We start from the raw sequence: 70664 nt of genomic DNA, 5'->3' as shown, positions 1-70664 counted from the left end.
AGGAGAGCAGAGAATTCAACTGGACAGTTGTCACTCAGACAAAAATTTAATTGGCTCCCTCTCACCAAGCGGGAAAACTAATTGGTTTGACAGCAGTGAGGAGGCAATCTAATTGGCTAGGTAATGTCAGTCACGGGCGGCAGGGGGAGGGGCCATGGTGCCATCTGGGTCTCAGCAAACCGTTAGATAATCCTGAGTCTTTCTCTCTCTCTCTCCTGTTTTCTCTCTCTACCCCTTCTCTCTATCCCTTGCCGTCTCAATGACAACTGCTACCAGTCTGTCTCTCTCATGTCTCCGTCAGCAGCTTGGTTAGATCCATACAGAGACGTTCACACAGAAACACTGCACATTACACTACAGCAGCTGAAATCACCAGCCATTTACAGGCTGGCAAAACCCTGGGCAACAAATGGACTCCAAAAATGTAAAATATTTAAAGAGAAAGATAGTGGCTTACATAAAACTGGCCTTGCTAATGCCAAGTGAGAGAGAGAGAGAGAGAGAGAGAGAGAGAGAGAGAGAGAGAGAGAGAGAGAGAGAGAGAGAGAGAGAGAGAGAGAGAGAGAGAGAGAGAGACAGACAGACAGACAGACAGACAGACAGACAGATAGAGATAGAGAGAGAGAGATAGAGAGACAGAGAGACAGAGAGACAGAGAGACAGAATACTCTTAAAAAAAAATGAAACCATATTTATTTGTGCACACATTACTGCATGTTGGTTTGCACTTGCTGGAATGTGTGTGTGTGTGTGTGTGTGTGCATCTTCAGAGTTGTGTCCTCCACTCTGGGATACGAGTGTGTTTCTTGGCTGCAGAGACTGTTTTGTTAAAGAATGGTGTTATCAATGTAAACTCCAGCAAATTTTCAATGTAATCGGCAGCTACTGAGCGGAGGCAGGCACCAGGCAAGTCCTTTTAGCACAACTGGATCGATTGCAGGCGGCTCAATGCCAACTAACACTATATTTCATACTGTCAGAACAGAGCCTGGTGCTGGGGAGGGTGAGGAAACAAGAGAATGTGCGAGCGAGTGCAATTGTGTGTGTGTGTGTGCGTGTGTGTGTCCGTGCCTTGGAATGGATACAATCCCAGTTCATTATCACCTACAGTTCTTCAAAGAAGTCGAAAAACTCACCTCAAGTTTCTAAGCCACTTTTAATGAGAGCCAGAGAGAGTGAGCGAGAGGCAGAGAGAGGGAGTGAGGCATTTACAAACTGACGCCTACTTCATTCTTCCACTCAAAATACAGCTTCCCTAAATATGACTATATACTGTATAATTAGAGTAGTTAAATAGTTACACAGAACTGGACTTCTGAACCTGTACCCTGTTTCAACTAGTAGCATTCAGTGGATGATCTGAATCAAATTAACTAGTAACATGGTTAACGCAACCTAAAGAAAACAAACTACTCTCTCTCATAATACTAAATTAACCAATGTAACTCAATAAATCAACATCTGCACTTCTACATATGGGAAGAAAAAGACATAACCAACATAGCATATGGCCTTTAGCGCCTGCTTTAATCCAAAACTCCTTGCAATCATTATGAGTGCCTACACTGGTATTACAGGTGGGCCTCAATGGAAATCAATGCCATGCTCATCCCACTGATCTTCCCAGTAATGTGCTCTGCAAAGTGAAGATGCACGATGAGCTGTAACGTGAATATTAGCTTGTGACAAGGTCTATTTTAGTTAGATAAGCCCGCCGGAGGTGACCATGCAGCCGTGGTGAAGTGGGAGAGGCAGACAAAGAGCAGCCTCACCAACACAACATCTGACAATAGGCCTTCTGTGTGGGAGGGTGGCTGGGCAAGACGACTGCCAACAGCTGCCCGACTCCAAAACCAAATGCAGGCACAAAAAAAAAAAAAGGCACACACAGATACACATACTCCCACAGAGACACAGAAGCCCAGCATATAAGCGCACACATACATAAACACACACAGTGCTGGCTGTGACTGGCAATCCCCGACATCCTGTCAGTCTACAGCAAACGCTCTAGCAACCACAGAAGATTCCCCTGAAAACTCATTTCATTTACAGTCAGACAAAAATCCTATTGAGTAGCTGGTCAGACATCTCATTTTTAATATGAACAGCTGTGGGGTTGACATGTGGCAAGCTTTTTACATCTCATTCCCTCTCTTTCTTTGCCCATCTTCCCTTCCATGTTGTGGGTTTGATTCATATTTGAAACCAATTTGGCATGTCATTTATCTCTCTCTCTCTCTCCATCCCTCCCTCCCGCCTCATATATTTCCGGTTGCTTTCCACTGTACAACGTCCCATAGGGGGAAAATGCTCTAAAAATAATGTTGAATCGCAGTGGGTGGAAATGGCAAGATGATTCGGGCAGACAGCAGCCTGGCCTAACGAAACCTGTCACAACCTCTCTAAACACCTCTCGCCTACTGGAGGACACCGCTATGAGGGGCTGGGAGCAGTGTGGAGGAGGAAAGAGAAGCATGGAAAAAGAAAAGTAGAAGAGGAGGGAGGGGCGGTTGAGACCTGAAGGAGGCTGGATTAGGAGAGCGATACAGGAGGTGGAGGACAGAGGAAGCAGGCAGGGCTAGAAGGAAGAGTACACCATCCAGTGAGAGGAAATGGCCGGTGGGGTTAATCACCTCCTCATGCCACCGAAGCTACAGCTTAACCAATCCGCACCGGATACTAGAAAGTATACTCTGAACTCGCAGAGACAGGGCGGAGAGATTTATTTAAGAGACCGACTGCTCCACACCCACACAGTTATCCCAGCCCGGCTTTAGGATAAGGCAGCTACTGAGTCGTGGTGACACAAGAGAAGCAGCTCGATCAGTATATTCTGCCTTTGTAAGCGGTGTTGATGTATCCAAACATATTCTCCTCTCCACTGAAACTGCAACAGATTTTATAAAAGGCTTTGAGAGGTGAAAATCAATTCCATTGTGGAGAGGACTTTGGTTGAACGATCCCGCAAACCGCGGAGGGAGGGAAGGAGTAAATGCTGACAGTGTCGACCGTGGCATTAGTGTTGATATGCGGAAAATAGGAAAAAATGTGTCCTGCTAGCGGGAAGTAGCAGCCGGGAGCCAGACAAAGGAATGGAAAGCTGTCTTCTGTCGTTCTATACGTGTCAGACGGTGACTGGAAAGACGGATTGATTTCACATCTAATGCCGCAGCCTCCTCCTCCTCCTCCAGCAGCCTCTCCTTGTCTCTCTCAACAGAACTGCCAAAGCATCTTTATAGCCTACATCTGAAACATCGGTCTCACTCGTATGACTGTGCGTGTGTGCTGCCCTACTTTGTTAATGAAGGCTCTGGATCGCCAGACCCTTCATTGCACAGTGAAAACCAGTGTTTCTCTGTATAGTGCTACTGTTTCTAGTCTCGCTCCAAAATCTACAGCAAGAGGTCAGAGCGCTGCAGCTTCCAGGGGCGGGGTGTCTTCCAGTCGGCTGCAGATGACAGTCTAGTGTGACTGAAAAAACACTAGACAGACCAACTGGAAGCTGATGAGCTGCCTGCTGCCTCCTTTGCACCGCCGATGCTTGCGGACGGTCCGCACAGCTCCAGGGGATCCAAACAATAACTGTCTGCAAAGACTTCTGACAGTGTGACCCATCTCTGCCCCCAGTACAAGGTCCCATTGTGCCTAGCCTATATTCATGCGGTTTGTCTATTCTGATTCAGCAGACTATTCATAGGGCTAGACAGATTTAAGACTTGATGGGTCCGCCTGTGCCCGGATGATCCCACTCGCCCCGAGGCAAGTATCTCTGATGTGCCCTCCCTGCTACACTGCCAGAGGTCACCATTAGATCCTGTACATTGTGCAAGAGTGATGGTAAAAATGTCCCCAATGTAGACTACAGCTATTGAAGATGGTTGAGAAAGTATGCATGTTTGTGCGGCAGGGCCAATTTCCAATTAAATTACCAATTGTTTTACACTTGAAAACGGGGCCCTTTTGTGGTCCTGGGCCCAAGGTAAGGGTCTGCATGCCCTCATTATGCCAGTCATAACAGGCTATGGTAGCCAATGCAGGGGACTGGTCCAGATCATTAAATGGCTCTGATTTTTGTAAAGAAAAAGATAGATAGAAATTACTTACATCTCAAGCATTATCTCGTTCAGGTAAATCCCATCCACTAATTCAACATATTCCGATAATGTGGTGCCATCTTTCACTGTCGGTTGCCCGACTGTCTTCACCTGAAAATAAATGGGACAATGCAGATAGGTGTAAAGATGATCGATACACACTTAAAAGAAAAGGCATTCGCTGTGCAGGGGTCGTTAATTAGAGGGCTTAAGAAACATTGGAATAGTTAATTAGGTGCTTACCCAGGAGACCAGAGGCGTGAGCATGAACTGCTCCAGCAGTGGGGTGAAAACCTCGCTTTCCATATTATCCAGGGCAACGAGCGCCGCTTATTTCAGAAAATATGGAACAATCTGTTTAACTCCTTGCTGGGAGATTGATAGTACGGCGTTTGTTCAGACTCCGCTCATGTGGTTAACTCAATTAAATCGACGCTCATTTTGGCGAGCCAGGAAAGGCAAATGACCACTGAAATACCTCCGGCTTCTTTTGAGATATATGGGGGGGAAAAGACCGTTGTAATCCACAATCTTCTCGACACGACCCAGTTGTTTCCAGTGCCAGCGACGGGGCTTTGCTACCTCCTTGCGAAGGGCAAGGAATCACATTTTTTTTTAAAAATGAAAACCCTTGTAGGGAATCTAAAATTCAGCGTTGCAGTTGACAGAGTCCGTTGACCTAGCTACAAAGGCGAGTAAAGATAGACTACATCAGACCTGTGCAGGTATGGATTTATGCTAGCGGTTTACACTAGAAAAAGCCCCATTATTGGTGAAATATCCATACAAGATGTCAGAGCACAGAGAGAGAGAGAGGAATGGAGCGGAAAATATTCCTCCAGCACGTCGAAATAAAAGAGAATATCCTGTGCAGATGAATCAGAAGATTTAGGGTCCTTGTTTTAAAACCGTCGGCTGGTTATTCCTCATGTTTATTGGAAAGAAATCCGTCTCTTCTGCCCGGTCACTTCTCCACCTCTGTCTCCCTTCAAATGCTGCATACTACTGATTTGAGGGAGTTCAGAGGATGACTGGAGGACACATAGTGCCGTCTCTCTCTCTCTCTCTCTCTCTCTCTCTCTCTCTCTCTCTCTCTCTCTCTCTCTCTCTCTCTCTCTCTCTCTCTCTCTCTCTCTCTCTCTCTCTCTCTCTCTCTCTCTCTCTCCTATGCATCTCCCTCCGCCAACGTGTCTCTATAACTGCGAGAACAAGAAAAATAGGGCACTGATCGAGACGTCCCTTTCTGTTACAGATTTCTATCCAAGGTCTTCTTATTAGCAGTATTAACGAAGGTTATTAGAAAACATCTGGGCATAATTGATTTGAAGCAGGAAGAGCAGTGAGTGAGAAGCGAGGTTTTCAAGCTGTGATGCAGACAAGACATATGGGAGTTTGCATGCAGCTCTAGTCCTGTAATTTGTCTCATATGGGATATGGCATGCTGAAGTATAGCAGCTTATTCTGTTCCTTGGCCAGTAGAAATACTGGGGACCTACATAGCCATTGTGTGCATTTACAATATACCTACAGTACATACAGTATCTTAGTCAGCAATAAGAGCAGCAGGTCAAGTACTGACACCTGGTGGATAATGTACAAAGCTATAACTACTGTAAGTGTATTTTTTAAACTACAATAATGTAAGGGGATAGATAGTTTATAAGGTCTACATCCAAATATAGGCTGAGTATAAAACCCCATTGTCACACTGGTGCTAATGTTTTGGCTAATGACTATCAAGGCTGTTGGTGGTAAGATGCATTTTTTTTTTTTTTTTTTTAATGAAAGCTGCAGTTTATAGCCTGGTTAGCTGTTTCTATCAGTTTTGGTTCTGGCTGGGGGATTCTGCTCTCATATGGAATCCCTCTACATTACTTTTATCAAACTAGTATGATGGCCTAGTGTGGAAAATACATTCTTTACAGTCATTTATCTTCATATAGATTGTCAGAAAGGAGGAAAAGCAAATGGTCTGTCTTGTCTCATGCAGGAATAAAGTACCACTTTATGATAACTCAGGACTGATTTGTGATTGATTTGTACAGCACACATTATTGTTTGGAGCTGTGACCCAATGAAAGTGGCTGTGGATTGTGTTTTTTTTAACAATATTAATAATTGCTAATTTGCCCTGAGGATACATAGGGGATGCCTGTAAGGGAAAAATCTAATAAGAAAGTCATAGATAACTGAAAACTGGTAATTAGTTCCTGCTGAATGAAACTGTGATGGAGAAAAACTGTGGGGAAGTAAATTGTGATACACAGCTATTCACTACAAATTTCAAACAGGAAATGCACAGTATAGATTTGAACTTCAGTTCATACCAGTAGCCAGTAATTACAAATCTATTGCTGTTTAGCTGTATCAGCAAAATGGAAATGGATGCAAACAGAGCAACTGTGAGTCCAGATCCAAAGTAATTCACTTTTAAAGAGATAAGAGACACTTAATCAACAATTGATTAATGGTTCTGTCGGTGTGAATAGGGCACAGAGGCCATGCAGCCAAATAGCCAATTAAAACACAATCACTGATTTGGGATTTAGGGATGCGGGTCACCTCTCAGGAACACAGCTACAATCAATGGATTATTGCATGTTATCCACAAAATTTCACTAAGCATTTTTCAGCAGCAGCACTCTGGGATAAGCAGAGCTGCTCATTTGCATTTAGAGTAACGGTCACTTTGTGCTCGAGGCTACACAGCATTAGATTCTGACTAGACTAGCTGTGTCTTGTTTGTGCTTGCTGTTACCTGCCAAACTGGAGGGATGTAAACTGAGTGGGTGTACATAGGGAGGTTACAGAGTGAACTGCAGCTTCCTGAAAACCCAGTTCCCATGAGTGAACCGTAAAGCTTCCTGGTTTACGTTTGAAAAGCAGCCGCCACAGATCGACTTCCCATATGCTCCATGACTGTCTCTGGGGTAGGTGGAGCATTGAACCCTCCAAAAAGGGATTTTATCATTACATGAGGGAGAAGGAGCAAGCCACAGTACAGAAGTCTTTCCTCTCTCATCCAACCATTAAATCAGTCATATCAGGCTGGGCTTTCCAGACATGAGCCCTATTGATGCTGCAGTAAATGGCTTCAATGAGAGGCCAAGTATGTTTTATAATATTAACTCAGAGTCTGTCTTTGGCCTGCAGGTTTGGAGAAAGATTCTGTACTTTGGCACTGCAAAGGTACCTCTTGTAAAGCTAGTTATTCTCTTCAAAACCAGATGTGAAAAGTGAATTTACACTAGAATCAGAATCAGATTTATTTTCGCCAGGTATATTTTCACATACAGACATTTAGATAGACAAACAAGCAACAATCAAGCTTTACAAATTGAATTTAAATATCAAATGTCAGAGACAAAGAAGTAAAGAAAGAAGAGATTCCTATACAGTATATACAATACAATAAGTGGGGCACTAGTATTAATACTGCCATGTATGAAACCACGTCTGCCTTACAGTAAAAACTCTATAAGCTGCTTGATTTTGAAAAATAACAGCTTGTGTAGGATTCATCTCTTCTATAGCAAACCTCGCATGCTGAATTCCCGAAACCAATGCAGAATATTACCTTATTATGTTTTTATTAACATCCTTTACCCTTTTTGCACCTCTATTCTTTGCTGCCACAATGATTCAATTTCCCCTTGGGAATCAATAAGCTTCATCTTATCTTAATGAGATAAAATGAAGACAGGGCAAGTTGCCTCAAAATCTACTCAAATCACGTCTAGCCTTTCCTCTAGACTAACAAAGCGACCCACACACATCTCAAGCCCCATCACCCCAGCAGACGATTAAACGCTGTCGCTGATAATGAAAACCTATCATGACTCATGTAGCGCTTGCTTACACACATCAGCCTGAACACAATTATGTTGTGCTCAATTACTGCGGAGGAGTAGATGGATAATGTTCTGTATAGTTTAGTGTGTGTGTGTGTGTGAGTGTGAATGTGTGCGTCCTTGCGTGCTTTTGTGTTGGTGTGGGATTCATTAACCTTGGACTGAACAGGCTCCCAATGCCTCTTTTCGTCAAAATGTATTATTCATGATGCTTCTAAGTTGTTTTGTCACAAAAGCGGCATCCACCTCCACCAAGTGACTCAGTGATTTTACAGACCGGCAGCAGCATTCCTCTCTCTCTCTCTCACACACACACACACACACACACACACACACACACTCAGCTCAGGCAAAACTACCCAGTGGAATTCCTCCGACCGCTGCCTTCTGCAAACCCACACCGCCTCTTTTGGCTCAGAGGGAAAGCTGCTCGAGCCCTACAAAGCCGGCGTACTCACGACAAATGGAAAATTTTCCTCCAGTTTGTGTTCATCTAGCCTAGGGTAAAGATTCCACTGACCAGGCAGCAGCAGCAGCAGCAGCAGCATGGCACCGACAGCCACAACAGGAAAAATGAATGCAAATTTCCTCTCAGAGCAACTGTATGACCTTATAGTCCTCTCTCTCTCAGATAAAATTCTCTGATGACTTTCAGATGACTGTAGTTCCTGTTAGTTATTTCACTGGAATTTCTAAGTCACCTCAAACATCTTGGTTTGGCTCAGTGTTGAACTCATGCTGTCCTTGAATGTGAGGTGGGCTGGGTAATGTGGCTTGCTATAAACCAGAGAGAATCATTATACAAGAGTCATTTTTGAGCAGTACCATTTTCTCTCTTGACGTAAGATGTTGCATGTACTGACTTCACCTATTAAAGTAATACTTTTTTTTTTTTTGATGATTAACAGATAGCATACTGTAGATATGTTTATTGTCTGTTTAGTTCAAATCCACCTTGAGTTATAAGTCATCATGCAATAGGCTGTTCCCACATGTACCAATCAAAACCAAACTTTGGATTCTGACTAAAAGAGCATATTTGCCATATTTAATCAAATTCAAGTGACCATATCGAGAGGTATTTTTCAAGTTCAGTGTCAGTGGTGGCCATATGTTTTCAAATTGAGGGAATTTATAGACCAGATTTATAGAAAGTATGAAGTTTGGTGTTGAAAGGTGAAAAACTGAGAAAACCATCTGGAAATGTTCTAAAAATTCAAAATGGTGGAAAATCCATCTTGGTGGACTTTGATGGTCCAATAGACAAACATGTAGAATAAAGTTATCTTTATGTGTGGACCAAGATTTGGATCCATGGTTGAGAAGTCACAACGAAACCACATTTTGAGAGCATTGTGTTTCCTTAATGTGATGTATTTCCTGTTGAAACAGGATATTGGGGCGGGACATAATGCAGGGAGGGATCATGCAAAAGTGTGAACCACTGGGATATCAGTTAGGGAGAGAAACACAGTTTTATTTGCTGGGAGGGGCGGAGGGGCGGAGGGGCGGAGGGGCGGGATTCTTTAAAAACCTCCTGGTACATAAAGAAGTCACCAGTAAAGATTTTCCATTTCCCAGGAAGTAAAAGTAATGATATTTTGACACTACTACTACTATTACTTGTTATGAGGGCTAGGATGCACTTTTATGTGGTGTATGTGATACACGTGTCTATGTCTGAGTCTAATATGTCACTTAATGTAGTGTGCAATGTAATGTAATGACGGCAGCTTTCTCTATGGTCCAAGACAATTTTCTCTAAGGAGACCAATGAACTGAATCTTGAATCTTGAATCTTAAACATACAATAAACATATTTGTTTTTGTGTCTTTTTTTTTTGTGCATAAATTGCCAAATAGGTGTAGGGTAGTTAGAATGAGCTAAAACGGTGAAAAAGCATTTTTCATTTCAGTGTGATGTTGTTGTTGTTGTTGTTGTAACTCAAAGATCACTCTTATCAAATAAATATATTGATTTTGTTTTAGGTTGGACAGCTTCTACTTTGATGCTGTACAGATTATTCTACCATTGTTGAAATCTTTTTTTCATGTTTTAAATAGGCTATTTTTTCCAATACTCTAACTGCACCCAGTCACTGTGTTTGAAACCTGCCAATACATTTGGTGTTAGTATAACTTTTATACTTATTGTATGCAATCAAAAAAACATGAAGCTTGCCGTCAAGAAATTCAGTGAAATTGAAATGGATTAAAAAAAAAAGGTGACTTTCCTTTTTTGTCCATTTTCTCTGTTATTCAATGAAACTTATTCAGATTTTATTTAGTTGATTGAGCTTGTTGTTGAGTTTGCATGTGTCATACAGGCTAAGACACTTTTCCATTCATCTATGACCTATCATCCACATCCAGACAAGGAGTGCTCTACATGCAATCTACACACACAAACACACACACCATAGGGTTTTACTAATATACATGCAATCTATAGGCCTGTCCTGCTAGGCTAATCTATTATATCATCTGTATATTGACAAAGGTAACCAGGCCCTGAGCTGTATATAACTGCATGTGTGTAATCTACATTCAGGTTGGGTATGTGTTGTGTGGAGAGCAGAGCCTTTTGGCAACACCATGCCTGACAGACCTCAGTATCACCATGCGTCTCAGCATCTTGGAACCTTGCCATGCGCCATAATGTAATTACCACACTTGTGACAAAGGCAATCATGCTTTGCCAATTCAAGTCACGGTGAGCTGTCTAAACGGCGGTTCCCTCAAGCTTATGCATGTCCATATCGGACATGGGGGGGGGGGGAGGATCCAATTACTGGCTTCTCAGTGACAAACAGGAGCAACAGTGAGGTATCTTTCTAGAAAAGAATGGAAGCAACATCAAATTGCAATCCCACTATTATTGGAAAATTATGAAACACACCACTAAGCAGAAGTCTTCTGTTTAAAGGTAAAGCGAGGCTCATTTATCAAGACATAATAAATGTGTTCCGCAGGTTTCCTGTGGTAAAAGTCTTTTCGGTGAATCTGTCACAGCATGGTTAGGATGAAGTGTAATCTCCCTTTAAAGGCACAGCCATGCGTGTCTGCCAGGACCCAGAAACCTCAGTTCTCACCCCTGCTGGAAAGCCCTTTGGATTTGCATGGAAAATAAATCATCCAGGTCTGTGTGTGTGTGCGTGTGTGTGTATGTGTGTGTGTGTGTGTGTCTGTGTGTGTGTGTGTATGTGACAGAGATCAGTGCAGCGCTCATGCAGGCTTTCCTGTTGTCACCTCCTGTAACACCACAGCATGGAAATCAGAAAAGCACTTAAACCTCTTGAGTCCTGAAGTGACCTAGGCACACACTGAAATCTGCTCACAACACACACACACACACACACACACACACACGCACAGAGGAACATATTTATTATAGTAAAGACCTAATTTCTGATCTCATCTCTCATCATGTTTTCATGTTGATGTCCAACCAAAGCGTGATTTTAGACATTAACATTAATCCCAAACCTGGGCAAAGGCAATGAAAAGAAGAAGAAAAAACCTAATCTAGAGTGATTTTGGTAGATTATTTGCATTTTTTCATATAGTCAATCACCAAAATAGGCTTTGAGGACCCGTACTTACTATGACTTTTTCTCAAATCAAATGAAATATGAAGTATCATGTGTCACATCAAGTTCTCAGATCCTCATGCATCACATCAGATCAATGCATTCCTGTCTCTTTACAATGCACAGTCCAAACCATTACCAGGGTCACAGAGGTCACTGTAAGCCTGTAATTAGATGAGGGTTTAGGAACGGATTGATATATAGATCAACAGTCAGTCGATAGATAATGGATTGATTTCTATATTGGTCAATGGATGTTTACATAAGAAGATCCACACCGAAAGCTATCCTCCCCTACAAGACAAAGCAGCACAACATCCTGCAACACTGAACTGTTCATGTGATCCTGCTGTTGAATGGTCCATTACACACTAACAGTCCTCTGTAGCTCTAACTGGCAATGATGAGATCTCAACATGTCCCAAAGCCATGGCAACAAGATAAAACTAGCACAATCCATGCTATTAAGGGGAGTGCTTGTGTGTGTTTGTGTGTGTGTGTGTGTGTACGTGTGTGATACCCTGCTGTTTTCCCCTGCTATTAGCTGGAGTGTGTGTGTGTATGTGTGAAAGTGATCACGAGAGAGTGTTAGAGATGCTGTTGCCATCTGTTGCCATAACAACTGCAGCAGCAACCTCACTGTAGCCGACTGAGTTGGCTCACTGAATGACTGACTGGACGGGCACACACACACGCGCACACACGCACACGCACACACACACACACACACACACACACACACACACACACACACACACATTTGTCTCACTTGCTATAAACTACCATTGATAAGCCCTACGTGTGTGTGTGATGTATGTATGAAAAGAGGGTTGTGGTTGGATCACACTGAATAGAATAGAAGGGAAATTAAAATGAAATCGATTTATAAATTAACACACTTTACTTGCTCTACCCTTGTACGCCGGAAGATGCTTCTTTGTGAGGTGATGCTGACACCTAGTGGTGAGGGTTTCAAGTTGCATCTCGTTTGCTTTGAGTGAAAATGTCTCAAATGGTCAATTCCTGTGCTTACGTTTGTTGCTTAAGGTGCTTTAGATTTGAGAAATATTCTCATAGACGAATTATATCACTATCATTTTGTGGCTATGACAATAAAATGTAAAACAGATAAAGCGGAACCGTTGTGGAGGATGCGGGGACACATTTGAAGTTACACAAAAGCCTTGTCCAATCAGAAGACGCTGCTTCGCTACGTACTTCCGTACATGTGACGAACTGTCATGGAAGCCCCCATGCGCGGAGCTACTGTGTGAAGACACACTGTTCCCAGACCAAAAAAAACAAAACAAAACACTAGACTTTTATTTTCGTGTTGTTAGAGATGAGACATTTACTCCGACTTGGGCCTTCGCTCGCCCGCCTGCAGGTCCGTCTGTGTCACAGCAGTGTTTACAGCAGCCACGCAGCTGCACGGAGAGTGGGAGTGGACCTGGGGGAGAAGTGAGTTGACATTCTCAGCTTCCATGGTTCACTGCAATTTCTCAGCAGTGTTTTTCTTTTGCAATTAGTGCGTTATTTTTACGAACAAGACCGTTTTATTAATAGTAAGATTGTAGCTTTACTTGTAGTGGCTTCGATGCCTGCTGTCAAAGTTTCTATGAAATGCTGATCATCACTAATGTAGCTGTAACACACACACACACACACACACACACACACACACACACGGATATACTGTATGACATAAGTGTTATATCTCAGATAATGTGACATGTTGTGGCCTTTCCCTTGTAGGAAACTGGAGATCTCTTCAGGGAGGTTTGCCAGATTTGCTGATGGATCTGCTGTAGTCCAGGTACAGACATGTTGACCCAGTGTACAAAATAATTGGTACAGTTGACTAGAAGTATAGTAACACTATTTATTGCTGACCAATTACAAGAACTAGAGTTTGTTATCTAGTGCTAATATAAGTACTTCTAATATAAAGCCAGCTCCCAGGAGGAGTCATTTTTGATGCTGACCTTACCTTTGATCTTCAGGTAAAGAGAGTTGTGCAGTCCTGTTTTGCCGAGCTGTTGTTGTCATTCAGCAATCAGACAAAAAGTCATTCACACTTTATGTTTTCCTCTTGCTCACACTACTGCAACTCTCTTTTAATCTGTCTAAATCAAACGTCTCTTCAACCTCTCCAGCTTATATAGAAAGCAATCCAGTCTCAGCTGCACTGTGCTGTTTTTCATTCTTGCTAGAAAAGTCCATGTGAAACGTTATTATCTTTATGTAAACTGTACCATTTCTTTCTCTCTCTGAAGCTGGGGGATACCTCTGTGATGGTGACTGCTGTGAGCAAAACCAAGCCCTCTCCGTCTCAGTTCATGCCTCTTGTGGTACGTTCTCTGACCAACAATCCCTGTTTTTTTGAATTCTTGTGTAGTTTATTGTGTTCGCAGGGATTTTACAGAATGCCATTCATAAGAGCTAGTCCATAGTCATGTTATAAATAAAAGCAGGATGGAGAGTTAGACAGAAGCATCGCTAAATTGATAAATGTCACCATCAGTAGTTTGTGACTTCGAAGTCAATGCTGTAAGATGATCTTGTGGGTATGGTGACCTCAGTGCTAAGGTGCAGTAAGGGAACTTGTGTCTGGGCTGTCTGGTGAATGTCTGCTTTGACTGACAGGTGGACTACAGGCAGAAGGCAGCTGCTGCAGGTCGGATCCCCACTAACTACCTGAGACGAGAGCTGGGCACCACCGACAACGAGATCCTCACCAGCAGACTCATAGGTGAGCTGATAAGCTTGTAGCTTGTGATATTTAGCCCCAAAACGGTCTTTGGTGTAGCAGGTCTCCGTGCTGATGTTGTAGTGTTAATGCCGTTGTTATGAATATTTTAACTAACAGTCTCTCCTGTTTTCTCTGTTTCTCAGATCGGTCAATTAGACCCCTTTTTCCTTCTGGTTACTTCTATGACACTCAGGTCAGTTCAGTTTTACAATACTTTACCTTTATGCAGTAATAAATTTTCCTACTTTTATGATTTTATGACCCCCTTTGGCTTTTGAGCAAAGATGAAATGTGTGTATTTCTACCTCCATCTTCTCTGTGTGTGTGTCTGTGTGCGCTGCAGATCCTGTGTAACCTGCTAGCTGTTGACGGTGTCAACGATCCAGATGTGTTGGCTATCAACGGAGGTGAGTCAGATCTCAGCCAACCATGTCATTGTGGAATCAGTATAGTTTGTTGCAGTTTTTCTTGCTAAAAACAACCTTTTCTTTCCTAAAAGCTTCTGCTGCTCTGGCCCTGTCTGACATCCCCTGGAATGGACCCATTGGTGAGGAACACACAAGCCAGTCTCAAATGAACTGATTTCCTGACCTTAAACCTCAGCTTTCACATGTCTGTTCAATGTCATAGTAGGGAAGTTGTAGTATAATAGTTTAACTTTAGCTTGGATCGACTCATGTGTTTGTGTGTGTTGTGCAGGTGCTGTGCGTGTGGGCCTGGTGGATGGAGAGATGGTGATCAACCCCACAAGGGCGGAGATGGCGAACAGCACTCTCAACCTGATTGTGGCTGGAGCCCCCAGCAGTCAAGTGGGTAAGTTAACAGACACTGTAAATCTTCCAATAGGAGCTCAGGTGTTTATTTACTTCCAACACTGAAAGACCTGCAATTACATAAAGAGTCATTTAACTGTGCATTAGTGCTTATAGCATGTATGTCATATGCTATAAGCTATATATACAAACAGTTGCTAACAGTTTAGTTACTGACGTTTGCTAACAAGCCAATTAGCCTAATCTATTCTCCATAGAAGAGATTAAGGCAACAGATAATAATGTAATAACTGACAGACAATGCAATAACATTTGTCCATCTAATTACTTACTTATATTACATTAACAGGTTTTATTACATTTTCATCCATTTAAAGGGACATTTAATTACATTTTGACAAGTTATTATTTAATCCATCAGTTATTACGCAGCTCATCAACTAGGTAGCCAGAGAGCTGAGGTCACAGCTAATAAACTGCAAATTAATTAGGTCTATGTGTTCACCATGAATGTGCCATGGGACTGTATAGAGTCTGTACTTGTGTTTTTCATCTCGGTGGCACAGATTATTAATTGGCCTCTCTTCTCTCTGTTTTATTTATCATTGATTTTTCATCACTGTGCAGCTAAATGAAATGAAACTAACTAAACTAAACATCAGATGTAAAGAGGATAACACCATAACTGCATCATACAACACTCGTCTGTAATGTGTCTCTGTGGCTGTCAGTGATGATTGAGGCGTCGGCGGAGAACGTGCTGCAGCAGGACTTCTGCCACGCGGTGAAGGTGGGAGTCAAACACACCCAGCAGATCATACAGGCCATCCAGCAGCTGGCGCGAGAGCAGAAGGTCACCAAGCGCACCCCGGTCAAGATCTTCTCCGTCCCGGCTGACATGGTGGAGCATGTGCGACAGTAAGACCGCTGAGGAAACAGCGTTTTCCATAAGTTCTTGGGTTATTAATGATGGTGACAGGCTAGGGAGATCAATGAAAAGGGATGTGCATATGCAACCCAGGAACTGCTATTAATATGTTAGTGAGTTCGTTTGGAAAATCAATATGTGGTGGGTGAGTAAAAGAATGAATCAATCAAGTTACAGGCTAAAATAAATCTTCCAGGGCCTTTTCCCTGACTAAAATTGTCTGTAAGTTAGACTAAGGCAGAAATATATTCAATAATGGGTTTGTAAGTACTTCATATGTGCTTCAGTTTACCTACAGCACCTAAAGAAAAGCACTACTTGCAAGATATGCTAACTTGAACGCTCATTACATTTCTTTTCTTAGATATTTGAAGCATCAATCTTGACTTCCCATGGTTATGTGACAAAAAAAATAGCATTCATTATTTTTATGGATGAACATTTGTGATGGCTTGTTTTTGCTTTTCCTACATGCAGATTAGCCTCAGACAGGATCTATGCTGTTTTCACTGACTACACTCATGATAAGGTAAGTCATGACCTCTGTTAACCCATATCATGACTTAAAGACATCTCCACACTTTAGCTTTCTGTTGACACCACAGCTCATGTGGCCATTCTGTAGTAGTCATTTTGCATCCATCTAAGTGAGTATTCAGTTTTCTGTTGAGGATGCATTGTGGAGTAAAAGCAGCCGGAGTCAGTGAAGTCTCATTTAGTCTGTTACTTCTGGGAAAGTTTCATTTTTTTCATTTTGAAGTTTCATTTCCGAAGACTACCTTGTTTCTTCATTAATAATAATAATCTTTTCTCAGATTTCAAGAGATGACGCTATCAACAAAATTCGACTAGAAACGGAGGAAGCCGTGAAAGGTAGATCATGCTCAATATTTATGTCACATGAAAAGAATATTAAAACCACCTTATCAGTATTGAGTTGCACCCCCTTTTGCATGATCCATTTCACAATTGTCTCAAGGCATAAAAATCCTCCTTGAACCTGTTTTCCCCCCTTCAGCTACATTTCCCCTCATGACTAAATGGATTTATTGGGTGAAATCATTAAGAGATCATAGCTTTCACCTGGATTTATTAGATCATTGTATTTTATGCAAAGGAGCAGGTTTCTCTAATATTTGTGCATCCATTTTATAATTGTAATAAATTGGTTTCATGCAGCCAAACTAAGTTTAATCTCCTTTACTGACAAATAGTTACAGTATATTATTCATTAGATTCCTGAGTCTGTGTGATTCCTTTCCTAAACAGTGTGCATTCATGTCTTCCACGTACAGAGAAATTCCCTCAAGCTGAGCACTTTGAGATCATTGAATCCTTCAACACTGTGTCCAAAGACATCTTCCGCAGTCTGGTGCTTAATGAGTACAGGAGGTAAGATCAATCTGTGGCTTACAGAACGTGGATTCTCATGAGAGGATTTTGCGTCCATGCAGCTGATGCAAAAATTGGATTTTGTGTATAATCGTTTCTGTTTTCATTTGTGTGCGTGTTAATGTTTGTGTGTGTATTTGTACTTGTACCTGTGTGTGTGTGTGTGTGTGTGTGTGTGTGTATTAGGTGTGATGGGAGAGAGTTGACTGCTTTGAGGGACATCTCCTGTGATGTGGACATCTTCAAACCACTCCATGGCTCAGCTCTGTTCCAGAGAGGACAAACACAGGCAGGTCCAGCGCATGATGAAGGCCACAAACCAAACCTTACTTTGAATGTAGAATTTTACAAAACAACAATACTATTGTGCTCAAATCTTATTATAAGGGATTGAAGGACATTTGTGGCTGTTTTCTGCCCTCTTTGCCATTTTGAAAGAGACTTCATTTTAGGTTTGACAATTTACACAATGGGAGACACAATGGAAGAATTTGTAATTAGTAAGAAGTAGTAATTTAGTCATATATGCACTGCAGGGTCACAGTTCTGACTAGGAGTCTGTCTTGGTTGTCTGTCTAGGGGCTCAATAAAATCCTTATCAACTGAAAAACACTGATTTTAGAGTGTAGTAAAAAAGCCACAGTAGTATTTTAACTGATGTAGCTTCAACCTCATCTTCTCCCTTTTCCTGTAGGTGCTGTGCAGCGTCACGTTTGATTCACTGGAATCCAGTATCAAAGCGGATATCATCACCACAGCTCTGAGGTAAAGTTAGCACTCATATTCACACACACGTGAAACCACATAGTGTTTCCATTCATAGTGTTCACCGCATCAGGACAGTCAGATGGTGTCAGGTTAGGCAGTCACACTTCTCAGTTATCAGATCAAAGTACATTCAATTTCAATTATTTTCCTGTTATTTCTAAATGCTCTGGCACGCATTGTATTGTCCTATGTGGCAAACCCCACCAATCTGGCACCTACATAGCCTAAAATAAAGCCTAAAAAGTATTTGAAAATACAATTTAACCCAGGTCTCCCATTCATTTTCTTGCAACAGTGGCATCAAAGATAAAAACTTCATGCTCCATTATGAAGTGAGTAAAATCCTGTTTTCCTTTTCAAAGTATAAGAAGATAATCCTATATCCTTTGGTTTGTGACATGAACTTAAATGACCTTTGCCCTTAATTTCAGTTCCCTCCATATGCGACCAATGAGATTGGCAAGATGGGAGGAATAAACAGGAGAGAGCTCGGTCATGGTTTGTATTCGTTAAACTTCACGTCTCTTCAACCTGCATTTTATATCTGCCCATGTCTTCCACCAGGACAATGGACCAGGCCAATGTATAATTATTGTGTGTGTGTGTGTGTGTGTGTGTGTGTGTGTGTGCGTGCTCATTTCCAGGCGCCCTGGCTGAGAAGGCTCTGAGACCGGTCATTCCTAAAGAATTCCCGTTCACCATCAGAGTCACAGCTGAGGTGCTGGAGTCAAACGGTGAGTTCCTCAGACTGGGAACGCATCGCCACAGGACATTTGTTTATTGCCTGGTGGGGGATGCCTCAGACAGGAACATGGGGTTACCGTGTTTGATCTGCTGACTGTGTTGTTTCTCTCCTTCCTTTTCCCTTTCTTTTTTTGTAATCTTTTCCTGCCTTTGTCTTCCTCTCCATCACTCCACCTCTTTTCTCTTCCTCTCAGGCTCCTCGTCGATGGCTTCAGCGTGTGGAGGCAGCCTGGCCCTGATGGATGCAGGTACTGGAGTAGGGATACGGGCACCAAAATGCCCTTTCACTGCTGATAATGTTTGCATGAACTGAAGTTTAAGTATTGGCTGATAAGAAATATTCCTCACATCCAGTACTTTTCCTCAACTATCTGGCTTCAGCTATATATTATTTTGATTTTCAAATAATCTAACAAATCTCGAACAGTCAAATAATTTTATCATAACAGAAACAGAACAGGAAATTTTCAAAATGTCATTGTATTACAGTGTATTACACATTGTATTACACATTGTATTCAGTAATTTTAATATCTGCTATCCAATACCAATGTCAGTATTGGCACATCTGAACCAAACTGACTAGTCTAGGAAACAAGCATAAGTGTTTAAAAATGAACAATGCAAAAATGTATATTCTATTGTTTGTGTGTAGTAGTTAAACTATCTTTGCTGATAGAACTATTACAGAATATCAAGTGCATGTTAGACATGTAGAGCAGAGCCAAAACAAGGTTCTACCATATAGGTTTTCTTTTTCTTCTCATTACAATCTCAGGCAACTCAAAGCAAATATACATCATCATTACAAGATGGCTAGAATCAGGTTCTGATTCAGTGTTTTTATTCACATTTAGTGAGGTGCTGTTGTGCAGAAGTGTGTGAAGCTTCTGGTGGCTGAAATGTCCAAATCTGTTTCCCCCAGGTGTGCCCATCTCCTCTGCTGTGGCAGGAGTCGCCATCGGCCTCATCTCCAAACCCAACCCAGAGAAACCTACCGAGATCCAAGACTACAGATTACTCACTGACATTCTGGTACGTACAGCTTGTGCTGTGATCGTGGTCAACAGTTTCTCATCATCAAACGACAGAAAGAGCAATTCCTGTCACTTAGCTGTCATAGTGGAGATGTTGAATATGAGTTGAATATTTCTTATATGAGTTGAATATATTTCTTTTCTAAACAGGGAATAGAGGATTACCTCGGAGACATGGACTTCAAATTGGCAGGAACAAGCAGGGGTATCAACGCCTTACAGGTACTGTACTATGCCTTATCATCCATAGCCAGTGTTGGAAATTTATTTTTTGGCTGAACATTTGTCTCGCAAATGGCTGGTAAACTAAATAAATGTACCTGCCAAGAATATTTTTTCCGGCCAAAACAATTAACATACATTTTACATAGAAATATGTCACTCTACCCCTTTTCAATGCTATTTTGTGTGTAGAATCAAGTGCTGCGTGAAACAATAAATAAACAGACAAGAGCAGATTTTGAGTTTTAATTTTAAACTTCCTCACTCACTTATACAATGAATCAAGTTTCTAATTCATTATGAACTGTTACTGCTACCACTGTAGAGCCACTGTAACAAGCAGCCAATCAGGAGCCTATTTGATAAAGAATGATTGTCTCGCTCTGAATGATTGGCTCACAGTCAGAGAGAGCGTACGGTGGCCTGTAGGGACAAAGTTTGAGAACAGGCAAAGAGGAAATGCTATTGTCTCAAAATGTTACTGGGTGACCCATACTGATTTATCCACGAAAGACTATTTTTCCTATTTTTCCTATTCCATCAGTCCATATTTCTACACAACTTCACATGACCTTTCTCTGACCTCTAGGCTGATGTGAAGATTTCAGGTTTACCCCTGAAGCTGGTCATGGAGGCTATCCAACAGGCCACAGGTAAGCCCAAACGACAGCCGAACTTTGAACATTTTACACAGAAGAAGAAAATTAGTGTATTTAGAGTTGGTTTGATTGTCATTTCAATATGACTGTTCCAGTGGCAAAGAAGGAGATCTTGGGCATCATGAACAAAAGTATAACAAAACCAAGGGCGACTAGGAAGGAGAACGGACCTGTTGTTGGTAAGCTTTGTGTTTGAATGTTTATTTGAGCTTGTGCATTTTAGGAAAGTGGAAAGTATGGACAGGTTGTCTTCTGTTCGGATGTGTTTGACTTTTGTTTTCCCTGTAGAGAGCGTCCGGGTGCCTGTCTCCAGACGAGCTCGCTTCGTCGGCCCGGGGGGCTACAACCTTCGCAGGCTGCAAGCTCAAACGGGTAACATTCAAGTACTCTAAAATCCTGTACATTTTGGGTTTATATACCAATTAGCAGCGCTTTTTCTCTTTAATTAAAAGAAGGTGGGCTGCATTTTTATATTTACGATAGTAGGAATTATTTGAGGGATACAGATTAGTGAGAGACATTCAAAATGAGTATGTCCAGTACAGCAAATCTCATTGTTAGAAAACCTTCCAGTTATTGTGGATGGTTATTGGTGTGGCACTAAGCAAGCGTCACTTTCTTTTCTTTTTTTAGTCTGCCACACAATACAAGCTCCTTGGGAGAATGTTGAAATTGCAACAGATTTTGTTTTTCTTTCTTGAGGTGTGACAATAAACCAGGTGGATGAGGAGACCTTCTCTGTGTTCGCTCCGACGCCAGGAGCCATGAATGAAGCTCAGGAGTTCATCAGTGACATCTGCAAAGATGATGTGAGTCTCTGAGCTTCTGGATTTCTGCACATTTAACAAATCCCTTTCACACTGTTGAACCCAAAACCATAAAAAATGGAAAAGACTGTGAAAGGAAATTACTACAATCAGTACGAGACAGTTTAAAGTCTTACATTGATCTGTGTGTGTGTGTGTGTGTGTGTGTGTGTGTCTGTGTCTGTGTCTGTGTGTTTTCTCCTGCAGCAAGAACAGCAGCTGGAGTTTGGTGCTGTCTACACCGCCACCATCACTGAGATAAGGTAAACCGTTGCCTTGTGTCATTTACACAACCTTTATTGATTGCAGTCATTAACACTAAAGTTTAAACATACTTTCTAAGATGATCTAAATCCATGATCTCAGTAGTCAGACAAATCACACTCTGAAATATATAAATGAGTAAGACACATGTAGTGTCCAAACAACTCCTAAAGTCCTCGTCTCCCTCTTCTTCAGGGACATTGGTGTCATGGTGAAACTCTATCCCAATATGAGTGCTGTCCTGCTGCACAACTCACAGCTGGACCACAAACGGGTTAGTAAATCTGCATCTGCGTGTTTTTGCGTGTCCATGTCTTCGTGTGTGTGTATGTGTTAACTGTACATATTAGACCTTAATCAAATTGTGGTTGCCAAACATTCTCTTTTCTGCTTCAAGACAATTAAGATGGCATGAGTTAAGATATCACCGAAAACTGCTACTACTACTAATACTTTGTTGATTGTGTAAAGTTTCTGGCACTAATCCTGCTGTCCCATGTGCCAAAAATCTGGCACCTCTCTTCATCATCTCTTTATTTTTATTTTATTTATGTAAAGCACTTTGAATTGCCGTTGTGCATGAAATGTGCTATATAAATAAACCTGCCTTGCCTTGCCTTACCTAAGAAAGCTAAGAAAAACCATAAAAGTTATTTGACTTGGGTCTGTTGTGTGTACATGGTGTATGAAATGGGTAAAGAAATCAGAGTGCTCTTTATGTGTATTTACTGGGTACAAATTGTATTGGTTCTCTATTACTTTGGGGAAATGACTCTGAAAATCCCTGAATACAAAACATTCAATCTGTCTGTTTTTCTTTTAGATCAAACATCCAAGTGCTTTGGGTTTAGAGGTGGGACAACAGATACAGGTAAGTATCAGTAACTGTAGACAGAATTGTCAAAAGTAGCTTCTTGACCTTGATTGTTGACCCCTTGTTTACATTCTGGACTGCTTGTCTCTGCCTGGACCTCTGCCAACAGGTCAAGTACTTTGGACGGGACCCAACAGACGGCAGAATGAGGCTTTCACGGAAGGTGCTCCAATCTCCTGCAGCAACCATTGTCAAGACGCTAAGTGAGAAACAGAGCATCACCATGGAAACAGGCAACAGCCAAGCGACCGGCACCGACTCCTGACATGCCGATCCGGTGTTGGGCCAAATTCTGGCGTTGCCACAAAAATGGATTAACATTGAGTGGATGCTGCCGTAAAACTTTGCCCCGTTAACTGTTGGCGCAGCAGTGCTGTAAAGAAATCTCCCAAACCCAGAACATCAGAACTTGTCACAAACAGAACCAGTGTTGTACATACAGAAGTTCGCTCTGTTGCTGTGGGTATGGACTGAACTGCAGCTCATTAAAGACAATGCCCTGCTGTCACTGTGCTGCCATGGACCTGTGCACCAACTGAGAAGTGTTCCCCCACAGCTGGAGACTAATAGGCAGGAGAAACACATTTTAATATTCTGTTGAAGTGCTGTTGTTTTTTTTTAATTTCAGGATTAAAGTCTTCATTTGTTTTCAAATTGGGGTTGAATATCTTCATTTCTGTGTACTTGCCACCTCAGTTAGCATCTTTCAGTCAGAATAACATTACAAGAGACTTCCTATTTCTTTCAATTTACACCATTATCTAGCTTCTAGCACATTTTACATGGCACGCACTGTTCAACCTAACAATGGTTTTGTTATTCACCTAAGTATATGACTGATACTGTACCTTGTGGTATGGCTCTAACATATATTTGCTTTCAACAAAGTGGCAATGTGTCTTTTGAGCTGTCAGGATATAGACTAAGAATGCAAAGAAAATTCTTGGAAATGTACTATTATAAGTTATATTTTTTAATATTCCATCAATGTTGTGCTTACTTTTATATGTGTGTCAATATCTGTAAATAAAACAGTTAATAGTTGCTTTTATAGAGTGTAATTATTCACAACTATTCCGATAAAGAAAACTATATTGTTTTTTGGTCTTTTAACAGTTAACAGTAGAGCAATATAGAGTGGAATGACGAGAGAATACAGAATTATGAGCCGGTTGGTTATACTGTAACAATGTGAGATAGGGGCATATACAATACATTGCGATACAAAGACTTAACAGTCTAAAGTCCACAATTTGCATAACAACTTGTAGTTGTGTAACGCGCAACAAAACCGCAGTGGATGGTATGCCCCCCCAACCATACTCGTCGGTATCCGTAGCCCCTCTGAGGAGACCCCGCGGCGGTTAGCGCTTGATTGACGTTGAAGAAGAAAAAGAACACAAGATCGGATTACAAGATGGCGGTCTGTGGACGTTAGCAAAGAGGCCGTCGGAGTTGTTGTGTTCTCTGTGAATTTTACTGTTTGATATTAGGCCTTCTGTGGGATTGTTAAACATTCTGAACGTAATATGTTTATGAAATAGCCGTTAACATTTTTCTTACTGCTATTGTGAACTACACTCAGACGTATGTCTGGAACATGCGGGTAGAAACAAAGTTAACAGCTCGAGGATAGGAAAACACTAGACAGGGTGAAGTGATAGCTTGTTAGCAGCTAGCTAGCCTGCTAGCTCCGACTCGGTTAACCATGTCGGACACTCGGCGGCGAGTGAAAGTATATACGCTGAATGAAGACCGGCAATGGGACGACCGGGGTACCGGGCACGTCTCGTCTACGTTTGTTGAACGGCTGAAGGGAATATCATTATTAGTTCGGGCCGAATCGGACGGTAAGTTCCCAGTTAGCCTAGCCACACTGATGTTACATTGGCTAACGTTAGCCTGCTAACGTTAACCCCTGGTTGTTTTAGTCAGAATGCATTAATTGGCTAATTTGTTTACTTGTTCAGGCTGTTAGACTTGGTTTTTAATGTGGTGTGGCATCGGGAGCTAACGGTTTTAATCTGTTACGGTAACTACTTGCTGCTTTGTCCTTACGCAAGAGATCACTGTTAGCTTAGCTGATCAGTTAGCGCTAGCAAGCTCGTCTGTTAGACAGCGAGTTTAGCAGGTAACAGTTAGCTAACGTTGCGTGATCTAACGTTAGCTAGCATGGGGGCCTCAAAGTCTGCTCTTTACAAAACTTGCTGATTACATTACTAGATAGAAAATCGTTATGTGTTTATGTACAGATAACTCAAACTAAAGTAGGGAAAATAGGCTAGGTAGTAAGACCCGGTTGTTGGAGGTTTTAAGTTGTATTTAGTTATAAACTATATTCAGCTTTTCACATTGTTTACTTGAAAGCTTTGCGCTAGGTTGACTAATAGACAATGTATTTCCTTAACAGTTAGTTGTACCGTTAGCATTCAGCAAACGGTGTTCGTCGGTTTGTGATCAGTGACACAAGTTTGACAGTTATTTAAACTCGGTCTTTGTCTTCTAGGCTCGCTGCTATTGGAGTCGAAGATCAGTCCAAATACTGCATATCAGAAACAACAAGTAAGTACACAGTTTCTTTCTTGTCTCTGGAGAGGTACAGAAGGCATGCTGATGGACACTTTTTTCATTGTCCTGGGGGAGTTTATATTCACAATACTTAAACGAACTCAGTGTTTCATATTTATTCATTCAGCAGTGATAGCTGACCAGTCAGTGCTGGAAAATTGCAGCTACTGCTAGAAAAATGTAGACAATGGAAATTCATTATCTGGCCTCAGACCACCGGAAACAAATAATGGGCAATTACACAACTCCCCTAATCACAATACCAGCAAACCTGTGTGTCATGACTCAAATTACCAGTAAAACTGGACATATGAATTAAGTGAACACAAGTGAGCAATACGCCTTCACTTGCATAGCCCAGACTAAGTAAAGCTCATTCTTACAGGGGTTATGCTACCAAACTAATAGATTTTCCATGCATTAAAGAGCTCATCTGTATGTGTTTGGCTATATGTGAGATGTCATTTTGTGTGTGTGTATATATGTGCGTGCGTGAGTGTGTCCTGTGAATATGTTCAGGAGCATCACTTTGTTAACAGTTTGCTGTTTCTTTCTCCCTCTCGCAGGACACACTGATTGTCTGGTCAGAAGCAGAGAATTATGACTTGGCTCTAAGTTTCCAGGAAAAGGCTGGCTGTGATGAGATCTGGGAGAAGATTTGCCAGGTAAAGTAAACCCAGTTTCACTTGGTTTGTCTGTGCAGTTTTTTAAAAGATTGAGGTTTATGAAGCTCATATATTTGTAGTGTCCCATTATGGCCAAGGAATGGCAGAAAAGATTTGCTTGCTGGGGAGCACAAAAATATCTAAAGTGGCACTGGTGGGTGGGTGCTGAAATTTAGTTGGCACTAACTCATCTGGCATGTAGGCAAGATGCAGTACATACTGTTCATACTGCTAGTCAAATTCTTCTTCTTGTGTGTCTATCAATTGTGTTTTCCCCAGGTGCAGGGGAAGGATCCTGCTCTGGAGATCACCCAGGACCCCATCGATGAGTCGGAGGAGGAGCGCTTTGAGGAGATGCCTGAGACGAGCCACCTGGTGGAGCTCCCTGCCTGTGAGCTGAGCCGACTGGAGGAGATTGCCGATCTGGTTACCTCTGTCCTCTCCTCGCCCATCCGCAGGGAAAAACTTGCTCTGGCCCTGATGAGTGAGGGCTACATCAAGAAGCTCCTGGGGCTCTTCCAGGTATGCGAGGACCTGGACAACAGGGAAGGCCTGCACCACCTGTATGAAATTGTCCGGGGCGTCTTGTTCCTCAATAAAGCCGCCCTGTTCGAGGTGATGTTCTCTGACGACTGTATCATGGATGTGGTGGGCTGCCTGGAGTACGACCCTGCGCTGGTTCAGCCTAAACGGCATCGGGAGTTCCTTACCAAGACAGCCAAGTTTAAGGAGGTGATCCCTATCACGGACTCGGAGCTGCGGCAGAAAATCCACCAGACCTACCGGGTGCAGTACATCCAGGACATCATCCTGCCCACGCCGTCCGTCTTCGAGGAGAACTTCCTCTCCACACTCACCTCCTTCATCTTCTTCAACAAGGTGGAGATTGTCAGCATGCTGCAGGTAAGGATGCAAACCGAGTAACTTGGAACCAGAGAAGTACTTTTGCCATCAAGTATGAACTGTTTAAGTGGCTGTCCTAAACATGTAGCCTATATCGCCAACAGGTTTAGTTTTATTTTAACATCATTGCATCACTGTACACCTATAATATACATGTATTGTCAGATGGCTTTCTTTCCCATCCGATTTTCACTGAGTTGAACAGGATGGTGTCTATTTCAGAATGTGTTGCCAGTTTGTTTGATAAATGTAACGCAACTCATAATACAGTGTGTGTGTGATTTACAGGCATTATTCAAGCAAACCTGGGCAAATGAACACCTGCCCAGTGTTGATGTTTTTGGTTTTTCATTCATAAAAATATGTTGTCTGAGTAGCACAAAAAGCAGTTGGACAATAATAACACAACTTACATGTTGGCACCATCTGTAAAATGATCTGTGAACTTCCACTGTTGACTTTATGTTCTTTAGATAAATATGAAACATTATAGCATGTGGAAAATGCATTGTTTTGAGGATGAAGTTTTACTCTGCCTTGCCAATGATCAAGCCAAGTGTTGTTTACAATAGTAGGAATCTTGTTGAAATAGATCAGGGTTGTGCTAATCTAGCTGTACCATTGTTGTCATCAATGAATTGCTCGACAATGCTTGTTGCTACTCTGGGGGCCTTGGTTTTTTTATTGATTTTTATATAAAGTGTGTGAATGAAGCTGTGTAAACTGATATATTGACCCATTGTCAACATTTTGTTTACAATATATCAAACTGTAAGATATTAAAAAAAAAAAGCTTTGTCAACATGGAACTTTCTTGAAGCAATATGAATAATGATTACACCATACTGTTATTATCATGCAGACGGTGCCTTTTTAGTCCATCCACTTTATTATACGTTAAATCCAATGATTGTATATTGGTGCTAATTATTATCTCTGAGAGACATGTATTATACGTTTGTATATCTCTGTCAGGACTATAGGAACAGTTCAACGGCTTTGATTGTGTATTATGGAGCTATACCAGCAAAACTTTCATTACAGTTATTTTAGCCTTGACTAGTTTTGTGTCTTGGTTTGCTAACCCTGCTTTCCCTATGCCACAGGAGGATGAGAAGTTCCTAACAGAGGTCTTTGCACAGCTCACAGATGAAGCCACAGAGGACAGTAAAAGGAGAGAGCTTGTAAGTCAAACAATGGTCATCATCTTGACTTCCTCTTTATCCATCGTCTTGTAGTGAGCACTTTTTACATTCATTCAGCAGCATCAGCCCACTGCTGAAACTGAAATTTGTCCCCTGCTGTTAAAAACATTTTTTTTAAAAGCATCACCCAATCACCCAGCCCCCACCCCAATATGTAATCAGTGTTTCCTTTGCATTCATTTTAGTGTCCCTCTGCAGTTTCTAGCTGTGTCCCCACAACTAGAAAATTTAAAATGCAATGAAAATTCAACATTTGGCCTTATTGTTCAGCTCACACAAAAACATGATTACAATTCCAGACTGAATTGACACTTGCAGTGCTGGTCAATTGACAGCAATTGTCTCTATATCATGGTATATGCAACCAAATAAGAAGCATTCTTTTTTTTTTGTATCACATATCTTTATTGATTTTGAACATGGTACATCATCTTTCCAAAATGAGTTGGTTGCATCATTCAAGTCTCCCTCGAAACAACTTAAGAAGCTTTCTTAATCTGCAACACCTAGTCGAGCTGACCCTAAACTAAAATTAAATTATATACATCGAAATAAAAGCCATTTTGCACTTTGGAACTGCCTCAAGCCCTGAAACAGAGAAGGGGACCATGTCTGAGACTGAACCAGAACTGAATTTCTCCACCTCACATTAAGTTTGTGTTTCTTCTCTACTTTACAGGTGAACTTTTTCAAAGAATTCTGTGCTTTTTCACAAACGTTGCAACCACAAAACAGGGATGCTTTCTTCAAAACTCTGGCAAATCTAGGCATTCTACCTGCTCTGGAAATAGTCATGGTATGTCTCGTCCGCTGCTTCAATATGAATATCTAAATTGTTGTTAAAAAAGGCAAACTCTTCTTCTGTTTGAGATACTGATTCATTTTTTGTTTTTGCTCGTGGATGCTGAATAGTTGTGGAAAAGATTGTACGTTGTAAAATTCGCTCAAGTACACTATTCTCACTAGTCTCCAACTCCTATTTTGCTTCACCCTCTCTCGTGCTTAGGGAATGGACGACCTGCAGGTGAGGGCAGCAGCTACAGACATATTCTCTTACCTGGTGGAGTTCAGCCCCTCCATGGTCAGAGAGTTTGTCATGCAGGAGCCACAGCAGACAGATGACGTGAGTATCTTTTTTTTAGTCAATGTGTTTTTTTATTGAATTTTTCATGCATAGACAGTGTACAGACACAGCAGGGATGACATAGACATAACGAATGGGGAAGAAACTAAATAAACAAAACAAGCAAGCAAACAACAACAAAACAAAACATGACGTGAGTATCTCAACATCACTCTGAACAAGCGGTGCTTGGATGTATAAAAGCCCTCCCACAGAGCTTTTATGACTCTGCATAGCCTAAACGATGCATACTGTAATGTCCCTAAGCACTGCTCATGGCAAAAAGTGTTACACACACAAACGAAGTAATAAACAAATGCACACACTGCCCGGCTCTTATAGAGGTGCGGCTCCTAAGCACCTTGCAATTGAGGTGAAACCTAACCACCAGATTGGCTTTGTTATCATGTATGTGTGTGAGTGCTTGTCTTTCTCAAGCTTTGCCCACATGATTCTATGTGCTCTGACGGCAAGACTGATGAACTGTATGATACTGACTTTATCTTCCTGTGTGTGTGTGTGTGTGTGTTTTATCGTGTCCCAGGATGTTCTGTTGATTAATGTGGTGATCAAGCAGATGATTTGTGACTCAGACCCAGAGTTAGGAGGGGCCGTCCAGCTGATGGGCCTGCTCAGGACGCTCATCGACCCGGAGAACATGCTGGCTCCCACCAATGTCAGTAGGACCAACACACACAGTCACACACGCACTTAATATTTGTCATATTTATGTTCCTCACACACTGATTTCGAACCTACTACTACAGAGGTGGGCAACTTTTTTTGGGATGAGATCTACTTTTCCTTGGCTAGGCCGAGGTGAGCTATCAGTCAAGCTGATTACTAGAATTATGCAAGCGTGTGATAGATATATTTCATAGTCATAATAAAGTATAAATTCTGCCTATGTGGGACGAAACATAGCAATTTGTATTCAAATCTGAGATCATTAAAAAATTAACTTATGAAACAGCTGACAACATTTTCCCCTGGCTACTTACCCACCTGTTGACTGACTGCATTCAAAATATTCTGAAGAGTATTCTGGAGTGTGAAAGGAATTTTCGCTCCTGCTTCACCATCCGTAACATTTACTATTGAATTATAGTTATTACTCATGCAACCCTCAACACTTTGCTCTCATGCCTATGACTCATACCTCCATTAAAAAGACCAGAGACCAGTCCACAAAAAAAAAAGTTAGGTGTTGCTGAGCAAAAGGGCTGGGAGTTGTCTAACTTCAGTCAAACTTGTAACCATGCAAGGCTCAGTATGACTGGATAACTGTTAAACACTGAGTGGGCTGTATGTCGTAAGTTATTTCTCCCCCCACAAAATCATCCTGACTACTAGGCAAACTGTGACAACTGGTAAATTGCAAACCCCAGGTTGCCCACTACAACATTACAACATCATACACTTCTCATGGCATTTGACGTGTGATTTGTCCCCTATCAGAAAACCGAGAAGACAGAGTTTCTGAGTTTCTTCTACAAGTACTGCATGCATGTCCTGACTGCCCCACTACTGGCCAACACTGCCCATGATAAGAGCTCAAAAGGTGAGCAGGGGAGAGCGTTTTAATGAACCTGAGTGTTTGGGACTATCAAATTGTGAGATGTATAGATGATATGACTGATTTTCATGTGTTTGGCCTGGCCTTTCAGATCTGCAGGAGGGCTCAACTAAGATCAACCCAGTCTGTCCAGGTACGTGTCACACAACTCATCAACCAGCTTACATGCGCATGCTAAAATTGCATTTTAATTTTATAAAGAATCCGCACCCACCAGTGATGCGTGAAATAAAAATTATGCTCACCAGCATTTGTTTAAAGTAGTTGTTAATGTTACTAGTCTGTGATCTTCTGCATCATGCTTAGAGTTTTTGCAGAGTTTCCAAGTCCTAGGGTTGATTGCACACTCACTTCAAATTGTATAACAAAAATTGTATTTAGCTTGACTTTTGCTCCAAAAAAAATCTGGACTTTAAGCTGTTGTCAATGTGACTTGTCCCATTCTCACCAAATTTTAAGTTTTGTTAAATGAAATGTTGTGTTTGGTTGTGCAGACAACTTCCAGACAGCTCAGCTGCTGGCGTTGATCCTGGAGCTGCTGACCTTCTGTGTGGAGCATCACACCTATCACATCAAGACCTACATCATGAACAAAGACCTGCTCAGGAGAGTGCTGGTGCTCATGAACTCAAAACACACCTTTCTTGCTCTTTGTAAGTCCACACACAGACGTACACACACACACACGCCTAGTTGATAGAATTTTACCTGTCCTTTCTGGTGGTTTGCCTTTCCTTCTCTTAGTGTGCATTCTGTGTAAGCGTATGTCATACTTTCTGGACTGTAGTTTTTGTTCACAAGTTTGTTTGTTGTGATCTAGACAGAAGCAATGCCTAACTTTTATCCCATTCAGTGGGAAAACCCAGAAGACCTTTTAACCATAAGAGTGCTTTGGATCTTTGTATGGGCAAACCCATAGCAAAGAGTACCTCCAGCACTGTTTTTCTTCATAGAACTAAACCCAAAAGCAGCTTTGTAAGCCCTTCATTCAGTCTGTTCTTGTCTTTTTTTTTTTCCCCAAGGTGCCCTGCGTTTCATGCGCAGGATCATAGGTCTGAAGGATGAGTACTACAACCGCTACATCATCAAAGGGAACCTGTTTGAGCCTGTCATCAATGCCCTGCTAGACAACGGCACCCGATACAACCTCCTCAACTCAGCCATCATAGAGCTCTTCGAGTTCATTAAAGTGGTAAGTAGACACACAAACCTGACCTATATTAAAAGGTTTCATTTACATAGCGTGAGACTGGCATAGACCATTGGGACCTGCAGTCCCACTGGGAACGTGGCACTGAAAGGGGATTGTTGTTTGAATCGTTTTCCACAATGCCTTCTCTTTCCAGGAGGACATTAAGTCTCTCATAGCTCACATTGTGGACAACTTCTACAAAGCACTTGAATCCATCGAGTACGTCCAGACCTTCAAGGGCCTGAAAGGCCGGTACGAGCAGGAGAAGGACAGGCAGAGTCAGAGACTCAACAGGTCAGTGGGCTGATTGGTCAGACCAGGGTCAAATCATTGAGAACGTTATGATTGCAACCGTAGTATGGTGTTCCTCCGCTGACTGTAAACAATTGAGGTCAGCCTTACCTGGCTGCTAGAAAGGTTTGATAGGCTTCCCTTCTTGTCTGATACAACCAGAGATGATGTTGCCATCTAGTGGCTGATGTGAGCTTTGAGTTTGGATATTAACCAATAAAAACCACAACTGTAAGAAGCTTGAACTTGGGTCTTTCATTGTGCTGTAATGTAGGCAGGTAGAAAGAAGACTTGCACCATGGAGTGAGAACTTTGAGGTATTAGTTGACTGAGAATTGGTTTTGAGGAAGGAAATTCCAATTCTAGGTGTTCACACTATATTGAAATAACCAGCAACTAGTATGAAGACAAGACGTGAATCATCAGGTAAAGGTCTAAGTTTCTTGTACATGAAGGAAACCATTTGTCTATAGACGTGTCCTAATGAAAAGACCTTGGATTACAGTGTATTAATCTGTATTTTTGTTTTTCTGTAGATATCGTCGGGACGCACGGTCATTGGACGAGGACGAGGAGATGTGGTTCAATGATGATGAAGATGACGATGATGGAGAGGCTGTGGAGAAGAGCCGGATGGAGGACGACTTCTCCGACAGCTACGGCAAGTACATGGAGGCCAAAAAAGGTATGCCACTCTATCATTACTGACTTGTGTATTTATCTGTATTAAAGAGCCCTTCTCAGAATGCAGCAGCCCCTCAAGAAGCTTTGACTTTTACGTTCTCTGTTCCTGCAGGAGCCGCCAATGGAGCCAACGGTGCCAACAACAACGGGAAAGCTGCCGCAATCCCACCCGCCTCGCCACCCGTCACTCCAAACAACAACAACAGTTCAACTTCCTCAGTCAAGACAGCTGCTCTGCCCGCCACGCCAGTAGTCAAGGTATCTCTACAAATGTCGCTCTGAAGTCTAGATCAAATCCTGCCGGGATCCTAACTCACAAGACTCAGCTGTTTGCTAACATCCTTGACAGTGTGTCACAGCGATTCAACATTACCCATGTTTTAAATACGTGTGGTTTGTTTGGAGTGTGAGATTGATGGGCTAGACCACTAAACTAGTGTACAGCAAATAGTGATGTAATAATGGATTCAGCATCAATGGTTCGTTTCAGTATCATCACAATATTTTGAACCAAATCTGAATGAAGACAATTCCTACGGCAGTGTTTCCCATACAATGTTAATATTTGGGCGACTCACCCAAGTCAATTAACAGCCCGCCAAATAAATGTTTTGTTTTGGATTCATTTCAGGTGTCATTTTTAAACAATCAAGATTTAATGCTGCCAAGTGCCTAAAGCGTGTTGGTTATAATGACCATAATTTATTGCACCTATGATGCAGTACATCTGCACTGCTTCGAGTCGCGGTGTATCTGAGCCAAAACAAGCTGAATGGAGAGACCGTAGCCTCAATAATCAGATGGAAGTGTAATAGTCAGCCAGTGTTGCCATTAGCGTATACCTGATTGAGAGACTTAAATTCCTGAAAAAATGAGTTACTGTGCTCGCTAAATGAAACGTCAATAACAACTCATCAATAGCCCCCTCTCCTGATGCCTCCGAGTAAACTAACAACCTGTGGGAAACACTGTAGAGGTTTGATTTAAACCTTTAAGATCTTTTTAATGGCAGTTTAAATAAAACGTAAGAGCAGATAAACTGGAAGAGAGACATAGCACACTTAAAACTTGATAGAGCATCATCAATTACAGTCCATCTTGTCACTTCATCTACACAGCTGGTCCAGCTGGCCTCAATGGAAGTGTGATAACCCAAGCTAAAACTTACTAGCCTTGCACTGTGTAGTGTCAAACAATGCAAAAGAGAGAAGCGATTCTGTGTGTTGTTTCTTAGATATCAGACCACAGCTGAATTATGAACATTATTTCACCTCCACGATGCATATTGTCAAAATTTTGTATCACGAAATGTCACAAACTTTTGTTAAATCCCTAGAAGCAAGACTTATTTATTCCTGCAGCCAACCAATCGTCAGAGTAGAGATGAGTGCTGATCATGTCAGACAGAGACGGCACCTGTAGAAAATGGAATGGATGATTGTAGCAACACCTTAAGCGTTTACTGTTGGCTTGTTTGTACTGTGTGTATGTAGGCATTTTTCTATCAATCTAAATGTTTCTTTTCTTGTCTCCCTCCTTAGACTGGTCTGGTGGGTCTGGTGGACTATCCTGACGATGAAGACGAAGAGGAGGAAGACGAGGAGGAAGAGCAGTCTCCAAGGAAACGGCCCCGCCTGGGCTCTTAAGGCTTTTTCTCCTCTGTTCGGTCGTTGTGGACGGACATTGAGTCCCTCCCTTCCTCCCTCCTCTGGTCGTCTCATTGGTCCTTGGCCTGCTCGTGCCACCTGTCAATCACTGTCCTAGTCTCACTGAGGAGACAGACAGACAGGCTCCCACTTCACTCCCTTACTCCTGATCTCTGCTCCTCTCTCCTCCCTCAGTGGAAAGAGATGGAGACCTTCTCTCCTCTTCTACTGGAAAGAAAGACAGATCTATCTGCTCGTTCAACCCCTCGACATTACCTCTTCCTTCTACCACCCTGCTCAACAGCCTCCTCCAGGAGAGTCCGAAAGCTTCTCCTTCCCTCCTCTCCCTCTGAGGAGAGACACACAGACCCTTTGCTAACTCATCCCTCCCTCCACATGCTCTCCTTCTCTCCCTGTTCTGAACACCTTCTGAACAACCTTCTCCTCAACCACCTGGCTACTTGTGGACCAGAGAGGCTGCAACGGTAACAACAAAGTGCCAAGGCGATTCCCAATTCTGCTCTGTTGCTATAGCAACAGCAGCTAGGAAGCTGCGGCACTACATCATCCTACCCCTTGCGCGTCCTCTTTTGAACTCTCCCTTCCATCCTCCTTGAACCTAAACCAATGAGCTCCGCAGACAGAGGAGGAAGTCAGAACACAACCAGCCAGTGTATGAACTATCCAGCAAGCCAGTCAGGCTAGCAGGACTAGCCGTCATAGTTATAGAAAGCTTGACTGGCTGAACCAGTGTGTGTTGCCCTACCACAGAACTGTTCATTTGTGTTGGGAACGGAGGGATCTAGGCAACATAGATGAATTATAGGAAAATGGTGAGAGACAAGGGAGGTAGCAAATGACAAAATGTACCAGAAAGAGAACGCAGCAGTCGATGTGAGGCTTAGTTCCAGAGGAGCAGGACTCGACCGTTGAAAGCCAGGGCGTCAGTTTGGCCGAGGCGCACACACAACACAATACACACGCTCTCACACAGGACTGCGTTAGCCAGAAATCCTGTATTTCATGACTTTGTTAAAAAGTACTGTACAGATGTTTTTTTTTTTTTCTTTTTAATCATTTGCCCCTGATCTGATTTTAAAAAGGGGAGAGATATACCTACCTACCTGTGTATTTTTTTGTTGTTGTTGCACAAAAAGGTGGGGTCACTGTTCACCCTTTCAATCCAATTCATTTGATTCATTGTAAAATGCAAAGAAGTTGCAAATGCTGGTTTTAAAAATAACATGTATTAAAACTGCAGTAAAATCATTTTTGCAGCCAACCTTTTGAGGATGTCTGGAGTTTTGTGTGTATTTCAGTGGCTTTAAGAATTTAGTGGTCTCTTTACGATGCAGCCCCACGTCTTTTTTTTTTTTTTTGTTTTTTTTTTTTAACTGGGTCACAAACCTGAGCTGTTGGTCCATTCAGTGCACACACTACTCAGGAGTCTCAAGCCTTAGCACCTTCTCCCTAGACAGTTGTCTAGATCTGAATTAATTTGTGTTGGAGACATGGAAGCCTTGCTAGCCACGTTTTCTCTTCAAACACGCTTGTGTAGCACTGTACCAATGCTAGCTGGTGATGCAGTATCAACATCTTCTCATATCTTTATAACTGTGAATGGGGAAGGTTCTAGTGAGTGATTATGGGACTTGGGGTACCAGGGACTTGACATTTCATCCCAGTTCTTAAGGTCCAGATGATTCAGTGCCAGTGGGTCAAGGTCAGACTCATCAAGCATATTTCCAAGGCTGAATCTGTTGCGATTTTAAAAAGTGACCCTTATTTAAAAAGCTACATTTTTTCTCTCAACCTTTCTTTGGTCTCATAGACTTGCTTGCAGATCAAGGAAGTGTTGAAAGAAAAAAAAGTTTCACAGTTTCATTCAAACTCCATGACTGGTTGAGCTGGTTTTTATTGGGTCAGGAACATGGTTTAACCCCAAAGGAGGAGTAATGGAGCTTTTAGACTGAACAGTGCTGTTTATGTTGAACATTCCTGCTGACAACAGAAGATCGACAGTGTCAGGAGGAAAAGAGGCATTTCAGCGACAGGTTAAAACTATTTTCATGCGTTGTTGCATCTCCTCCTGGTCTTGCCACAAGCACATTGAAACAGTCAGATGAAGGGAATAGAAATGCAAAAACTGCTAGCTAGATTATGCAGCCTTTCCTCTGCAACCTCTCACTTACCAGAGTTAAACTGCAAGGAACAGAGTAAGTGCAAGTAACACTGCCATCATTGCCAATGTGCTTTTTGGGAGTCGAGGAGTGAGAAAGCAAGGTATCAGTGATTTGTAGCTCCACCTGCATTCTGCACCACAGCTGCTGTCTGTTAGTGCCACCCAACATTAACACGACTGTTAAAGAGACCACCGTTGGTTTTTGTTTTCTCTCCCATGATGAATTTGTACCAAGTGCATTTACTACCACTATCCTCCATTCGTAACATTTGTATGCATTTGTTATTTGATAAGTTTTCCAATTAAATGTGACCCTGGCATTAAACTTGTGAATCTAGCTTTATTTTAAAGTTTTCAGATTGGCAATTGGATCTAGAAAACACGTTCTATGAATACTTGGAATTGCCTCTGTTGCAATGACCCTCCTGTTTTGCCTTTTGTTAGGAATCATGTCTATGGAATTAACCCTCGCTTATTGATAAATTCAAGTGATTAAGATGAGCAGAGATTCAAAATAGCAAGCTTCATCCCAGGGCCCGTCATTTCTCCCAACAAATTTTCCTCCCTGCACTGGTAAGATTAGGTCCTTGGTACAGATTCCATTACCAGTATTGGCACCTGTTGAAATTTTGGTAGTAATTCATATCTTCAAACAAAAAAAACATTTGAGCACAACACAAAAGGTTTCATCTTAAATTTTAGTGCTCCCATTGAATGAAAATGGCTTGGACAAGACTGACACCCAAGGCCTGTAATTTTAACAGCAATAAATTGTGAATTCACCCTTAAAGAGAGCTCCCATATACTGATGTTTTGATCTTGGACAGTTAAGTCAAGATGTAATCGCCCAATTTTATCAACAGCAGAAACGACACTAATCCTTGATGTCATCAGATGTCATTTTCTGGAAATGTGCAAAGATGGAGATAAAAAGATGCCATGCCTAAACAAATGTGAAGTGTATACAGAATCCTAACACTAAGTACCGTCCCTGTACTGTCTGTGTATACTTATAGGCTATTGCTAATTCTTTAGATGGTTCTTACAATATTCTTAACCTTTACATTTTCAATATCCATTGAACAACCTCAAATTCATCATGCAATAAAAATGAAAAAATGTTACAAAAAAAGAACCACTGTATACCAAAAATCAACCAAACAGCCGCTGATTGGATCTGAATTTTGGCCTTGGTATATTTTAAGTAATGTAACTCAGCCACATGGCTCAGCAGTGGGTTTCCCCAAGCAGCATCTTGGTTTTACAACACTCTTTGCTCTGTGGAAAGTCAAATGGACCAAGATCATTTTAAGACTAACATGATTTGTGGAAACCCAGCCCAAGTATTAATTAACTGATTGTAGCCTTACAGTCATCATACAACTTGAGAGCCCAGCCAAGGTAGTTTGTATAAAATTGGATTTATTAAACAGCATACATGATATTATTACATAGGAAATGGTGCATTATTATGATTATTTAAAGTGAAGACTCTAGATTGGTTTGAAGATAAATACTGTATTCCTCGTACAAATCTCAACGGCGCACTGCTGTCTTGGCCTCTTCACGAACACGATAGTCCAGTCTGTTCATCTTCACAGCGCTCTTTGACTAGTGAGCTACAGTTTAATCAGCTATACGGTGTAGCAGCTGACTCCTCTCCCTGGGAATGCTAAAGACAGTGGAAAACAAGACTGTACACTCATGCCAGATAATGTTCCCATCACCTTGACATAAGACAACCACACTTATTGTCTTTTACCAGCATCACCCCATAACCCGCTGATATAACACATGGCCAGTTGTGACTTCAGCCGCCATTCACAGCCTAACATTGAATCTAAGTTTTCCACCATATGGTCCACTTATCTGATCTTTTGATTGCTGTCTACAGAGAAACGAGACTAGGTGTGCCTAGTGATGGCTGGGCCATTCTGGCTTCAACACTCGAGTCGAGTAACATCGGCAGCATGCTGCCTCCACTGGACGAGCAACACATACAGGCATCACATGCCCTGAGCATTTCAATATGTCTAACATCTTCTGAGAACTGGCTTAACAGAGACAGATCCATTGCTTGGGCTCGTCTCCAACTGTGCATACTACCACCTGCAGGCCCAGCCAAAATATATACAGACAGAAAGATGTACGTTTTTCCTGTGTTGACAGCAATGAAAAGTTAATGTCAATTCCACAGGCTCTCGACTGAACAAGGAAGATCTCATACCCTAAAATGCTTTTTGGAAAAGCCCTGATCTGTGTCACATAATGTGAACAATCTGACTGAAGGAGGCGGTGTAAAGGAAGCCATGAGGTTGAGGCCCAGAGTGAAAGGGACAGGATATAAATGAGAGTATTGCAGGAGGAGGGGGAGGTTTACTTCTTGATTACTTCCTCTTTCAGCTTCTCAGCCAGATGTTTTCTCTTCTGTAGCCTCTTCCTCTCCTCGGCAGAGATCTCCTGTGGAGAGAGGCCAGACCAGGCACAGTGGTTACCAGTTGAGATAAATCATGACCTTACCCCTCCAGATGAACTGCTCTTAGCCTCGCCACCAATGGGTTGAGACAAAGTGTTGAGGAAGTGAGAAAAAGAATACAACCAAGCACAGACAGATAGAGGAAGTGACTAGAAAACTAGACCATAATGGCTGGAACTGGCAATCTGGCTACGCCACACCTGCTACCTAAAGTCCACACACAGGCCTCATTTTCAGGATGCCATTTCAACAGCTGTGACACTGATTTTCAGGTTAGGGTAGAAAAAAAGTGTCATATATCAAAGTTGTATTCAATACTTGTAGTGTGCTGTACCTCTCAAGAGGAGAAGATGATAAATTGAAAATGCTACTTCTCAATACAATAGCTTAAAAATACAAATTGTTTTGCAACGGTTGCGGTTTTAAGCCGCAGTGAAAATGAGGCCTCATTCTCTACACCTCATGGCTTTGAAAAGCAATGGATTGGAGTACAGATGGAGTAAAAGAGCTCAGACTGCAGTCCATTCCTTTTCCATGCTTGAGGGACGGGGAGAAAGCAAGAAAGACAGAGAGAGAGAACTGTACGGCAAATTACAGCAGCACACCAAATGTGTGTATGTGTACATGTATACACGTGTTCACATCAGGCAAAGCCAGCTGATGGGTCACCTTCTGTTTGGAGGGGTTGGCAGAGTGTTGTGCTGGTGGAGGCGGGGTACAGGCCCCGTTCCTCTGGGACTGGCCCACTGCCTCCTGACAGGCCAGACCAGGGCAGAGACGGGGGGTGGGGGGTGGGGGTAGAGAGCAAGAACCCAATTAAAAAGTCAAGAGAAGGCAGTGGAGGGGGTTAGAAGGAGGAGGAGGAAAAGAAAAAGGAAGAGGAGGAAAAATTAAGAGAATTGGGTTAAAGAAAAACAGGTGAAATCAAGAATGAAGATTTGAAATTAAAAGAAAGGATAAAAAGACAACCAAAATGAAAAGCAGGGATGAGCCTCTGGCTTTGGAGTCATTAGGTCCTGTATTTACCGGGGTGGGGGGTGCTGGTGTGGGCTTGGTGGGTGCCTCCTCTGGTGTGGTTGTCTGCTTGGTTTTCTGCTGTTCCTTCTTCAGGGCCTGCAGCTTGTCTCGCTGCTGCCGCAGATACAGCGCCCTCTGCTGGAGCTGCTCCTGCTGGGACGCTGACAACTCCTGCAGGGAAGAGCGGGGGGAGATGAACTAGGGGTACAGCTCATATGATTGCCTAATACACAGGCAAACATATGAATTTTGGAAACCATACCATAATGTAAAAAGTGCAGGTTATGGTGGGGGTAAGTATAGGTTTTTCAAAGTGTCAGCTGAATGCCTCCAGTGCCATTTTGCATTGAAAGAGAGCTGCAGGTAAAATAAAACGCCCAAATAATTTCCTCTTCAAGGCCGGATGATGACGTGTTGTTTTGTAGTTTCCGCCTCTTCCGCCTGGTTTCCTCTCCGACTATTGCTGCTCAATGCTCAAAACCTGCCTGTACATATCTCACACTACTAGGATGTTGCAGTTTTTTGTTCTGACAAAATCAAACGCGTTTGAAAATTTCTACATGTCTGAGACGGCTAAAATACTGGGTGAGCCTGCCTCTCTGACCCACCCAAACTTAAGCCTCTGTTACACAAGAACCTTTCTCGGACTGCTAAATCAGGCCTAAAGTCATGGAGCGTGTGCCTGGCGTTAAGCAGAGTGAATCATATTAAGCACATCAGTATATCACAGATGATGGTATTTAGCAGGTGCACAGACAGACGGTCAGACTCACGGTGTATGGCTTGGAGATGCCAGCCTCCCTGCGTGCCTCGTCCAGCCACGTCTCGGCTGCAGTCTGGCTGCTGCCGCTCTGCTCCTTGCTGCTGGGACTGGGGCTGACGGACGGCTCGCTGGCCTTCACTGGAGCCCTCACTGCCGGAAGGACTCTGGGCTCCACACAGTTAATGCCACACCCTGTACACACACATTCAATTCAGTTCAGTTCAATTCAATAACCGTCATCTTTCGCAGGTGTGTTGTGTGTACAAAAAGTGAAAAAAAAGTACCGCTATAAAACAAAATAATAAAATACTATAGGATAATTCATAAAAGACAAACAAATTATTACAGGGACAATGCTGTGTTAAGAAAACACAGTTTTAAAAAAAAAAAACCAAGAATGTTGATCTGGCTGATTTGAAAGAAAAATATTGCACTGAACTGAAAATAACTAGACTGATGGAGAGAACAAGAACCAGGGACTCATTTACCCTCACTGCAATTAGACTGGTTACTTTGTACATTAAATGACTAATCTTGTCTTGTCTAATGTATACATATACAGACATATAGACATATATATTGTGGTGATTTGTTACGTGTTTTTATTGTTTTAAGTTTTAAATACGGTTTTGAACTGAATTGAACTGAAGATAATTCAACACTGGCTCAAATTGATGCAATGAGGGTTTATTCAGTGTTTTCCCAGGGTTAAGTCATGTCCATGAAATCAGCCAGATGTCATTTAAGGTGGGGAGTTTTAGCGAGATAACAAGAGGCAGAGTTTTCAAAGACTCTGTATCTGGAAGACAGAGGGACAACATTAATGTTATTCAGCTACCTGCGGTGAGTTTAGCAGTAGCAGAGGAGCTGCTCTTGGCTGGACTTGTCTGAACTTCACCTCCTCCTGTGGCAGCCACCTTCTTCTCCTCTTTCCTGATGGGTTTGCCGTTGACCTGCGGGGAGGGACCGACAGGCTGTAACACATGTAGTACAGACAACAAAAGAAGCTGCCTCAAATTCAGTTCACTACTGCTCACATGCAACTGCTGGCTAGAAACCAGCGGCTACAACACCACCCATCGACAGTTCTCAGCTTGTAGAAGGCTTAGGGCTTGTCTGAAGTTAGGATGTTAGCAGATGTTTGTTAGCCCTTGATACTACATGAACAACCTACCTTACAGGCTAGAAAACTACAAAGCTACTACATGGCCAAACCACCATACAAGCTACAACACTGAAAAGCAACTGTCTGCCCTCAGGATGCACTGATACCTAGGTTTTGAATATCAGGCCAACACTAGTCTAAAAGAGGTTTTGGTATCGGAGAATTTCCCTAATAATAAAATCTGTTAACAAGTGCCAAGTGCAGGTCCTAACATGCAAGAAAGCAGCTTGACTTTGTGCCTTTTTTCACATAAAGGATGTTGGCGCTCTTCAATGAAGAAGAAAAGATTTCACAGAGTACTACGAATTGATATCGGCATTGAAGAAGAGGTATCAGTGCATCCATAGTTTGGGCAGGAGGTTGTGGTGTGTTACTACATGGCTGATTCAGTTACCAGTTCAGACTGAGTGGCAGTGTTTCCATTCACTAGAGGGGCCTGGTGACTGCTGCTGCTGCTCTTCTCACCCTTCTTCTCAGCTTTGGCCTTAGCATGGAACAGACAGCACATGGGAGAGGGGGACACGTCAAAAAAGGAGAGATGTGGCTTTGAGAGTAAAAGGGAGACTGGAGAAGTACACAGGGTCTAACCATTACACATTGATATCATCAGGCACTCTTTAGACGTTGTTAACAAAATGATGGGTGATATCTGTGGCACTCCAACACAAATTGAATCTGATATTCAAACCTACACAGGAAATGTCCAACATAGGTAACAGAATAAATACTTGCAATATGCACTACATAAATACATGCAGGTTTTGCTGATATTGATATCAGTTTTTCTTTTGAATGGGTGGTTTACAGTTGGCTTGAATGCAAGGCTCACACAGGGCACATGAGATCCCAAGGGTTGGCTGGGTCACAGGTCTTATTTGGTACATGTAGCTCATGGTGCCTTACCTTGGCAGTGTTGCTTTGTTGGCTGGGGACAGAGATGGCTTTCTGGGCTTCACAGCCCTCTGCCTTTGGCCTATCAGAGCAGCTGCTGGAGGTGGAGCCTACCTCTTCCTCCAACAGCAGCCTCCGGGACATTTCCTCATCGTACTCCTCTTTTGACTTCCTGAGGACCGAGCAATAGGAGAGAGAGAAAGAGAGAGAAAGGGAGATGCAATGTGTGTCCAATCTCATTCTGCTTTTCACACTATGCATACTTAGCCACAGGTTAGTCTTAACACTTTCTCAAGAGTTGGCCCAGGGCTGATTTGGCCCCTTTTCATAATGTGTGAATCAGCCTGGGACTAAGTAAATGATTTTGTTGAGCCAGCAAAGTCTGGGTTAGCCTTACTATAGAGCACTCCAGAGCCACTTTAGCCTGATTCAGTTAGTTAGCCCTGAGTTCAACAGGTTCTAGTATCCATTAGCCTTTGGCTAACTGCGGGCTGAAGGAAAACTGGAGACATGGTGGAACAGGTCACTAACTTCAGTGAATCAAATTAAGGGATCTCTCACACAGAGATCCCTTAATTTGATTTATTAGCAGCTTAAATTGCCTTAGAGCAGACTTCCACAAAGGATTAACCATGCAGTCATACAGAAAGAGAGAGAGTGCAAGAGAGCATGTAAGAGAGCAGCAAGAAGAAGAAAGGGAGCAAGAGAGAAAGAGATGGTGCAATATTTCACTGTTCCAAGAAAAGATGTACAAGGTCTGCATGTCATCTGATAGGGATTCAACAAAACTGATTAAAACATAAGCACAGAATGTGGTAAAAAATAAAGGAAGCACCAGCATAAAGACTTCTCAGTGACAGTGGCTTGATAATGGTGTTGGGTGATTTTCCCAGCATGTTTTTGGTCCACTCATCTCCTACAAGACAATGTCAGTGTTTGTCATTGCTAACAAAGACCAAGTGATTTAGCGTGATTGCCCGGGCCTTTCAAGTTTATGACAGCAGTGGAAAATGCCCTCTCAAATGTCGTTTCACAAGCTCTCACAGCTGCTCAACCATCCATAAGAATCATGGATGGTTATTGGAAAGGCCCTGCAGAAAAGCATTGAGGGATGAAGGTCAGCACTCACAATGCTAGTAGTGACAGTAGAGCTTGCACTACAGGAAAGGATTGGTCCAAAAAAAAATGTTCAACCCCACTGGGAATGACAGGGTTGTCTGCCAGACAGGAAATGCAAACCACAACAGTGTGGAGCGACTAGGACACAATCACTGTGACAGTACTTTATTTCAGCATTTTGATCATAGCCTGTCAGCCAATCCCTAGTCAAAAAGTCCTCTAAAGATTTCCATAGCATCCAAAAGGACTGACATTTAAATTTTAATAGCGCAAAGAATGCCCAATTGGACTGCCCAGCAAAACGATATATTTGGACTGTACAATGAGACTAACTAAACTCCTACTGGACTGTTGCCACACTGCAGTGGGCATCAGAGACAAATTCAGGTCAGTCAGACTTCACTCCTCTACACCTGTGCCCTATCAAACCTTATCACAGTTTACAACACTTGAGAAAAGCATTTTTTACAAATCATGTGTGTAATGTGTTAATAAAAGGATGTAAATCTTGTATTATTGTGAATATTTAACCTTAACTATGAATCTTCTTTCAGTGCATCAAATTTCCACACAACTAATCCGCTTCTCGCACTCAAAAAGAACTATTCCGTCTACTCCATCTTTGACAACTCATGTCAACTTGTTTGTGTGTTTTTTGTATGTTATTGGAAATATATATCTACCAAAATGTAGGACTTTTTGGTCACAATTCACAACCCTGTCTGACATGGATTATGGCTGATATTTGCAGTTTTCCAATGTTTTTTTAAAAATAGTTTTTGTGCTGTGGGACTGTAGAGAATCTGTACTTACAGAACTCAGAAAGATATTGCATCTGTCTACAAAATCGAAACGGGCTCTGAAACTTCTATTGGTCGGGTCAATAGGCTCCTAAAAGACCATATTTACTTTACTGGTATGAGCATCAGAAGTATACTAAAGGACTACTTTTTCTTCCCTGCTGCTCCATACAACTCTAAAAATTCATTGGACTGTCATACAGGACAGTGAAAATAGTGTCTATGAATATAAAAAGACTATGATGTAGGATTTCTTTGGAATAAAAAAAGCCTATGACCACAGAACCTGAATGGAATTGAATTGAATGGAAGCTCTGTGCCTATGACATTCTCAAAGTTATGGAGGAAGGCTTTTTCACTCTTTGATCCTATTGGATTTTGGAAAACAGTAAGCTTGCTGTACGCTGCATTAATTTAGTCCACGCTTTTATAGTCCTGTTCAACTAATGCATTCAAATAGTTTGAGGCCTACTCTGTTGTGATTACCCAAGATTTCTAAATTCTTAAAATCAATCAATCAATATGGTGGCCATTCCTATCACACATTCATTTGGCCATTATCTTACGCTGCTCATTCCCGCTGCATTCATACTGCAGAGAAGTCAGCGGCCTAATTCCTTGTTTTAACTGAACGTGTCACAACATTACCTGAACACACCCCTAAGCTTACGGTCTAACCAGGCCCACTCCAGATCCCAGAGGATAATGCGCTGCTGATGAGCGGCCAAGGGACCCAGGTAAGACAAAGGGGATAAAAATACTGTTTTTGTCAGTTGACTGTTTAGTGTCAATCCCTCCAACCTAAATTAGCTGGACCCTAAGGAGCTTAACTGCGGTTCCGTTACACACACTCTGCTCTACTTGGCCAGGCTGCCACTAGAGAAATCCCATTAGACAGAGAGCAGGGCAGGAGTGTGGGGGAGCTTCAGAAACCTGCACACACAAAGGCTGTGGGCACAAAAAGTTAATATCAACATACCACCACAGTACTACGGAGGAATTATTTGGACTAAATTAAATAATTAAAGAAATATAAAAATAATTAATTAGATTGTGAGATGTCAGCATGAATAAATAAATAAATGCATTAGCAAATAAATTATTTAATTTATAAATAGCCAATCAATTGCATTTGTATTATTTAATCATTTATGTATTCATTTATTTATCTCAGTGTTGCAAGGTGTGGCATGTACAATGAAATATATATACAGTACTGTGCAAAAGTCTTAGGCACCCTAGATTTTTTATATACATTTCTTAGAAGTCTTAGATGTTTATTTGTTTTCTGCATTAGTGTGTCAGTAGACTGCTGTTTATTGTAAATTTTTGATATTCAGAAACTTTTCATTTCATTAGTTTTGAAAGCATCTTCGCTTTATGGATATCTTTGACATATGCCTAAGACTTTTGCACAGTACTGTGTGTCAACTTCATCCATCAGAGTTAGACGGCTGAATGTGACGCTCGCTGATGATGATGTTGTTATTGTTTTTTTTGGTTTGTTTTTTTTGTTTTTTCCTATTGTTTTCTCTCTGTGAGTGTAGGGACATGCCGGATGGGCACCTACAAGTTGATTATGTATAAAGAGGATGAACATAGAAGTAATTATCTAAGTTGTATATGATGGACACTGGGGTGGATAGTTGGACTATAAACATTAAGTTCATTGATTAAGTTTAGCAAAGGGGTAGGACCAAATAAGTATTTTACTTCTTCCTACTCCATTTCGGACATGTAATATTTATTTATTTATGTTGTTTATTGAGAATTTGTTGTATATGTTTACTGTTAATTTTATTGGTTATTCTTGTTTTGTTTACTTACGTATATATATATATATATTTAACATGTTTGAAATAAAACTATTCTATTCTATTCTATTCTATGCTATTCTACGGCTGAATGATTGACTGAAAACACTGAAACACCTTCACTTGCTGCAGTCTCCAGCAAATCGATTTTTGTACACTAGATTTTCAGTGACAATGCATGGAGAGAATAAACAGTCCTGCCGTAGATGGATAAGTAAATTGACTGCTTCCAAAAGTTGCCTTGAGTTTCTTTATGAAGCAGCTAGCTTGATTCAAAAGGCTATTTCATGAATTTTCAAGCCATATAGCGCATAAAGATGAAATGATTCAGCAGGAATGTCAAAAGAGGGGCATCCAGGACGAGTAGTGTTACTGCTACAGCTCCTATCATGCAGCCTGGTTCACTGTAGAAGTTCCTCCAGGTTTGCAAGTAAGTAAGTAAGTAAAACTTTATTTATATAGCACCTTTTTTAACACAGGTTACAAAGTGCTTTACATCAACATCGGCACAGAAAGAGAGAAAAAGAGAACACAAACACAAAGCACATACAAGAAAAAACATTCAAAAATACATACGGACGTAACGCACATACGAACACAGAAAGCATACAGCAACCAGTCACCACCCAGAGCACATCCTTGAAGTTATTGAAAGTTATAGAAAGGCCATCCTAAAAAAGTAGGTTTTTAAATGTTGTTTAAAACAGTCAACGGACTCAGCTGATCTAATGGGAAGGGGGAGATTGTTCCAAAGTCTGGGTGCCAGGGCAGCAAAAGCGCAGTCGCCTTTGGTTTTTAGTTTGGTACGCGGTCCGGCCAACAGGTTATGGTTGGATGACCTAAGGGACCGCTCGGTAGTGTAAGGGCTTAGTAGCTCGGAAATGTAGGCAGGAGCTAAGCCGTGTAGTGCCTTATAAGTGATTAAAAGAATCTTAAAATTGATCCTGAACTTCGCTGGCAGCCAATGCAGTGAGGCTAAAATCGGAGTGATGTGAGATCTACGGCCAGTCCTAGTTAATAGCCTAGCTGCTGCATTTTGTACGAGCTGAAGACGTGCCAGGGCAGCTTGACTAAGGCAGGTGAAAAAAAATGAAGGCATGAATGATACATTCTAAGTCAGAGGCCGATAATAATGGTCTGATTTTTGCAATGTTTCTGAGTTGAAAAAAACAGGATTGAACCAATTTGTTGACATGGTGTTCGAATTTAAATTTAGGGTCAGATATAACGCCAAGATTCCTAGCGTTAGTTTTGACATAGGGGGCAAGTGGGAGATAGCAGCACAGAGATAGCAGCACAGAGATAGCAGCACAGAGATAGCAGCACAGAGATAGCAGCACAGAGATAGCAGCACAGAGATAGCAGCACAGAGATAGCAGCGGGAGCAGGCTGTACAAGCTGACTGATTGTGCTAAAGAGAGCTCGGGGATTGTGTTTATTAGTAGTAATTAAGTCTGAGAAGTAAGCTGTTCTTGCATCCTCGATTTTTTGATTGAGCAAAGTCAAAAGCTCTTTCATGTGTAGAAAATGAACATTGAGTTTAGTCTTTTTCCATCTGCGCTCAGCCCTCCTGCAGTCCTGCTTACAGCTACGGATAGCATCATTTATCCACAGAGATGATTTGGTGGCTGCTACTGACCTGGTCGTAAAAGGTGCAATGGCATAACTATTGCAAGGACAATATCATCAATGTCAAAGTCAGAGAGCCGATATCATTGCAATTGCTCTAAGAAATAAGAAGACTGACCAATTGCTTCCATTTTGTCCACTAATGCAAACATTTCTTAAACTATATCACACAAAATCTCTATGTAAACATTTGCCCTGGGCTATTTTGAAGTAGGCATGAACAATCAAGTTCAACCACCAATCAAAAATCACAACTGATTAGAACCCACCCGCTGGATTATATATTTACTTAATTGCACACACAACATCTTAAAAAAATGACTATTGAATAAATTGAAAGGGGGGAGCAAGTACAAAAAAGACACTAGTTCTTTAACTGTTCAGTTGATATGGTTGAAAATACACTAAAATCAAACAAGAACCAAATAATCAGTGTGCTGCTGTTCAAATGCTTGGAGCTCACTGTAAATAATTCCAATCCTTGTGTCAACTGAGGAAGCATGTGTGTGTTTGCGTGTGTGTGTGTGTGTGTGTGTGTGTGTGTGTGTGTGTGTGTGAGAGAGAGAGAAAGGAGGTGTCTTACCTGAGAACCTCCTGCAGGATCCTCATCTCCTGTTGCTGCAGCTCTGTCATCACGTCCACACCATCCATCAGACACTCTGGAAGCTCCCCTACACACACACACACACACACACACACACATTACTTCCAGCTTTGTCTGCAGCGTATGTCTACCTGTGAGTGTGTGTGTATGTCTGTGTGTGTTCCTCCAGCCTACCGTTCCTCTCCTTGATGACCCTGAGGGCCTGTAGCTGCAGCTCCATGTTCTTTTGCACCATCAGCGAGCGAAACATCTGGAAGTCATCTGTGGCCAGAACCGGCTGGAACACCGTCTGAACAACAGCGCAAAACACCATGTAAAGCCGTCGGTACTCACTGGATAATGATGAATGAATGAATGAATGGCACTGAGATAAGACAGAGATAAGCACTTGTGACTGTACAGTATGGGCCAGGACACTGTATGCGAGATTGCTGATATACTCTCTAAACCCATTCATCTGCCAATATTTCTATCCTAAAAAACGAAACTACTTTGTAAAGAAAATCACAATGAAACTGCATTTTGAGAGCATCTTGCTTCCTTAATGTGATGTATTTCATGTTGAAACAGGATATTGGTGCGGGACATAATTTGATATAAAAAATAAAAAAATATATAAAATAAAGTTCATTGTTTTTGGCGTAAATCGTCAAATAAGATGTATGGTGTGATAATTATAATGGCAAAAAGTATTTCTTTTTTTATTTCAGTGAGACTTTAATGATAACCGCAGAATGTGGTTAAGAATGGAGGCACTCAGCTCAACAACACCCTATAAAAATTAGGCTACGTTAAACAGAACTATACTTAGGCCTAATCCTTAGATAGCGTTAACATTAGCCCTCTGTCATTATTCAAAACTTCGTACCTCATCTAGGCTAATGCCAGGCAAATCTTTCTGACTCCAACCTTTAATATACCGTCAGCGTTCCTAGTACACCGCAACTGGGTCACCTGCTTCTCTCCGTATGCTCAGCTTCTCTCTCTCTCTTTCTCCTCCTCCTCCCTATTTCCTCAGTCTCTCTTACCCCCCATCCTCTTTCTGCTCCTCTCTCCCTCTCTCTGTCTCTCTCTCTGTCTCTCTCTCTGTGTCTCCCTCTCTGTGTCTCCCTCTCTCTGTCTCCCTCTCTGTGTCTCTCTCTCTCTCTGTCTCCCTCTCTGTGTCTCCCTCTCTCTGTCTCTCTCTCTGTCTCCCTCTCTGTGTCTCTCTCTCTCTCTGTCTCCCTCTCTCTGTCTCTCTCTCTGTCTCTGATTGAGGCCTAGACCTATATCCTGTTTCTCTGAGTAACTTAATCACAGATGAAGCTTTTTCTGGCACAGTCAGCGAGGTAAGTCTAAAGGGATATGACACCGTAACACATCTTAATTCAACTCGCTGGCCTCTCTCCGCCTCCCCTGGCTGGTCGTCTGACAACTGAGATTTGGCTCCTCTCCTTCTCTTCTCTTCTCAGTAGGAACCCCAAACACCACTCTGTCAGTGACAACTGATTTATGTACTGAACTTTATGTATCGGCCGGTACTGAGTACTAATCAGATCCATTGCTTTTAATTAACAAATAAATTTAGACCATTAGTTTGGAGTTATGAGACAAACACAACTGAGATATGATCAATTTCTTTCTACTAGAGAGATCTAATATCTCTGTACGTGTGAAAAAAAGGTAGAAAATCAAGTCACTTGGCTTTGATTTCTCACATCCATGCTTTCAGCGACCCTTGCTTTCAGATTTGGCATTGGGGAATTTCACTGAGAGCAATAAACTATTTTAGCCCGGAATAAGTCTTTATCTTGTCTTCCTTTCCTCTTCTTCACTCACTATTTTTTTCTTTTTCTCTCTCTCATTTCTCTCTACTGAAACCGTTTAACAAAACAGAAGAAATCCTGATGATTCCAAGAATATATCATCTATTTTGCTGCAATTTGTCTTTGGTTTCAGCATTAAAGACCATCACCTGGGAACTTTACCCCACAGACCAGCTCAAACCATATGAGAAGCGGGGATGAGAAATGTTTTTGAGATGTGGTTCTCTGTCTGTCTTAACTAAGTCAGGGTCAGTGCAAGATTTCTAACACCATTATTGTTTGGGCTCCAGTACTACCAAATGTGTCACAGCATGAAGGATCTTATGTTGAGATATAATGGGTAATGTGGTCTGTTTTCATATTGAAGATCAGAGCACCAAGTGTAAAACTTCTAGTTGTTCTAGTTAATTCCTTCCTCTGTTTTTCAGTGTCGGTATGTACAGTTTATTGGTCAGATCTTGCTAGTCCTATACATTTAGGATGGTGAGGAGCTGCGTCAGAGCTGTCTGGTTACAATGTTCGTTAAACACATTTTATGGACTGAATCAAATATTCTCCAGGCCATGGTGTAAAGGAAAATAAACTATGTAAAGATGAAAATAGTTGAGTGAAATGACAACAATATGGCCCCTCCCTGTTGATGTTTTATAAGGCGTATGGGTTTCCCATGTATGTTTTCTATGAGCCTGAGACTGTATTTGCATTTTTTGTAATAAAACTCTCCTTGAGGAGCTACTCTCTTTCTTATTAACCTTTGTTTTATGGGAATTTAACCTGTTTTGTACACATGAGCTATAAATCTCAGTGGTAACTAATGAGATCAAACTCTCCTGGAGATCTCATTGAAATCCAGATCTCTATCTGTGCCAAACTGGCACAGCAACCTTACCCCCCCTAACCGGTGCCAAGGGAGATCTAGGGATAAACTGTACAAAGATACCATATACTTTTAAATGCTTATTTGACCAATATAATCCACTTTTAAACCCTTGCGTAATCAGGCTAGTTGTCTTGAAGACATTTTTGTCTAGAACAGTTACAAGTTGGAATACAGAAAACATACACTCTCACACACACACACACACACACACACACACACACACACACACACACACACACAAACATACACACCCACAACTTGGTGGATGCTTTTATCCAAAGCGCCTAAATGTATTGTGAATACATTTATGATAGCAATCAAAACCCAAACCGTGGCAGTGATTATGCCACGCTCTATCCATTGATAAGACCATAAAGACCATAAACCTGCACACACAAACATGAGCTGCTCTTTACAACCAGTCATGCACTGTTGGCCGCTGCGCACCATTACATGAGCAGGTGGGTTTATGTGCCTTGCTCAAATAGTGGTGATAGTTACTGAGGGAAGGGAAAGTGACAATTGTTTATTTCCCTTGCCCAGATTTTTCCAGCCAGCCTGGGTTTTTTTTTCCATATGGTCACCACCCAACCACAAGCTTGCTTCTCTGACTTTCCACCTTCCACCACATCCTCAGAGCCTCACCCACTATGGCCAGTTCATTGGCTTTATTTTTTATCTAGGTTATGCATTAGGTTAGAGCATTTTTGGTTAAGATTACACCGCAGCATGACACAGTCACAGCCTTCAAGCAGGCATGGGTCTAAATTCAGTTTAGGATAAATAATGTGACTATAGCTAGTATGAGCAGAGATAAAGGTACGGGTATAGATTATTTCTGTAAAGTTAAATTCCCGTTTTGCTGCTTTATCAGGAAAATACACATCCCCCTTGGAGAGTGAGGCAGAGAGCAACAGAATGCAGCTGGGCTTTTGTAAGCCAATCCCATCCTGGATTCTCCATTCAGGTTAATTGGCAGGGTGACAGCGGTAAACCAACAGGGAGGACTGCACAATAGAACGTAGCGTACCTGCAGAGTTTTGGACCTGGCAAAGGGAGAGGTGCAGGCTTCCAGAAACTGTTGCTCGTTGATGCCAACCTCCTGCATGTAATTCTCCAACAGCTTCTCCACCTACAGGAGCAAAGCAGCTTACATCAGCCCAGTGTTTGATGAGTCAGTAAAATGAAAACTGATGAGTCATGGGGAGACAACGTATGGAAATAGGACACAATGAAGAATAAGTTTAAGTAAAAGAGAACATTTAGTTGGTCAAGCTATAAAATGATCTTGCGCCCATCATTAAATGCTCTCTGGTAACATCAAAACATGTTTAAATGTACGCTAACAGTAACAAAGCATGACTGAGACTTCTGGACCAAGAACTGTACTCACCAACTGCTTATACTGCTGATGGATTTCTGTGTATGTTAATTTGTTTTCATCTTCTTCATCAAAAACTGAAAAAAATGAATAAAACACTAGACATTCAGCATGTAGCCTAAGCCTATTTTTTAGCAATTAGGATAAAGATCGTTAATTACTAGAGACATTTGTTGAAAAGCAACACTCCCTAAGATTAGACTACCATTATTTACCTATATATATATATATATATATATATATATATATATATATATATATATATATAAGCATTTGACTTCAGTTTTTAAAGTAAGGTTTTTTTCATTGACTACAAGGTAATGTACAGTACATGCCTACTTTGCTAGCTGTAAGTTTTCTGTCTTGCTAAAGTTAACTTAGTGTTAGCTAGATACCTGCATGGCCATTAGGCTATAGTAATGTGATTAACGTTAGCTACCTTTACATTTAACGTCAGTGTAACGCTCATTAACTTTACGGTTACAGTGGTTTAGTGTATCAAAGCAAATATTCCTGCAACATGTATTCCGATTCACACAATACAATTTAAAGTTATCAGGCAATGAAGATATCACAGCTCACTAGTAAACGTAAACAAAAATCACCGCAGTCAAAACAAGTTAGCGTTAGCTTAGCCACCACGCTAACAGTAAACACGACACGTTCCTTCTTGCTGTTGTCCAGATGTCCAAGGATGAACATGGCTGGTAATATGTTTACCTGTGCATTTGTTTTCCATAAAGTCCGTGACAGGAATGATCCATTCTGGACTTCCCAAGTAGCCAGCGATGCTCTCCACGACCCATTCGCTGTCATCCTCAGCCATGTTGGCTGCTGCGTAACGTTAGCAACAACAACACCCACACGGCGATGTTCTTCAGATCGGCGCGTCCAGCTCCGCTACTGTATGAAGATCCACATCTCAAGTTAAAGTAAAAAGACATTTGGTTTATCGTACTGGCTAAACTAGTTCATAGCGCTTCACGGTTGCGGCGTTTCCTCTCTTGCTTTACAGATGACGAGAAAATCTCCGAACAGAAATGCGCACTCATGAATTTGCTGTCGAAAGCGGTGACGCCTAATCGGTTGCTAGGGTAACCGTTACGTCAGTCCTCCGCTACTCTAGTCCAGACAGGTAGTCTTTCTCTCTCTCTCTCTCTCCCTCCCTCCCTCTGTGTGTGTGTGTGTGTGTGTATGTGTGTGTGTGTGTGTGTGTGTGTGTGTGTGTGTGTGTGTGTGTGTGTGTGTGTGGCCAGTCGCCATGAATCAACCTGCCACATAGTTTAGATAGATAAAATTGTTTGCGCTGAAGAAACCCTGTATAGTGCTTCACAGATCAGAACCCCAGATGGTGTGTGTGTGTGTGTGTGTGTGTGTGTGTGTGTGTGTGTGTGTGTGTGCGTGCGTGCGTGCGTGCGTGTGTGCGCGAGAGAGAGAGAGAGGGAGTGAGTGAGTCAGTTGTCAATGGTGTTTAAGCTGTCAGTGAAGTGGGAAATCTGAGGTCAGGGTATTAAAATCACACTTGCAGTCTAGTCTCGACTCCAGAGAAGATGTTCCTATGAGCCTGAAAACCTCTCTGCAGGCTCAGCCAGAGGCAGGTCCAGTTAGGCTAATGCTCTCCCACATAGGGCCTGATTGACAGCCGCAGTGATGTACTGAGGATTAATTGGTGGGTTAAGCCACCTTGCTTTAATTAAGAGCTTATGTGAAAAGGAAAGCCAAGTCACTCATACCTAAACACACACACACAAAAATACACATACACACCAAAAGAACGACGATGCAAAATGCTATGAGTACATATTTTTTATTAAGAGTAAAAATACCGACCAGATAATTCAGTAGTGTGCATTAACAAGGATATTCAATAAATATACATTCCATTTGTATTTTTGAAATATATAATATTATATTAGTATCATCTCTAGAAGGCTCATATCTACTGTGTACAGTTCATAAAGGCAGGGCATGCAAGCAGCAGTCATGCCGAAAAAGTTCAACAAAATAAAGGTAGGCGGCATTAAAAAGCTTTTACAGAGTGCATTAGAATTGGTCAACCAATCAGTAATAGAGCTCCACTCTGTTTTACTTAGTGGCTGCCTCAAACCCATCACTTTCCACTCGGATGTCTCTGTCCAGAGAAACAGTATCTTGCACAGACCTTGGTCAACTATTAAGTAAAAAAAAAAGTTCTCCAATTACTGTTCTTTCTTTAGCCTCACTGCAGTGAGAGACAGGTGAGCTGTGCACAATTGGGGGGAAAAGCTAAGTAAATTCCATTTGTCCAGTAGGGACCCATAGAGGACACCATGCAGGAGCAATCATTTTTTGCTTGGATTTTGTGATTTGCATGCAGCAGATTAGACTTGGCTTTTGAAAGAAAAAATATGGCAGATGTCGAAACACTGACATCTGTGTTCTCAGTTCCTGGAGCAAATACCCTGGGGAAGTTTCCAATGAAAATATTCCATTGAAAGGTGTTAGTCCTGGTCCCTGCTCATTGGAAAACAGTCATAGTTTTTCATGTTTGCCAATCAAAGTGGTCATGCACATCGAGGCCTGGGCACTGGCACAGCGCTAAGACTTTCAAGTCTATTCAAAGAAGGCTGTAGGTGAGCAGTGGATCTGACTTCAGACCAGCTGTCAAATAATCTGACTTCAGACCAGCTGTCAAATAATCTGACTTCAGTCCATCTGCAGCACCCACTTTGTGCTTTTAAAGAAACAGTGTGGAGATAATGCTCCTCAGGTTAGTGTAGTATCACAGAGCAAACTTCCACATGTGAAACGGTTGTTTGACACTGTGGTCGACAAAGTTTTATGAGAAAATTTATGAGGAAAATACATATGTCTGTGCATGTCTTATGTGGACCTATGTGGAGTTGATCAAGGTTAAATAAATGAACATGTCATAGTGCAGCAAAAAGTTGAGGAGAAATGACCTTTCTGGTATCATCCTCTAGATGGCAGAAGTTACCCATCTTAACCAGTTTATAGTATAGGTAGAGTTGTGTGTGTGTCTCTCTGAGACTCAAATAAATGTATAAATCTTCCACTGATATCAGCGGCTTGGCTACATGTATCCTGTCTGTGCTTATAGGCCACTTGTTGTGACTCATTGTATGGCAAAATTGAGTCTGTACAGTGGGTTACAGTTGATCTGTAGCACATATAGAACAGGCACAAATAGACTGGTATTACAAAAATGCTCTGAATAGTTTTATGTATACATTGGTGAAGCTCTCAAATGGTTTCCAAAAAATCAAGTGTTTCATTATTTTGCCTGTCTGTTATTCATTCTGATTACAGCTGAAGTTACTGTTCATTCTGACTGCTACACTGTCAGTTTCCTGGTAAAATTCAATTATTCAATTGTCCATCCTGTCAATTTAATTCAGGCAAAACACTGAATACACTGCTTCTGATTTCACATCAAAACACCCTCAACGACCATCGAGAGAAACATTTCCAAAACAACCTGCATTCCATTGATAAAGACATCACTATGCAGCTCCATGGAATGGAGCCCATTTCTTTCATCAATTGTCTTGGATGCTAAATAAAAAAAATACTGCTTCTTCATTAAAAACCAACAAGCACTGCAGAAAATAATTCTTGATTTTGGAAGCCTTTTGAATACAGGGACACTGTGAAATTGGGGGTTGCTAAAAATGTCACTCATAGCAAAGAGTGTGAAACGGTCTTGAACTGACACTACATCATTCAGAAATCATTCAGAAATGTTAAAGAAAGTTGATACAAACTTTCAGTCAAGGGTAAATTCAGTTGCTCTTTACCCATAATCATATGTTTTCAGTTTTACCTCTGCATGCTAAAGGTAATACATTCAGCCACAGGCTACATACATGGTACTACAGGCCACCGTGTCCTTGAGGTGAACTGCAGATGGTGCCAAGCTCCGTTAAAAATTCATTGCATTGATTTGGCCGGCAGCAGACCCTCTGGCCCCTTACTCTAACTGCTCTTCCAATATTTGTTCAATAAGTCACAACATTGCATTCAGAGCCGTAGATATCCTATCAATCACCTTTCAGTGCTTTTTCTAGGATTTGTACATAGGGATTGGAATGAAAACAAATTATCTATAAGGACCCTTTCAGATCAATAGCCCATCTTCTATCAGGAAAGGATATTGCACCTGTCTTAGAGCTGAAGTAAAAAAGACTGTAGTTTTTCAATTTTTCAGTGACTGATTGACAGTACCAGGCCATACCATATTGCCATACCAACTCATCAGGTGTTAAGTAATAAACACAGCAGAATAGGTATTTCATCTTATTTTGGAGACAAACATGACCTCTATAAAATAAAACTTTTGATATACTATACCATTGACAAAACTGTAGACAGTATGGTGTTTAGCTTGTGGCATTAAGACATAATGAGCACGATTTGATCAATCCCTTTAGAGCACCACTGGTTCTTAAACTATGGGTCAGGACCCAAAATGGGTTACGGCCTTGTTTGCTGGTGGGTCTCCTCATAACAAGACTAATGACATTTTAGGTCCTGTGCTGAAAAGTTTTAGAGGAATCCGTGTTAATAAACTTAAATTTTAAATGAACAAAAAGGCAAAATATTTCAACAGTACAGAAATACATTGATTCCAATTGTCTATATTTGTGTCCAATGGTGCAGGCAGGACCTGATAAGATCATGGTGTAATGCAATTTGTCTATTATTCTTCTCCTGTTAGTTTCATTTGATCAAGTCTAATTGCTGTCTACAAAGCTGACTGTGTCCCTCAGTGATTTGGTCCAGGGCTTTAGGTTTCATTGGAAGTTACTGGTAATAAATGCAGGTTATTAGGGTTGCAGTGATAATACTCTTTGAATGTGCAGTAACTTAGAATACTGCTGAAGATGCACAAAACTATTTACATAAGGCCCAATTATCCACCACCAATCTCAGTAAAGAGGCGTTGAGAAAACCACAACTTATTTGTAAAATTGCCTGCTAACTCTTCCATTACTTTGGAGTGTAGCTTTATCGAAGATGTTTAACGTTGCTTCCCATCTCTGCATAAGAATGGCAGGTGTCTGTCACACTCTTTAAAGGGTAATAAATCATAACTGCCACAAATAGTTGAAATGACATACAATATCTGTTGAGGTTTAGGCAATCAATAAGATTTCATCTGTTTCCTTTACTTGAGAGACCTCAAAGGAAAGAGACAGAGAAAAGATTAAATAAGCAGCAAGGTTGTAAGTCATTAATATTTCCTCTAAACGTCTTATTTGAAGATTTACATCAACTGTGTCCAACATTTTATGTTTCAGCAATCAAAAAGTTTTGGTTCTATTCTTATAGAATCCCTCAAAGTGCCAAACCGCAGAGGAGCATTTGCTTTCCAACCTGAGTTGTTCCATGTCTCTCCTCCTCCTGTTATCTGAATCAGATATTACTTAAATCTTCAATGTCCTTTGTGTTCTACAAAATGATAATAATAAAATGCTACAAAGACCCAGTGTAAGTCAGTTGTCGCTGGAAGAAAGCAATTCTCCAGACATCATTCAGTGAAAGGGAAGTTCAGCCCATAATGCCTTGCGGTCACAGGGACCCATTGGAGATCTCTCTGCTGCCGCTGCTCTCGGCTGTTTGTTTGGATGCCAGCGGGTCCATTTGGTTGTCATGGTAATTGATTTTGATTTGTACCTGTCCGTTGTCAAGGTGACTCATTTTGACCTGTCCCCTGTCTTGGTAACTGCCTATAATTGGCACCAGCCCATTGGCTACGTCTTGGTGACTCATTTTGCTGAGTTCCGGTCTGTTGTCATGGTGACTTGGTTTGATTGGCATCTCTCCATCATCTCTTGGACTGTTTCTCATTGGTGCAGGTCCATTGCTGTGTTGGCTTGTTCTGATAGGCGCCAGCCCGCTGTCCAGGTGGCTGGTTTTGATCGGCACCAGCCTGTTGATCTGGTGCTTGTTGCAGACAGGGATCTTATTGGTCTGCAGGGAGCGGGTGTAACGTGAAAACCAGTCCCTCTCAAACGCGGCCCGCACCTGCTCCACTACTGTAGAGTTCCTCTCTTCGATGCCCTCCGGCTGGCTGATCACCAGACCTGCGCCGGCGTTGAAGGTGAACTCATTCCCCACCCAGTCAAGGTTTCCTGTCAGGACACAGACAAGTTAACAAACAAATACATCAGCAGTCACCACAGTTTCAGACAAGACAACAAACAAGACAAAAAACACCATGCCAACTATCCCCAAAGCTGAAGCTGACAAAATAACAAGAATCATTTACAAACGATATGCCATGTAGTTCCAGTGTATAGCCACAACAAAGTTCTCAATCATCAAAGACAGTCCCGCTCTGTCACTCTCATGGTTTTCCTCTCTCCAGGCTGTAAGCTGTTTTCAGCTGTTGTTAAAGTGATTTTATGGTTAGGATTTTGGAAAACTCACATTGAAATTGCACCAAATAGTTTTCATTTTGTTTGGATTTGCCTTAGCTGTTGGCAAGCCTGCCAGGGCTGCACACATAATGAAGGGGAAATCATTGAAATCAATGAGTACCGCTAGCCATAAGCCAGCTTTAAGCTTGCAGCCACTGTTGCTGTACCCATTATATTCAATCAGGAATGCTGACAAAGGTAGCAAGTTGTTTTCAGGATTGCTTATGGATAAAGACTGAACCTGTTTTCCATAATGTGACAAGTGCCTTGTGATGAAAAATAACAGGCGAAAATTGCAAATGTCAAAGCATTTTTAAAATGGGCTGATTGATTAAGAGTTTTTGACAAATGGTGCATTCAGATCACTTTTTAAGCCCTAGTCAAAATGAGATTTGGATGAAGTGGGCAGAAAGATACAGGTGAAGGCAGTAAACAGTCTAGTCGATGAGCTCACCTAAATAAATGGCTTTCTCTGTCACCATAAACCTGTTGTGGTTGATTCCCTGGAGACTTCCATCCCTCTGCTCTCTGGGGCTGAAGAACTTCTACACACACACACACACACACACACACACACACACACACACACAGAGAGAGAGAGAGAGACAGATGTTCAGTGATTATACAGGGTGTGTCAGGTGTGAAGATAGTTGCGGTGGCCTGGTACTCACAGCTTCCAGTGAGCAGTTGGCCTGGTCCATGCACAGGCTCCTGAGGGACCAGACGAAGTTGAAGGTGAGTGGGTGGGTCTGCTCCCAACAGCTTATCAGCAGGCGGACCCGCACCTTCCTCAGGATCAGAGCCTCGCGGATCAGGCCGTCGATACGAGACCAGTACCTTGGCAAAGATACAGATACAGGCACAGACATAAACACACACACACACACACACATCATAGGCGCACATCCAAATGGACACACATGCATACACAGAGTTTAATCACCTGAATCAAAGCAAGGCATGAAAGCTGCTGTTGATAAACACCTGTCAAAACAAACTGAAGACAGCAACCCCGACAGTGGCAAACCTGACGTCGCAGTCGGCTCTATATCTGCTGGCAGTTCACGGTGTTGATAAACACTTGTCGAAGCATACTGAAGAAAGCAATTCCCAAAGTGGTAAATGTGATTTTGCAGTCAAGTGCAAATCTACAGTAGTAGGCTCGGCTCTAACCTGTGAGCGTTGGTGTTGAGGAGGGGCAGGTAATCGGTGATGGAGATATAGATGAAATGGTGGGCGTCCTGGATGACCCTGGAGATGGCTTCCAGATCGCTGCTCCGGTCTTTGGGGATGAACACGCTTGGGGAACTCTGTCGACATGAGAGGAAAAAAGGTGAAGATGATGAGGATGGCATTCCCATAAAAAGGATTCTGATCGATACGGCACTATGTTGCACTCTGACCTCTCTGAAGAAATGCATATGTGTAAGCTTAGACAGATATGTATAAAGACAAATTACAGCTACCATGAGTAATCAACACATATAATATACATACATATAATAATCATAATAATATACAATCATCATCGTCCTCCCAGTGGACAATTAGTTAAACTTCGACACTTTTCCCTTTTTCCATAATACCTATAATGAAACATGGGGATATACTGAGTAAAATGCCAACCAGGAGGATACATGCTCTTCATCCACTCTACACTCTAAACTCCACTCCACTCTACATACACACTACATTAAGGCTGCAGCTCTTTCCAGCACATTGGCAAAAACCTCATGACAGGCTATGAAGTGGTTTCATAACTTCAGACATGACAGAAATGCAAAAGTATGCATTATTATTCTGGCAACGCCTTTTCCTCTCTCTCTCTCTCTCTCTCTCTCGCTCTCTCTCTCTCTCTCAGGAACCTGGCACTTCTCAGATGCTTGAGTTATTTATTTTCAGTGTGTATCTATTCCCCCCCCCCTCTATTAAGGCTATACGCTTACATGATTATTAATTAACAGCCTTTTTCCAAACCCGAAGTGGGAGGAATTTGTTGTTTTCCTTTGTTACAGAGAAATTATATACAGTAGGCTGTGAGTGTGAGTGTGTGTGTGTGTGTGTGAATGTGTGTGTGCCTATTTGCATGTGTGTAATAATTGCCATGACTTGAAGTTTTAGTTTCAACGTCCATGGACTGGATATAGACAGACATCATTTGTACCCCGTGTAAGTTTAACCATGGATGTGAGTGTGCGCGCTTGTGTGTGTGTGTGTGTGTGTGTGTGTGTGTGTATATATTCATCTTCTGGAGACATTGCTCATTTCCCACCCAGCCAGAACATCTGGTTCCTGCTGACTGACATCACTCATCTCTGAGGCTGAAAGAGTGAAAGTGTCCTGCAGACACGCTCCTTATGACAAACTGACTCTCTCACCTAGCTGTCAGCTCCACTGGGAGGGTGTTGTACGCATTTACATGCTTCACATCACTGTTAATGAAAACCATGAGCAAGATATTTTCTGCACAAACGTTAGCGCAGAAACACTGTTTATACATCACACTGTCAGAAAAAAAGGTTCATTACGGTGCTATATAGGTTCTATCCTCTACCAAAGAACCATATAAAGGTTCTATAAAATTTCTGTAAGACAACAAAGAACCTTTTTTTTAAAAAAGGGTGCTTAAATTCATGAGCTTAATGAAAAATGCCCACTGCATAAGAATTAGTCTTTAAAATAAGTTTGTTTATTGAAAAACAAGATACTGGCAATGCAATAATTAAGATCTTGTTTCAGACAATAAATAAATAAATAATAAAGCCCTGCAAATAAGTAACAATATACAGTATATATAACTATATATGTATTTACTATATATAACTGCTCTATATACTGTATGTATGTATACATGTCTATAGGCCTACATACATGTGCATGTGGGTGTGTAAATATGTGTGTGTAAAGATAGATAGATAGATAGAGAGATAGATAGATAGATAGATAAAGTGCCGACTGATTAGTGGATTCAGTGTTATGTTTAAGGCAAAGTGGGAGAAATCGGAGCCCACAGAAAAGTGCCATTTATCCTATTAAACGTTCAATGACATGAATGGCTCTTCCCAATCTGCAGGTCGTATTTACGGTAGGCTAAATCCAATATGACATGAATGTGGCATTAGTCTCCAGTACAAACTTGGAGAAGCACCCAGCTGCAGCCTGCAGAACGGGGCGGGGCTACAGATCGGGGCGGGGCTACAGATGGAGGCGGGGGTACAGATGGGGGCGGGGCTACAGATAGAGGCGGGGGTACAGATGGGGGCGGGGGTACAGGTTGACCGCTAAACCAATGAAATCGACCGCTAAAACAATTAAATCAACCGCTAAACCAATGAAATCATCAAAGGCGTCAGTTAACCTAACGTTAACCTACCGTTAATTCCCAACTAAGTTAGCTAGTTAGCTTAGTGGAAGAACCTGTGGTTACAGATCTCTAATGTCTCAAACATATAGCGTTAAGATATCTAGTTTTTAGCACTCTATTCAGGGGGTTTTGAAATAGATGCTAGCTGGTTTAGCTGGCACAGAAAAGCGAAAGGAAATGAGGAAACGTGGTAACAAGTTCCACTTTTTCCTTATTGTTTCCATGTTGCCCCATGTATCAGAGCTCCTTCTAGCAATACACTTTACCCTGGTACTCCTGCCTACCATTAATATTGGCTACTACATGGCACAATATTGCCTATCTACTCCTTCATACTTTCACCTACAAACTTCATTCAAACTTTAAACTGTTCCGCTAATACTGGAATGAGGGGTGTGCATTCAACTTTTTCATACTCTTTATAATTTTTTAAGATATTCAACTTTTATCGCTAATTAATTCCACATACACAATCATGGTGAAATGTTCACAGCAGGTGAGGTCATCAACTGCCACAGAACTCATCACCTGTCACAGGCTCAGCTGTGCAGCCTTTGACCTGTCTAACTGTTTGTGTTTGTTGCAGATGCATCATGAAATGATGTAACGTTTTGGCCAGGACTTTGAGCTAAATCTTCAAGATGTGTAAACTTAGTAGTAAACTTGCTCCCTGCCTCTTCACTTGTCATTGTGGGACATGTAACCTTCAGCAGGAGAAAAATCTGGCAAAGCGAGTCTGGTAACCAACGATATTTCTCTGTAGGTACGGTTATTTTAGCCAGTAGCCTTTATGCATGGTTTATCCTAAGGGGCTTCTCTTTTGCTGTGTGTGTTTACAAATGTGTTGCGGTTTCTGTCACCCTCTAGTGGCCGCTTAGTCGCTTAGTGTAGCTTTAAAATCTTAACTGAAATTTTAATTGTATTTTTATTTTATTTGTGGTGCTGATATATTTTAATTACTGTGTATGCATGGAATGTTTTGTTCACTGTAATATTTTATATTGTGTAATGTAGCCTAAGATTTATATTGTGTATAGTAATATTTGTATATGGTGCAACTACTTTCAATACAGTCAATTTGAAACCGCCTCTCTCTTTTCTTTTTTTTTTCAATCTACAATAGGTTGGTAGTTGCAAAGGGCTTACTGTATGTTATTGAAGTTTTCAATATTATAGGTTGTTGGAAATAATACATTGAATTATTTATTTATTTGTTATTTATTTGAACAGTTAAATTCTTCATAAACTTCATATCATGATAATTCTGCAGAATTATTAAAAATATGTGGCCATCCATAAGGCAATAAAATGTTTGGGATATTGATTGAACCTTTAAAAGGTTCTATATAGAACCATTTTGTTTAGCAACAAAGAACCCCAAGGGTTCTTTTAAATGAGCCCTCTGAAATGATTCTATATAGAACCTTTTGAGGGTTCCAAATATGTACCAAGCTATAGAACCCTTAAAGGTTCTATATAGAACCACTTCTTCTTTGTGTGTGTGCAGTATGGACTCCAGAGTCTCACTGTGTCTGCCTCAGTGGATATGTAAATTGTTTCAGTTAATTTGTTCAAGTTAATTTTCTGTTGTGTAATATCATATTACAAGTCAGTCAGTCAAACAGTCACTGATGATTGATTTTACTTGTTAATCTTTCTTGCTATATGCAAAAACTAAATATTAATTGAGCCACAATATACATTATGCAAATGATCATTTTGACCAATTTGAAGTAGAAAGTAGAAAGTTTTCTGGAATTTGTCCGGTACAACTGAATCTATGGGATTGGAGACTTAAGTCCCACCCAGGCAAAACAAAAGTAAGCAATCATATCACAATGAAATGAAAAATGACAAATTTTTCATATCAAAATGTACACATAATAAATGCAAAAAATGTTATATTATATTTTCTCATATTTTTATATCAAAATCAGATTACTTTCACTTCCTGGAAAACAGCCTATTTTGAGCTTACCAGGATGTGTACATAAAAATTCCAACCAATAATACCATCACAGATGGTCCATCAGGTCATATAAAACCTGCAACTTCACAACTTTCAAAGTGGAAATATGGTGTGGCGGTGCATTTTTGGTTGTGCACACCCCCTGAAAACTCTGTTTGCTTTTTTCTAAAAAACCATGGTTGTGTCCCAGAGGCTGGAATTGATTCGTTTTATAGAACTCAGACTTTGTGACAGATAATTATGCACAAAAAAATGAATGCACAATCAACATTAGCTCTCCTCTCGCCTCAGCGACTTGCCGTAAGTCAGTTTATACAGAAGCTAGCCCAACGGTAGGCTACACATAAAAATGGCCTCCGCTCCGACCATCCATAAACATTGACTTGAATGAATGGCCGTTCTATCCATTCAAGTTCAGTGCTACAGAGCATAACTGCTGTCACTTACAGAGACGTAGGCCTGAGCCTTGGTGCTGTTGAGCGTCAGTTCCAGCGGCTCGTCCCTGTTGAACAGAGCGAACAGGCGCTTGGACCAGAAGGAGGGGATGAAGTCTTTGTACTGAAGCCCCCAGTAGAGGCTGAACACTCTGTGCAGGTCCAGCGCCAGACAGCTGCAGTCGTACACCAACACACCCAGCTCCTTCCTCTGGGGAATCAACACACAGCATCATTAGCATCACTGACACGATCTTCATCATCATCATCATTACTTTCATCATCAACATTGCCGCAGAAACACTGTACATCAACTCTTTTACTTTCCTTTCCTTTCCTTTCCATTTACTCCCCTCCAAGTAATCTTAACCATGTCTTTTTCTTTTCTCTATACACTTTTATGCACACATGCACACACACGCACACACACACACACACACACACACGCGCTCCTGTCCTCGGCCAAGCCACAGGCTCATCCAATTACAGGCCTTCACCCATCGTCACAGCAGCCTCTCACAGCAGGGAATGAAGACACTACAGTTGTTCTTTTTTCTTTCTCTTTTTTTCCCCTCTTTTCTCTCTCCTTAATTTTCATTTCAAAGAGACACTCCTCAGCTTCAGATTGTCTCAGCTTGTACCTTCCCAGAAACCTTTGCCTCTCTTGCCCCACAGGCTCGCTCTCTCCATTAACTTTTGAGCAACATATTCCAGATAATATGGAATTCTAGTTACTAAGGTCTTATTTGGGATGAGCTATTTTATATGCATCTTCATCTCCAGTGAAACAACATCTCTTTATACGCTCCACAATAGACTACATATAGGCCTACACTCCACAAAAGACTGCAAATACCAACAGTTTATGGGTAAAGTGTGTACACTCAAGGGTAAAACTTGTGCTGTAGCCAATAAATATTACATGGCCAATAATGATAAAGGACACTGGGTAAAGCCAGACCTCCAGAACACACTGGTCTCTGGAGAGAGGTAGTGAGAGTGTAGTTTTGTTCACCCATATAAAATAAATTCTACTTTATTAAGAAACATTTCTTATTTAGGATGGTGAGGCTCTGGAAAAGGCATACAAACTTAAAATCCACTATAAACGTAAGGAAAAATCCACTGATCCTCTGATACTGGTACACTGTTTTATATCATTAATCTGTGCTGTTTCAGTGCATTCCAGGAGTTATTTTGTGATGAAGTGTAATTTACTTTTTTGGTGTTCCCACTTTCCTCAACTTGCCTCGTCTACTTCTACTTCAGGTGGTGATTTCCTACATTTCCCAGAATGACTTTCTGCAATCCCCCGAGAACAGGTGTGAATTTGTTGCATTCATCTGTGGGTTATAAGTGTAGGTGGAGAGAGTGATAGTGATACTGATAGTGATAGCATAGTTAGAGCGGGTTTTTCCAGTCAAGAAAAATTTACAGTTGTGACCCAAACACAGCATGTCTTGTGGCTGCACTGCATTCTGGTCTATTGAGGCTACTGTCGGTAGAGAAATTAGTAACTCTTCCTCTTCTAGGATGGATTTTTCTCTAGAAAGAAGCCTTTGCTCTCTCTGAGGGACTAACACCAAAACCTGACATTGATGTTTTAAACAGCTGAACTTTCTATTAGACTCCATTGTAGCTGTGCTGGAAATATCTTGACGTGACATCATGCCCTCTGTTTGGGCAGTTGTACACGGGAATAAGAAAAATCCATCACCAACAAAATGGGAAAGAAATGCAAGGTACATCAAGAACAGCTGTAATGATCGTTAGTATTGGGTTGTTAAATGTATACATGTATAAGTTAAATTCATTAAGAATCTATGTGAATACACCTAAAATTAATATGTACAAATACGTTCTGGTTTGGGGCAGTGAATAATCCTCCCCTGTCACCTTGAGCCCTGGTTGCAATTCAATTGCAATCCATCACCAGAAATCAAGGCCCTGTGGATGTCTAAAGATAGATAGGGCCGGATAACAAATGGGTCTGCAATTTAATGAACTATCCAAGATACTCAGCTTTGAAGAAGGAGATGAAAGAATGGCCACTTTCTATTTTTGGAAGCCACCCCACCTTGCTTGCCCCCCCCGATCCCCTCACCTCCCCCCTTTTTGAGGAAGAGGACTTCAGTGAGCCGCCAGACAGTGAAGTCTAACATGCATCTGCAAAGATACAGTCTCATCCTGTGTGTGTAAATGTGTTTGGATAGGCACCGTGTGGATAGGTGTGTGTGTGTGTGTGGTGTGTATGCATGTCTACACCAATCATACATCAACTGAACATTTTGAAATGTCTCAATCGTGACATCATGATTTGCAAATCCAAGCTCCGTTCTGTAAAAACCAGAAATGGGATTCTAATCGTGATTTTGGATGATACTCTTTCCAAGTGAGACATGGACGTATGGGCGTATTCAATCTTGTATTTGCAGAATTTACTATCTCTGGATTTACAGAACTGAGTTTAGGGTGGTGGTGTTTGGACAGAAATATATCTCCATACAGCCCCAAACTTGGTACGTGTGTGTCTGTGTGAGATACGTGTGTGAGTATGCACATGTGTGTTTCTGTGTGTGTGTGTGTGTGTGTGTGTGTTGTAGATACCGTGGCCAGGGACCTCCAGTCCATGCTGGCACTTCCGATGTAGAGGTGTTTCCTATCAACCACCCAGAAGGAGGAGTGGAGGTGGCCTCTGGTCAGCGCTGTCATGTTCACATAGTGGACCTCAGCACCTAGGAGAGAGAGAGAGAGAGAGAGAGAGAGAGAGAGAGAGAGAGAGAGAGAGGGAGAGGCAGCAAGAAAGATTAAGAGAAAAATTTAGATATAGAAAGACAGCAACAAAGAGAGAAAGACAGAAAGAGAGAGACAGAGAGAGAAAGAAAAAGAGAGAAAGAGTGAGTTACATGGAATACGAGAGATCAAGAGATAGACAGAAACAAGATCAACAAGAAAGGGAAATGCAGAAAGACAGAGGGAGAGTACACAGACGAAACAGAGACAAAAACAAGCTGCTGCATGGCTGAACACACACACACACACACACAGACAGAACATATGATACAGTGAGAGTGAGAGCTGACTGTGTCTGTCGAGCATCTTGAGCTCGGGCGAGTCGATCATCCCGCTGGAGATCTTCAGCTGGATTCCTTTAGCCTTCAGCCCCTGGAGTCTGGACAGCAGAGCTCTGCCCTGCATGGGGGAAACACATGAGAGCCAAACCACTGCTGTCACATGAAAATCACATATATCCAAACTGCTTTTCAAGAGTTAAAGTGGTAATCAGAGGTCATTTGTGATGTTTCTGCACTGCACTTCCCAGATATCACTTGTCAGTCCAACAGTGTGTCCAGTATACCGTGACATCTTTTTGCTTGGATTTCTTGTCGACAAAGTTTGAGTTTCTGTAGGCGGCGCTCTTTTGTTTGTCTGTTCTGCCGTGTTGGCTATCGCTGCTCATGCCAACTGCAGAGCTCTTCTATTTATTCCAAACAAAGAAATGGAAATGTAAAACGCATCGCTTCCTGTGCGCCAGAGGATTTTTCCCAGGAAAGACCAACCTAACACGGGGTGTTTAGAACAGCAAATGTAAAAGCTTTTATGAACTGGGTATAGGTTGAATCACTATTGTGTTATACATCAGCGATAGGGAGGAGGATAATGCACATTTATTTATATCAAAATGTCACAGATGATTAGAGTGGCCTTTTGGTAACAGAGAGCGTCCAAAAAACGCAGGACCAAGGTTTTGCCCCTGTGTCAAGGGGAGCAAAAAAAAGGATTAATAACTATTACATTATTTTTGGGGTCCCATGTTGATGAAATGTACTCAGTTCCAGAAAAACAAAAATGGAGTTTTTAAAATAAGTAAAATTGTACCCTTCACCTAATCCAAAGTGATCCAAAGACTATTTTCCGGTTTCTATGGGTTATCCTGAGATCCTACAACTAAAGTACACTGAATGTACAAATTATTAGACACGTACTCTTTTCATGAAGCACACTGACGAGGTGAATCCAGGTAAAAGCCATTATCCCTTATTGATTTCCCTTATTACAGTAAAGCTCTACCAATCACAAAGGAGGAGATGTAGATGAAGAGAAGCAGACGGGTTAAGAGGCAGATTTTTAAGCTTTGAGACAACTGAGATGTGGCTTGCGCAAAATGGGCTGCAACTCAATACCAGGACGATGTCCCTAATATTTTGTACATTCAGTGTATATCACTTTACACCAAACCTGCCAAAGGAGACACTGTTGACATTGGGAACCAAGTTTGTTGTTTCAAAACATATTGAACTTTTATAGAATGACCATTATTTGTTTTTTTAAAACTAAAGTGGTTTGATGAAAATGACAAATCTTCCCTGTGTTGTGCCATACAAGGGTTCCTAAGCTAAACTGGAATTGGAATTTCTCCAATCAGTGTGATTGGTAGTGAGGTTGCCTATCAGGCTTTCAAGCGCAGATTTGAAATGAGCCAAGGGAGCCTGAACGAAAGTGGAAAGAAACTAGACACCCTGTAAAGTCTGTTTTCCCTTGTTGCCTTCAACAAGCTAATGTGCAGATAACAAACAATCACAGCACCACTCACTCAGTTTGTCCTTTGGCCAATTTAAGCAACCTGATTGCTAGCTGCAGCACTAAAGGTGTAGCAGTGACACACGGGGGGAATTATAAGCTCTTTGTTTTGCACATCGCTTTGCAGGCAACACGAGCACCCAGTCACTGGCTTCATTTTCTCTGATTTGAGACAAGGTTGCTGACGTTGACCATGGCTGACTTTGGTTCCTCATTTGTAGGTGAGGAAAAGTTGGTTACAGCTGAACATTTTGGGTGACACAGGACATTTGAATGTGCTGTAGAATGCAGAATGCAGAATGACAGCCATTCTGCTCAGTATGGGTTCCCAAAATATCCGCACATGACTGTCCATCTCCACCCCTACCCCCACACATTTGTAGCTTTGCCTTTATATTAAATTTTCTGGTCCAGTCTCAATGGTCTCAGTTTTTGGCAGCTGTTTGGGAAGAGATTGCTGCAGACTCAGGCCATTAGTTGTTCTCTGCCCTGACGCCCCTGAGGCAGCTATTACTCCCCAATCCACAGCCCGGGGCTTTCATTAGCCCTGACACATCCTACTCTTTAAAATGAACCTGTGTGTGTGTGTGTGTGTGTGTGTGTGTGTGTGTGTGTGTGCATATGGCCTGGCCTAACCTCCTGGCCAAATGTCAAAAACAGACATCCAATTCAAATCTACAAGAGATAACTCACTTCAAGAACACTGAAAACAGTCTAGACTGGTATTTTACCAACAAGGAAATGGCTGAAAAGGAGAG

At 41.7% G+C, this 70664-nt stretch overlaps 5 protein-coding genes across 6 annotated transcripts in view; 2 read left to right on the top strand and 3 right to left on the bottom strand.

The window, feature by feature from the left end:
* ccdc88ab (coiled-coil and HOOK domain protein 88ab) overlaps positions 1-4729 on the bottom strand; it is a 78229-nt gene extending 73500 nt beyond the window's left edge. Inside the window, exons 1-2 of the mRNA XM_071900072.2 lie at positions 4341-4729; positions 4108-4208 (exon numbers count right to left, since the gene is read on the bottom strand). Of these exons, the coding sequence (XP_071756173.2) occupies positions 4108-4208; positions 4341-4403 (164 nt within the window). The 5' untranslated portion in view covers positions 4404-4729. The remainder of the gene's footprint in view (positions 1-4107; positions 4209-4340) is intronic.
* An 8058-nt stretch (positions 4730-12787) lies between these two features.
* On the top strand, positions 12788-23763 carry pnpt1 (polyribonucleotide nucleotidyltransferase 1). Its single transcript, XM_071900063.2, has 28 exons — positions 12788-12999; positions 13294-13354; positions 13815-13889; positions 14185-14290; positions 14434-14483; positions 14634-14697; positions 14790-14837; positions 14990-15103; positions 15795-15981; positions 16469-16520; positions 16807-16864; positions 17287-17383; positions 17570-17672; positions 18078-18148; positions 18447-18483; positions 18583-18649; positions 18796-18885; positions 19090-19143; positions 19821-19930; positions 20083-20154; positions 20744-20807; positions 20909-20992; positions 21102-21185; positions 21516-21622; positions 21827-21882; positions 22079-22157; positions 22707-22754; positions 22867-23763. Exons 1-28 carry the CDS (start codon positions 12881-12883, stop codon positions 23020-23022), a joined length of 2313 nt encoding a protein of 770 aa, XP_071756164.2. The 5' UTR covers positions 12788-12880; the 3' UTR covers positions 23023-23763.
* Positions 23764-24171: 408 nt separating this feature from the next.
* On the top strand, positions 24172-37117 carry ppp4r3b (protein phosphatase 4, regulatory subunit 3B). The gene is made up of 16 exons (XM_071900070.2): positions 24172-24607; positions 25264-25319; positions 25892-25990; positions 26270-26893; positions 28000-28077; positions 28778-28894; positions 29105-29221; positions 29766-29897; positions 30680-30782; positions 30889-30930; positions 31292-31450; positions 31820-31989; positions 32144-32283; positions 32817-32965; positions 33077-33222; positions 34506-37117. The coding sequence occupies exons 1-16, from the start codon at positions 24466-24468 to the stop codon at positions 34608-34610; spliced, it is 2379 nt and encodes a 792-aa protein (XP_071756171.1). The 5' UTR covers positions 24172-24465; the 3' UTR covers positions 34611-37117.
* A 1077-nt stretch (positions 37118-38194) lies between these two features.
* cfap36 (cilia and flagella associated protein 36) lies at positions 38195-54209 on the bottom strand. Of its 2 annotated transcripts, XM_078288725.1 has the most exons (12): positions 53857-54209; positions 53149-53213; positions 52786-52887; positions 49245-49359; positions 49050-49137; positions 43117-43276; positions 42608-42697; positions 41887-42001; positions 41059-41240; positions 40295-40456; positions 39938-40021; positions 38195-39252 (listed from the first exon to the last, which is right to left on the bottom strand). In XM_078288725.1, exons 1-12 carry the CDS (start codon positions 53960-53962, stop codon positions 39169-39171), a joined length of 1353 nt encoding a protein of 450 aa, XP_078144851.1. In that variant the 5' UTR covers positions 53963-54209; the 3' UTR covers positions 38195-39168. The 2 variants fall into 2 exon arrangements, with proteins under 2 accessions (XP_078144851.1, XP_071756165.2); XM_071900064.2 differs by lacking the exon at positions 39938-40021.
* A 4498-nt stretch (positions 54210-58707) lies between these two features.
* The window catches only part of LOC139912303 (inactive phospholipase D5-like), a 63900-nt gene continuing 51943 nt past the window's right edge, over positions 58708-70664 (bottom strand). Inside the window, exons 4-10 of the mRNA XM_078288724.1 lie at positions 68409-68517; positions 67933-68060; positions 65339-65536; positions 60732-60868; positions 60230-60395; positions 60013-60103; positions 58708-59270 (exon numbers count right to left, since the gene is read on the bottom strand). Of these exons, the coding sequence (XP_078144850.1) occupies positions 58708-59270; positions 60013-60103; positions 60230-60395; positions 60732-60868; positions 65339-65536; positions 67933-68060; positions 68409-68517 (1392 nt within the window). The remainder of the gene's footprint in view (positions 59271-60012; positions 60104-60229; positions 60396-60731; positions 60869-65338; positions 65537-67932; positions 68061-68408; positions 68518-70664) is intronic.

The sequence above is a fragment of the Centroberyx gerrardi genome, chromosome 15 (assembly GCF_048128805.1).
Source record: "Centroberyx gerrardi isolate f3 chromosome 15, fCenGer3.hap1.cur.20231027, whole genome shotgun sequence".
Lineage (NCBI taxonomy): Eukaryota > Metazoa > Chordata > Actinopteri > Beryciformes > Berycidae > Centroberyx > Centroberyx gerrardi.
The sequence above is the reverse complement of the archived record's forward strand: the minus strand, read 5'-3'. Positions and strand labels throughout refer to the sequence as shown.

Excerpts from the sequence above, each read along its gene's own strand:
- pnpt1 (XM_071900063.2), top strand. The coding sequence starts at position 12,881 with ATGAGACATTTACTCCGACTTGGGCCTTCGCTCGCCCGCCTGCAGGTC. Across the intron at positions 19,144-19,820 it reads CCTGGCCCTGATGGATGCAG|GTGTGCCCATCTCCTCTGCT; the intron begins GTACTGGAGTAG and ends TGTTTCCCCCAG. Across the intron at positions 21,623-21,826 it reads GTGACATCTGCAAAGATGAT|CAAGAACAGCAGCTGGAGTT; the intron begins GTGAGTCTCTGA and ends TTTCTCCTGCAG.
- cfap36 (XM_078288725.1), bottom strand. The coding sequence starts at position 53,962 with ATGGCTGAGGATGACAGCGAATGGGTCGTGGAGAGCATCGCTGGCTAC. Across the intron at positions 49,360-52,785 it reads CCAGGTCCAAAACTCTGCAG|ACGGTGTTCCAGCCGGTTCT; the intron begins GTACGCTACGTT and ends GCTGTTGTTCAG. Across the intron at positions 40,457-41,058 it reads GCATCTCCAAGCCATACACC|GAGTTGTCAGCGTCCCAGCA; the intron begins GTGAGTCTGACC and ends TCTTCCCTGCAG.
- ppp4r3b (XM_071900070.2), top strand. The coding sequence starts at position 24,466 with ATGTCGGACACTCGGCGGCGAGTGAAAGTATATACGCTGAATGAAGAC. Across the intron at positions 25,991-26,269 it reads TCTGGGAGAAGATTTGCCAG|GTGCAGGGGAAGGATCCTGC; the intron begins GTAAAGTAAACC and ends TGTTTTCCCCAG. Across the intron at positions 30,783-30,888 it reads CCATGATAAGAGCTCAAAAG|ATCTGCAGGAGGGCTCAACT; the intron begins GTGAGCAGGGGA and ends CTGGCCTTTCAG.